A 72,089-nucleotide genomic window follows, 5' to 3' on the forward strand; every position below is an offset into this window, starting at 1 on the left:
ACACACACACACACACACACACACACACACACACACCCTCTTGCTTGTGACCTTTTAGCTCTGCCAGGTCGTCCAAAGAACACCCCCCCACACAAACACCCCCCACTGCCTGTCCCACTCCTCAAGCATTAATTTGTTTCATTGCTGGAGTCTCACAAGTGGTCCTGAGTCATCCCTGGTTGCTCCCAGTACCTGTGTGAAGTCAGAGAGACGCTGAGCCTCTCATCCAGGGCCCTTCATCTAAGCAGAATGCATACAGGGGTTGGTTACTAGTTCCTTGATTCAAGCAATCCCTCCACTCCCCTGCCTAAGCAGTCCCAGGGAAGGGGGAAAAAGAAGTCCCACTCCTTTCTTTTTTCTCAATGTATGTCCTCTTTTTAACCAATGGTCTGTATAATTATAAAACTCAAAACCCACCATTCTCTAAAAAAGAAAAACTGTCCCTTGGCTAAGCAGGGGCAATCACTATTGGGCAATGCAGTCTGGACAGAATGGATTTTCCCTTCTGTCCATCACTGATCAAAGAAACTTTATACAGTTTCACTATGTCCTTATTAGAAGGGTTAAAGTCAGTCAGCTGCTAAAAAAGATTTCCTTTGTCACTCAGTCAGCTCCAGATATTAGAAAAAAGTTATAAAACATTAAAGGTAGGAGTAGGTCCCAGTTGCTGGAGGTACTGCAAAGGGTGTTTAACAACAGAAGTGATTGGAACAAGACCTTTTGCATAAACTGGAAGTCACCATCACCTCCTCTGATGATAAGACACAGTCACTTTCAGATACCCGGCAAAATTTTGGCGACTTAGCTGCTTTTGGAAAGTTCTGGCGTCAATGAAAAGATACAGTTAAACCAAAGATTCCTGGGAGTATGGGCAGAAACCAATCCCCTCCCCCCCCCCCCCCGAGACTTCCATCTAGTGATCCTGGAAACAAAAAGGGAAATCGCAGTCCATACTGCCTGCCTTAGAGAGTCAGGCATCCTGGAATATACTTCTGCCTATGAAGAAACCTGGGACCTCTGATTCTCATGTGTCAGATTCCTCCAGAGAATCAAGTGTACACTGTCTTGGACCTGAAAGATGTGTTCTTCAGCCTCCCATTGGCAGAGGCGAGTCAACCCATCTTTGCTTTTAAATGGACAGACCCAGAGGGAGGTTGCAGTGGTCAGTGTACCTACCCGAACTTCATTGCCCCAAGGATTTAAAGACACTAAATGTTGATTTCCTTCCCTTCCATCAGAGGTTTCTAAGGACCATACTCTTATAATATATAAATGATCTCCTCCTACCCTCTAAAAGTAAAATAAACTATAAAAGGGCCACCAAGGGATGGCTGCAAGAGTTACAGACCTAGGACTACAGAATGTAGCCTAAGGGAGCCCAACTTTGCCCATCAGAGGCTACCTATCTTAGCTATAAGCTGAGTGGAGGCAAAAGGAGTCTATCTCAAGAGTAGGATTGCTGCCATCCTTCAGATTCCAGCTCCAAAGACAATTTTGAGAGTTCCTAGATACAGCTGGGTTTTTCTTTGTCTGAATACCAGTTTGTAGAAATAGCAAGGCCTCTATGTGCCAGCATAAGGAGGCCACTGTGTCCCTAATCTGGACTGAGACTAAACAAAATGCATTCCAGGATTGAAAAATAGCTCTGACTTTGGCTCCAGCCCTAGGACTTCCAGATGTCTCAAAATCTTTTCTTCTGTTTGTTCATAAGACAAAAGACATAACTAAAAGATTTTTTTTCTTGGTTGTTTCAAGATACAGTTTCTCTGTGTAGTCCTGGGTGTCCTGGAACTCACTCTGTAGACTAGGCTGGCCTTAAACTCAGAGGTCTGCCTGCCTCTGCCACCCAAGTGCTTGGATTAAAGGGGTGAGTCACCACTGCCCAGAACCAAAATGGTTTTTTTTTAAACTCAAACTTTGGGGCCATGGAAACACACTGTGACATACCTGCTCAAACAACTGAACCCTGAAGCCACAGAATGGCCTACCTATTTAAGAGTTACAGTGGCTACTGCTAGTTTAATGAAAACAAACACGTTAATTCTAGATCAGTATTTTATATCCACAGCACTCAAGACAAGGTTGAAGCCATCCTCTGAGGAACACCAATGTTGGATGTCTAATGCCTGTGTGACCCAGTTTCAGGCCCGACTCCTGGCTCACCCTCCAGCCCAATCTGAAAAACTCACTGTCATCAATCTTGCTACACTCTTGTCTTATGACAACCTGTAGGTGTTCATCCATGACCATCATGAGATGAAAGATGAAACCAGGGAGCTGCAGTAGTTACTTTAACTGAAACGATCTGGGCCCAAGCCACATTCCTCAGCTCAGAGAGCAGAACTGATTGATCTGACCCAAGCTCTCAGACCGGGAAAAGGAAAGTTGACTGTATACACGAATGTTCAGTATATTTTTACTACTGTGCCTGTCCACAGTGTGGTTGATAGATTCTCACCACTGGGAAAAAGGCATTAACAACAAAACAGGCAAAAATATCGGCCCTTCTAAAGTCTATTTGGCTCCCCCTACAAATTGCTAACCTCCACTGCCCCACTGTGAGGACATAGGAAATATGACTACCCTGAGGCAGGATGTAACTTGACCACTGTCCTGGCTTCCTGACAAATGGCCCTAAGATCAGTGTGGTCTATTAATATTCTGATGACATACCCTGACCTGATGTTGCCAGAGATTCCACGGTATAATCAGGACGAAATAAGAGGATGCAAAAAGAAAAATGGACAGCTCAAACCCACAGGTTCATGAAGGACACTAGAGGCACAACTGACTCCATGGTGGAAGTGCCATTCAAGCCATAAAACTCAGCTTGTAGACAGCATCACCTGACAAAACAAAGGCCTAATCCATTAAAGTTCATAGATATGGGAAAGTCTCTAAATGGACTAACCTTGCTTTTTTTTTCTTTACTTCTGTAATTCTGCTTCTGGCTAACTGTTCTTGTTAACTGATGTATGTCAACTCAGAACATGGTTTTTGTACTTAAAAGGTCACCTTGAGAAAGGCTCAAAGCTATACTGGGATCCTGAACACCCAGTGTAGTTACCAGCTGGCTAACAAAGGCTTTCTTTCTATAGGCTTAAGCCCATGTCCATGAGGTCAGCATTATCCAGACAGTAATACACAGACAAAATTACAGGCCAATATATGATTGATCAATATAGATGAAAAAATTCCTCAACAAAAGAACAGCAAAATAAACTTACAGCATATTTACTATGACCAAGTGGGATTCATTTCACAAATACAAGATGGTTCAATGCATTTAAATTAATAAACTGAGAAACTAAACCAACAAAATGAAGGACTGTAAACTTCATGATCACATCAGTGTGATAGAATTCAACACCTTTTCATGATAACAGAACTGAAAAATTGGGAATAGATATACAACATAATAGACCTTTATAATAAGCTGATAGGGAACAATAAAGTCAAAGAAAACAAGTTGAAAAACTTCTAAGACCAAGAACAAGAGAGGGATGTTCTCTCTCACCACTTTTAATCAATACAGTGCTAGAAATCCTAGTAAGAGCAATAAAAACAGAGAAAAAAGCAAACATTCATTCAGGTTGAAAAGAAGTCAAACTGTTGCTGTTCTGAGATAACATGACCTTATATATAGGAAACCACCAAAAACTGTCAAAAACCAAAACAAACAAAAAACTATTAGAATGAGCAAGTACATTCTGCAAAATTGAAGAATATAAGATTAGCATGCAAAAATTACCTGAAATAAAAAACAAGAAAACAATTCCATTTATAATACCTAGAAAAATAAAATATTAAAAATAAATTTAACCAAATATGTAAAAGATCTCTATAGTAAGATGCATAAAACACTGATGAAAGAAATTGGGAAGGATGTAAAAATATGAGAGGACACCTGTGCTGATGAATTGGAAAAAAAAAACCAACACTATTAAAATGTACTAGCCAAAGTGATTTACAAATCTGATTCAATCCCTATAAAAACACTACAGATGTTCTATACAGAATTAGGAAATGCAGTAATTGATCACACAGAAACACAAAAGTCCCCAAGAAACCAAATATATGTCGAATAGAAAGAACAAAGTAAGAGGAGCTATATTCGCTGACTTCAAAACAAACTGCAAAGCTAAACTGATTTTTAAAAAATCATCATGGTATGACATAAAAAAGTACACACGGTCTAATTGCATATAATAGAGTCCAGAAATAAGCCTACATATCTACATTCAACTCCTTTTCAATAAAGTTGCTAAGAACACATAATGGAGAAAGAACAGGCTTTGTAATAAATGATGCTGGGAAAATTTGATAGCCACATGCAGAAGAATCTCTTGAAAATTACAAAAATCCACTCTCTCTCACCAGTTACAAAAAAAGCAAACTATATTAAATATACTAAAGGACTAAATGTAAGCCCTAAAATGAGGACACTACTAAAAGGAGAAAAATGCTTTAAGACACTTTAAGAACTGACAGGAAATTTCAGAAAGAATCATAAAAGCACAAGAAATAAAAGCAAAATTAAAATGGGCTTACATCACACTAATGTTTCTGCACAATATACGAAACCAAAGAGTGCAGGGACAGCCTACCAAATGGTAGAAATATATTTGCATTTCATAATCTGGCAAGGGTCTGATAAGACTATTGTAGGAACTGCAAAAAAAAAAAAAACCCTCAGAAAACCCTCCAAAAAACCACATTTTAAAAATGATCAATATAGCAGAATAGGCTTTAACTAAAAGTAGACAAATATACAAGTGGGTAACAGGTACATGAAAAAAAATGCTCCATACCACTAACATTTTAGCAATAATTGCAAGCATAATGAGATGCTACCTTACACCAATAAGATCACTATTATCAAAAAGATTAAAAATAAGATGTTCTGGTCAGACTATGGAGAAAAAAAATTTACTCTGTTCATGGGAATGCAAATTAATATACACACTATGGAAAACAATATGGAGGATCCTTAAAATATATAAATACAACTATCGTACGATCTAGAAATCAAACTATTAGGTATATTTCCAAAGGAAATTAAATTAGCATGCTAATGAGCCCTCTGCAATCACATATTCAATGCAGTACTATAATTCACAATAATTAAGAAATAGAAACCACGGAGCATTGGTGGCTCACTCCTTTAATCCCAGCACTCAGGAGGCAGAGGCAGGTGAATCTTTTTGAGTTCGAGGCCAGCCTGGTCTACAGAGCGAGTGCAAGGATAGGCTCCAAAGCTACACAGAGAAACCCTGTCTCGAAAAACCAAAACAGAAATAGAAACAAACCCCAAGTATTCAAAAATTGATGGATGGATAAAGTTGTGGTTCATGTACAAGATAAACTACTATTCAGTCACAAAATCATTCTTCCATTCCTAACAACAGGGCTGGAACTGGAGACCAGTGTGTTAAGTGAAATAAACCAGGCACAGAAAGACAAATGCCTTATCATCTACACATACATGTAATTTGAAAAGGTTGTTCTCAAAAAACTTGAGAGTAGAATTATTGTTATAAAAAGCTAGGGTGAGTATGGAGGAAAGCTAATAAATAGTTATTAAGTCCACTTAGTAACTATAAGTTCTGGTATGTTCCTATATGGTAGGGTAACTAACTATAGATAACAATAAAGCACTATATTTCAAAAACCTGGAAGAAAAGACTTTTAGAGTTTTTAGCAGTAAGAAAAGATAAATGTTTGAGATCAATGTGTTTAAGCCCATTTGAAAAGTACAAAAGCTACACATATGCTAAAATACAGCATGTTAGTCCATTAAAATATAAATTCATGTTTTTATTATGATAGGAATGCAAAATCCAGTGTGGAAATCAGTTTGGCAATTCCTCAAAAGCTAAACAGAATTAGCATCACATTGCCAAGCAATTCCACTTTTAAGTGCTTATGCAAAAGAAATTGAGGACTCCAGCAGGTATATGTACTGGTCATAATAGCCCAACTATGGGAACAATTAAAGTGTACATCAATAGATGGACACGTCGGAAACCTAGAGATTTTTTGACTTTCAAAATTACCACTCAGGCAGGAAGACTGATTGCTTTCTTTGGCACCAATTATACACATATCCCAAACTCACCCTTCTCCTTAGCTGATACTGGGAAATTCCAAGCCATCAACTGATTAAGTGTGTACTCCACAGGGCATTTGAGATATGAAATGTTTCCAAAGGATTTGGTCCGATTGCACTGTGAAGAGTTCTCACAGCTGGTATTATACACTAGGGGAGATCTGTGGATTAAAAACAGTTACATAGAACTTCAAAAATCTTCTAAATTAAAGTGGCACATTGCAAGAAAAACCCCACTGCTTTTCTCCTGCTAATTTACAAATATGGACAATTATCCTTCACTTTTATTCCTAGAAATATGAAAAATGGGTCCACATCTAACCTTCATAAAAGTTAAACCACTATTAGCTGTTAAAACTTAGGAACTTAGGATATATTCCAGCATGCTGATATTTTTTATTTAGTCCTTTCCTTGATATATGAAAAGTTTGGAAAAGGTGGGTGAAAAGTCACATTGATGTGCTCGCACACACACACACACACACACACACAATCTCTCTCTCTCTCTCTCTCTCTCTCTCTCTCTCTCTCTCTCTCTCTCCTTTCCTCCAGAGAGCATAATCTCTATAATTTCCAATACTGTGCTGTAAATTAAGAATAACAGTAGCAAAGGATATGGGGAGTAGGAGAGGCAAAGGCCTGTACCTGTTGTTCTACCCCAACCCTCTGCTCTGAAACTAGCTTTTATTATAGAAACAGGAGGCTGGGGTAGAATAAACAATCTGGCTTCAAACAGTACACTGAAAATAATCAGGACAGTGAGAATAGGGAAATTAATTTCTTACTAACTACACACTACTAAAGGACTTTGATATTCCGTGGCTGTGGCACACATATAGTCATGCCCCGACCCTTAAGATTCAGCACAAACAAGGGACTGCCAAGTCCCTTGTTTACCAAGTCCCTATTTACCAAGAATAGGTAAAAAATGACCAAGTCAAAAGTACTGGCCAGAAAATAAAAGCAACAATGAGAACAAACAACCACCAAAGTAGAGGAGGTGATATTAATCATCAGTTTCTGTAGGTGATCCCAAGCCCTCCTGTGAGGCCCAGGACTGCAGGGACAGAAAACCTGATTGGAAGTAGTAAATCTGGTATTCCTGGATAGGGAGGGTGCTGTGTCCCTTTAGAAGTGCATTTCCCACAATTGTCCATAATTTAACTGAATAGGCTGAGGAGATACTCTCTTGGGGATTAAAAACTTTAAGGCACCCTGGTGAGACATTAAATGTGAAAGGCTATGTACAAATTCTTGGACTCAGAGGACATGAGGGCATCTGTATTCTCCTCCACCTAAGTCTGTCATCACCCACTTCCCCAGAGCTGTCAGGTTACAGTACCATTCGTCACTTGAAACCTTGCCACCTACAACCTCCAGACAGTCAGAAGCACAGTCCTATCTTCTTGGTCACAGATTGATTTATTGTATTCCCTGAACATGTTGAAACCAAAAAGATGTGCCAATTTGTGAACCTGTTTGTTTGTGCCACCCCCACCAGTAACTGGACAGAAAGTGATCATGGCTATCTTTACATTGTTCATCTCTGACTACATTTCAACTGAAGAACTGGGACAATGCTTTCATCAGGTTTAGCATGCAACTTTATTAAAAACACGCAAATGGAATACGAAAATACACTCATATCAATATAATGCACAGAAATATAGCGTATTTAGGATGAATAGGCTCAGTATGGGATTACATTACAGAAATACCAAAAATATCCCCATTTATATTATATATAGCGCAATAAAAACCAGCCAAGTGTTCAATCTTTCAAGATGACTAGCATTCCTAAGATTGTCTCCCTCAACACAGAAAGCAAACGTATCAAATTTATAATATACATTAAATTTATACTGGAAAGACAGGAATGTTCAAGGCTTTGTGAGAATATACAGCTATTCAGAGTTTGAGTATTAACCGGATAATTTTATCTCTCACTTCAGGGTCACTGTGATCTATTAAGTCTTGGAGTTTCAGGTCAAACTGTTTTGCCTCTTGGAATATGGAAATAAGTTCAGATTTAGTGAACATTTCTTTGGTAAACAGCTTTGCCCTTTTTTTGAATTGGAAGTTTATATTCTCAAATATGTTGATGATATGCAGAACATTAGCCTTTGACTCATTCTTGTGAAACAGAGCAACCAGTGACGACAATACTTCAGCACTGATCAGCTCTCTTGTATTGGCTTGGTTTTTTGACAAATATAAAATAACTCTTAAAATCTGAAACTTGAGTTTGACACTTCCTTTGCTTAACAATGTGATGAAATGTCGAACATAATTGATAATCACGTGGTGATTCTCAAATTTCATACTCAGGCTCGCTAACAGTTTCAGTTCCTCCACTTGTACAGAGCAATTCAAAGGACAAGAGAGTATGTCCCTACAAACTTTATCCACATGTGCTTCATTCTCTTTTGCTTCTTCAGAAGTGTCAGCACTGGCACTCACATTTACAGTTCTAGAGTGATTTTTAGCATTTGGATTATTGACAAAATTTTCAATCATAACAGTAATACCAACATCATGAACGATATCTTGAGTAAATGGATAAGCAGGACTGATGCCCATTATCATTGTAGCTATCTCATGAATAAAAGGATCCCTAGTTAACTTAAGTAGGGCAACAAGCTTATCAAACTCTATAGGCTCTAAACTAAAGGTACGCGATTTACAACGGCAGGTTTTTGGATTTGGTCCATACTTTTCTCTTTCCCGGATTTGGTTTTTTATTTCAGCTAAAGTCTGGAAGTAAGGTCCTTCAAAAGGTGGGATTTTGGTCAATGGTCGAATACCCAGAGGAGTTTCAATTAAGGTTGCAACCAGAGTCCAGTTCCCTTCTGGAGGTAAAGATTGCTCGAATTCCTCAACTGGGACTAGGACAATAAACCTGCCCCTTGCCCATGCTGCTGCTTTTCTTTTTAAAGTAAAGTCAAAATTGTCTGTGGGTTCAGGTTCTTCCTCAACCTTAGGTGGGGGCTGATAAACTTGAAGAGGGGTTTCTTCTTTAGGCCAGAACCAGGACCCTACACTAGGCTCTTCTCCAGTCCAAAACCAGGAGCACACATATTCTTCATCCTCATCAGTGGTGTTGATGACAATACTAGCCTTGTCCCCAGCCCCAGATCTGACAAGGGTTTCTTTCTTTATCTCAGATATGTGCTTCATACTGCCCTTATCACTAGCCTTGGAAGAGTACTTGATAGATGTTTCAATACCAGTGTCAACCCTGATTTCAGACTTGGTTACAGTAATGACCACAGACATAGGTAAGTCGTCTGCCTTGGTGTGAGGCACTAACCCAGGTTCTGCCCGGAGCTCTGTCTTAGTCTGATCCTTGACTCTAGTATTAGTCTTATCTTTCTTTTTTTTCACTTTCCATGTCATAGTCTCGGGCTCAGTGTGAGTCACTGTTTGTGTCCTGGCCATTGCTTCATCCCTAGCCTCAGCCTGGGTCCCCAATTCTTCTTTTGGTTTTGCCTCAACCACTTTCTTGGTCTGACTCTTAGCTTTTTCTTTAGCATTGGCAAGGCTTTTGCTTCCAGGTTTCAAGGAAGCCCCAGACTCTTCTCTACCTTTTGCTTTAGTTGTAGAGCCAATCATGGTTCAAGATAAAGGCAAAGCCAAATAATATGCCCCTATCCCAGCCTTGCCTGAAAGTTGGTGTTTTCATATAAAGTCCAGTAGTCATTCAGCCCCCTTTGCAACTACAGTTTCTGCCAATGATATAGACAGCATGCTGAGGAGGCTCACTCAAGAAAAAGAAGGATAGTTGTGCTTGGGCGCAGGCCTGTGGAGGGTGGTGGTCTTCAGCCACTCCAAGGCCACCAGATCTGTCACTGAAGTTGGACCTAGGGGTGGAGGAAGGAAATGGGGCTTTAAGTCTCTTCCAGTTTTTTTTTCTCCTCATGCCGATTAGCATAGAGAGATATTTAAGTATGGAAATTCAGTGCTTTATGGGGGAGAAGTAGACAACTAGTAAACTCCTTTCATTTCACCCACTGTCTACACCTCCACATGCTACCAATTGTCTTTCTATATACTAATAAGATCAGGGAGAATAGAAAAGCTGGATGGCTATGAAAGGCTGCAGAATCCCTAGGCTGTTTCCTGACCTGGGAAGGAGCTAACCAAATCTTTACTATTCTATCCTCAAGGAGTCCCCACATTCATACTAACCTGCACTGATGTGAAGTAATTTTCTCCTCCTTTCTTGGCTTCCACTGGCAATAAGTCCTGCAGCAGATCTGGTAGACCTATAGATAGACAAAGAAGACAGAGAAGCTAAGTTCTTGGCATATAGACTTTGGTTCCTAACCTCTATTCTTGCCTTTTCAGACAGTCTGTCTAGCTTTTCCCTTCCTGGTCTTCCTCTCATCCCATTTCTCATCTTCAAAGCTGTTCCTCCTCCTCCCTTATGGCCCAGCATTTTCCTCTTCAGTGATTGTTCTAGTAATTCCCTATTGAAAATTAGATAATAAGGAAGTGTTAGAGCAGGACAAGGAAGAGGGCACAAAAGGGAGATATTTGCATCCTGTATCTATCACCCAAGTATATTAAGACTCCTAAGGAAACCACAGACCAAATAGGAATCATTGATAACACGACTTGTTATAATTTTCTAGTCTCAGTGGCTCTTGGGTCTCTATCTTTACACCAACCTGAGAAACTGAACAAGTTTCTCTTCATTATTTCCTAGCTTCAAGTTGGGTTATTTATAAATTTTTCACAGAAGTCAACAGTCATACAAACCTATCAATATGTCTACCAATAGAAATCTACAATTAGAACATTGGCAAGGAGTCTATTTTAGAAAACAGTACCTAAAGAATAACAATTTCTGGATACAGACACTTGTTCAACAAAGAGTTCTCTGAATCCCTTTCTTTTGCCACCCCCCAGATGCCACCCATCTCCAGATCTCCACAGTCCTCTACTATGTTCTTAAAGCCTGAAAATTTCCATGAAGACAACTAACCCATCCCTGCTTGGTTGTAGTGGTATCAATTGGGATGAAATGCCTGACAATAACAGGAAGCTGGGAAAAGAATGAAAAATAAGATTTTCAATTTTCTTACAGGTTCTTATGATTGTTTCTCCTCCCCGCAAACCTATGAGTTCTGCAACACAGTTGGGGTAATGGAGGGCATATCTGAAGGTTGACAAAAAGATCTAGAAATTACTCTAGATCCCTACGTACTCTTGGAGTTCTCCCACTATGCAGAAACCAGGTCAGTTTGTTTATCTTCTCCCCTTCTGTTTTGATCTGATGCGCTGAAATGTGGAAAATTGCAAACTTGGCAGCACATCTATCTACACAAATAAATGTTTGATAGCCCCGAGGCAAATAAAAACAGTGAGCAAGCTGTGGTTAATTCATGCTCAGAACATGAAACAATCCTCGATTCCAAGACTTACATGCCCCCACATTTAGAATCTCTTTGTATACTTCCTCCCTGATTCTGAAGGTTCCTCAGACAATTGCCCTCACAAGCAGTGGCAGCCCTGCTTCCTCTGACAAGTACGACATCTCCCCAATGGATGCTGCCATTACATGCACCTCCCTGCCCAAACGTAGTCGGAAGTGAGGCGTGTCTATGGAAATGTAGATAGCTTTTTGTCAACCCCCACCCCCAGCCTCCCTCTCTGTTTTCAACACCCACCCCCTAAAACCAGGTCACATATCCCGCACCAATTTCAGAACCCGCATTCACAGCCCCAAGCAATGCTCTTCTTCTTACTAACCGGTTCTGCTTGAATCAGAGGCTGTTTTCTTATGTGCGTATCTCCAGGGGTGTCTTGCCTTACAGAAAAGGAGGCAGGCAAACGCAATCGGCAGTCAGGAGCAAGGAGCAGAGACAATGGGGCGACTGTATTTAGGGGCTGGCCGAGCACTTGGAACTCAGGACAAGATGCTTACTTTAGCGGACGAAGAGCCATGATTAGCCAACTAATATCACCTTTAGGCATTCTATCCTCCCTCCGGTTCCTAAGAATCCTCGGGAACCCTCTAGAAGCGGCTAAACATCGTCCGCCTACATCCGCCGGGACGCACTAGGCGCAGCTACGTCACTTTACGGAAGCCTGCAGCGGGAGGGGCTAGAATTGCTTAAGAAGATCCGGCTTAGAGAAGTGGAGTGATACTACCAGTCATAGATTGCACCATTTTTCCACTGCGACACTAAGGTTTTGGTGCCAAACTAGGGAAAACAGCGCAAAACATCGGGAAGCAGACTATTGCCCAGTGTCTGTATTAGCTTCCCTCTTAGGAGTGCCTCTCACCAAGCTCACCATGTCTTTCTGTTGGACTTTCTGTCGCATATAGTTCATGCGGTTTTCATGCTGTGGCGTCAGGGGAAAAGCTGTGGCTTGGCAGCGCGGAAGGATAGCAAAGAATTCTAGTGTTTACATGTTCGTCATTAAACTCCACAGCCCACTAAAGTGGACTGGTTAGGTAGGGGAGGGACCCAAGGGACAAATCAAAAATGCTTAATTAGTCCAACAGATTCTAAACGGGTGTGTGTGTGTGTGTGTGTGTGTGTGTGTGTGTGTGTGTGTGTGTGTGATTTTCAATGCTGAGTTTGGAATAAAAATGCTTAATTAGTCCAACAGATTCTAAACGTGTGTGTGTGTGTGTGTGTGTGTGTGTGTGTGTGTGTGTGTGTGTGTGTGTGTGTGTGTGTGTGTGTGATTTTCAATGCTGAGTTTGGAATAAAAATGCTTAATTAGTCCAACAGATTCTAAACGGTTCCCCTTAAAGCAAAATCCTCTAGTGACGCACTTGTAAACACTTGTTTACATAAAATGTATGGTATAGCCAGAGAGCCTAGGAGAAATTGCTCTGCTGCAAGATTGTTATCAGTTTCCATTTTTTTTTCCTGTTGCTATCTCTTCAATCCTTTGCTCTTATTGCCTGGCATATTTATTTATTGTTTTGAAGTAGTCTTAGATAACATGAGATAAGGATATAGGAAAAACAGTTGTGGAGAGAAACAAGTAACTTTCTGTGCACATGAGTCCCCTACCCCAGGATGACTTCACCACCTAAAGATGCAATGTCCTGGATTTAATCTGGGCACAGGGAAAACAACTACATTCTTAATGAAGAGAACTGATACCAAAATATATTTGTATCCATGAACCAACACCAGTCCCTGCTCTATGGATTCCTTGAAGACTTGATCCTTCATATTGCTGCCCACCCCCAAATCTGTGATTATATAAACTCTTGAAATTTAATGTTGGGTATCATGTTTGTATTATCTATTTGAAAATAAATTTAATTAAAATAATTGGAATCAGAAAGTATTTCAAATGTTTTTATCATATGTTTTTTGAAATGCTCCAGCACATCAGTCCGACACAACTCAACTCTAAGCCAAGTTGTTGATCATAGTCTGCTGTATAGTGAGAGGAATTTTTCCTGTTTTAGGGACGTCTATATTTTTGAAATTGCATTAAAAGTAGATGGTCTTCCCTCTATACTTGAAAGACAGGTTTCTGAGATTCCTTTAACTACTCACTCCACAACCTACATTACCAGAAAACCTGATAGTGTTATTAGGCAGGAGGTTAACTTCTGGGAAGGAATATTTGGCTGGTAAGGAACAATAATAGGCGATGATAGTCAGTCTAATGAGACCACTTTCAGAACCCAGATTCAATAAAACATGATTGTAAAAATAGGTGGTAATGGTCCTTCTAGATAGGCCAACTCAGGGCCCTAAAAATGGTCCAAAAAAGAAAAAAAAGAAAGAAAATAGGTGGTAGTGGTCAACACTGGATGTGTCCACTCAAAGCAACCTCAGGGATTTATTGACCATGGGAATATACACAAAGTGTCATTACCCTTTCACATAGTAACCCTTTAACTTTAAGGTGTCTTTAAACCCCTAAACATATGCTTGGATCTTCAACAGCATTTGTTGCTAGTTGTTTTCTATAGAAATCCCGGTGAGGATATGGGGAAAGGAACACTTTTCCACTATTGGAGGAAGTGTAAACTGGTTAAGCCACTATGGAAATCAGCGTGGAGGTTTCTCAAAAACCTAAAATCAGAAACACCATTTGACTCACCTATATCATTTCTGGGTACATATGGAAAGAATATCATGTCCCACTACAGACATACTTGCACATCCATGTTCGTTGTAGCTCTATTCATAATAGTTAAATGGAATCAGATTATATTAGAAGTTTATCGGTATATAGATGGATAATGAAAATGGGATATATATATGTATGTATATATATATATATATATATATATATATATATATATAGAGAGAGAGAGAGAGAGAGAGAGAGATTTTATCCTGCTGTAAAGAAATATTAAAATACGTATGTAATTTTCAGGACAGGAGATGTAACTGAAAAATATACTGAGTAAGATAACCCAGACCCAGAAAGACAAAAACTATATGTCATCTCTCATAGGTAGACCTTAGCTTTGAATTTGTTTATTTAAATTTGAGCATCTCTAGAGGCCAGGACGCTAGAGAAAGGCCATTATAGGGGGAGGGAGAAGAGGCCTTAAATAAAGTATGTGGGAGAATAATGAGGATCCAACAATTTAAATGGGGCTTGGAAGGGGTTAAGAGAGAGAAGGGGAAAGGGATGGCTAGTCAAAACTCAACTTGCATTTTTAAAAAAAGCCAAGTAGAGCTGGGCAGAGGTGGTGGTGCATGCCTTTAATCCCAGCACTAGAGAGGCAGAGGCAGGTGGATCTCTGAGTTCAGGGCCAGCCTGGTGTACAAAGCAAGTTCCAGGACAGCCAGGACTGTTACACAGAGCAACCCTGTCTCAAAAAACAAAAGGGGCCATGTAGATTGTTCATGTTCCCATCCCCACCAGCCCTGAGTCAGTTTGGGGGAGATAGCTGGGGCGAGAGTACTGAAAGAGACTACTGGAAAACCGGGGGCGGGGCATTTCGAGGTCCCATAATAACCTGGTGGAAGGTAATTTCCCCGGAATCTACAAGGAGGATCCCAGCTTAGACTCCTAGCAATAGTAGATATGTAGCCCGAACTGGCCATCTCCTGTGACCAGATTGGTGCCTGGGCTTGTCACCAGAGAGGCTTCATCTAGCAACTGACGGAAACAGATGCAGACCCACGGCCAAACATTGGGCAGAGCCCAGGGAATTCTGCTGAAGAGGAGGCAAAAGGATTGTAGGAGCCAGAGGGGTTAAGGATACCACAAGATGTAGCCGGACGTTGGTGGCCCACACCAGACGGATTTCTGTGAGTTCGAGGCCAGCCTGGTCTCCAGAGCAAGTGCCAGAATAGGCTCCAAAGCTACACAGAGAAACCCTGTCTCGAAAAACCAAAAAAAAAAAAAAAAGGATACCACAAGAAAACCCACACAATCAGCTAACCTGTGCTCACAGGGGCTCACAGAGACTGAACCACCAACCAGGGAACCTGCATGGGACTGACCTAGGCACTCTGCATATATGTTAGGGTTGTGCAGCTTGGTCCTCTTGTGGGACTCCTTACAGTGAGGGCAGGGACTGTCTCCGACCCTTCTACAGGTTTTGGAGCCCTACTCTTCATACTGGATGGCCTTGCCAGCCTTAATGTTTGGGGAGGTGCTTAGTCTTACTGCAACTTGATATGCTATGCTTTATTGATACTCATGGGAGGCCTGCCCCTTCCTAAACATAAAGGAAGGAGGAGGGGATTAGGGGTAGGGTGGGAACAGAGAGTGGAGTGGGGGTGGGAACCCGGAGGGGAGGAGGGGAGGGGAACTTCTGTCGGGATATAAAATAAATAAATAAATATTGTTTTTAAAGCCATATAGAAACCTATTTCATAAGCTAATTAAAACTAAAAAATTTGGGCGGCCAGAGGCCAGGACGGCAGGGGTGGGCGTGGCGATCGTCAGAACACAACTTTGTTTGCTATCTGCACTAGCACGGGGCGCCATGTGGCTCGCCTTCACCAGCTGCCATGAGCGAGCGTCTCCGCCCCGGGAAAAGGAGAAGAAATGATGATGATAACCACCTCCCACCCCAGACCAAAAGGAGCAGTAGGAATCCTATCTTCCTTCCAGGATTCCTGGGACAGAGTCTTCGAGCAGTGACAGCGGTGGGAGCAGCAGCAGCAGCAGCATCAACAGCCCGGACAGGGCCAGTGGACCAAGAGCATCTTGAGCCACATCATCCCGGGATCCTGTCCCAGCACCCCCCCCACCAGTCTGCACTGTGCCAAAGCCCTTAGTTCCATATCAATCAGACCCAGAAGGAGGCCCACTTTCACAGCCTACAGCACCGAGGTCGGTCTCTGGCCTGGTACTCCAGCAGTTTCTTGCCTTCTGTGAAGGGACAGCACTGTGTAGATTGGATATTTCAACTTAATGATTTGTTTTTAAAAGTTGCACACAGGAAAAAAAATGCCTGTTGGCTTTCAGTCTATATTTGAGTATCGGGTCAGCAGGCAGCTGTTTACCTGGGGTTTTGCAGCACTATTGTGATTTCAGAGGGGCTTGGGAGCAATGTTTTAAAGGATTCTTTTGAGAGAAGGCATCAAGTCCGTGTCATAGCAGTGTCTGAGGATGTCTCCTCTTTCTGATTCCCAATTAGACTTGTACTGTATAGAAGAGCCTCTTAAAATGTGGGGTCTTCAATTTTTAACTCAATAAAGTAGTAAAGAATATCTAGTTTCCATGAAAAAAAAACATGTTTTCTCCCCAAATACACGAAGCTTAAGTCAGTCTTGCACTGACGTTAACTGCCATACTACCTCTTATTATCTAGATGCCCGCGGAAAGCGCTCCCTGGAATGAAACAGTCTGAATGTAACAGCCCACTCTGAGGACCATGAGGCCAAGCACCTGCCCTTGTTGTGGTCTGTTACACATTTGTATTTCCAGGGAGAATGTCACTTCCGTAGTATCTGTTTTCTTCTAGTCTGCACCTCAGAAAACACTGCAGTTCTCGAAGTCAAGAAATACCTAGTAATTGTCTTATAAACTTGTGTATTAACAGTTTAACCTCTAACCCTTGCAGTGTGTTGGAACCCAGCCCCCATGAGGTCTCTAAGAGTTGTTTTCCAGCATAACCACAGGTACCTCCTGTTTTCCTGACCTCACCCCACTGGCATCAATATCCTGTTGTGAACCCTTTGACCTAGGGTTTTTGTAAGTTTGTATATAAGGCTGCTCCACAATAAAGGAGAGAGACATTCTCTCAGAAAAGGACCAGGAGTCTTGTGTTTCATCCAAATCTCCAGGCTTTCGCCCAATACTCGGACTTAGTGGCCAAGAGCAGCCACAGCAGTGCCCATAACCAAAGCAGTAGTCAGTGCTGATGGAGCACAGCTGCCCCATAGCTGCAGAGTGAGGACTTAACTCATGCTTGACAGCACCCTGCCCTGCTATGGGACCACATTCCCTCATCAGAACCAGAAAGACTGGTGGTGTAGGAACACAACAGAGGCACCTCTAGTGAAAACGGTGCACTAGTATTTAATAAAGAGCCGGGGCATTGCTTCCATGCTACTTTGTCATACTAGAGAGCCAGGCAAGCTTGAATAAGGAAGGCGCAGGTGAGTCCCTTCCTTGCTAGCCAGCAAGCTGTCTAAACAAGGAGCCAGGATGCATCTGGTCACCTACTCTGGAGAGTGCCAGGGAGCCAACCTGCCATTAGATGAAGAGGAAGTGCCTTAAGCGTCATCCTCAGCCTCCTGCCTGCTCCCCCTCCACTGCACCCCACTCAGAGGCCACACAGCACAGGCAGCAGCACTGAGGAGCAGGAATGACTAGTAAGAAGGGTCTGAGGGACTTGCTGGACCAGAGTGAGTTACACTTTGATACAGTCTGAAGGAGGCCCATGCCAGGAGGAATGAACATTCGGGCCTTCCATGGCCTGCCTCTCTGGGGGCCGCATGGAAAGGCCAGCTGTGTGACATGGAAACTACTGTCATGAAGCCCTCAGTTCTGAAAGAATGTTTTCTTTTAGGACTTTTTCCAGATTTTAAAATCAGATGTTTGCCGAGATCTTACTGGATTTGCTGACAGGGAATGTGGGAAAGGATACTTGACTGGAATTCTGTCTAATAGGCCAACAGTGCTATAAGAGAAGCTGTCAAGCACCCATGTACATAACACAATCCAGAAATACCTAGGAGGGCTCCAGCAGACTTATGGATGTCGTCATACCAAAACAAAACATTTATTAATAAAACAATGCTCAAGGAAGCCCAGTTCTTCCCATTTCCAACCCAACTAAAGGCACAGATGAGACTGAAGGGACCAACTCCCCTTTCGGCAGTCATACCGGCCGAACATGTGCTTCTGTGACCTTGTCCTAGACACTAGAAAGTCAGATGCCTGCCTCGTGACAAGGAACCAATCAGAAGTTAGCTGGTGGTGCTATGCTTTACGGCTCTGGGTGTGCTTTACGGACAAGCGCACAGCAATGACGCAGAGCAGAGCAACCACCCTGGGAGGGCCTATGGGCCATAACAACCAGTTGACCAATCAACACAGGGCAAGCCCTCCAAGGCTAGAGGCACACCAATCGTGAGCCTGTGCGTACCCCTAGACACTCCCCTTATGCTGCCCTACAAGATCTCTTGGGAGGCCCTAGGTCTTGTATTTTGCGAGCCATCCGCCATGCGGGTGGGTGAAAGACCCGAGCTAACATGGGGTTAGCTCGTTAAATTACAATAAAGCCTCATGCAGTTTGCAGCAAGCTCTCGAATCCGCCTGGTGATTGGGGTGACCTCGGTCATGGCCTAGGACCCCGGATACCTGAGTTTTCCGGGGGTCTAACAAGACCATCTGCAAGACAAAGGGTCTTCTCCCCATCCTGATCGCAGTGCTGAAATGCCAGCCAACAGTGTTTTTTTACCCTACAAAATTCAAGAAACCATCTCTATCTCGTGTTGTGTGTTCTTAACTGTCTGGGTCCCTTTCTGCTTTAAGACTATTTGCTCCAGCTGATGAGAATCTTTCTATGAGTTTAGGCTAATGAAACCTTGTATTATATTGTGCCGCCATTAAAAGCGGCCTTAGTGCATTGCCTAAATAAATAAGATAAAACATTTGAAAGTGTTTGAACAGAGATACTCTGCATATACAAAAATGCTATTATTAAACAAAAATTCCAGAGGTTGGAGAAATGGCGCAGTGTTTAAGAGTGAATATGGCTCTTGCAGAAAACCTCAGTTTAGCTCCCAGCAGCTATGTTGGGAAGCTCACAAATGCCGTAAATCCTGCTCTAGTGGAATCTGATGTCCCTGGCCTCTATAGGTATCTGCACTCCTCTGTACACACACACACACACACACACACACACACACACACTTAAAATATATCTTTAAAAATGAAATAAGTAACACCCCTTCCATACATCTTAGTGACAGACATCAGGTTTCTCAAATAATACACCCAATTGCTATTCCTCTTGGTTATGCACTAGAAATTAATCCCCTACTGTTAAAGACATCCAATACTTTGACATTTTGGTCTCAGAAGCTAAAGGAATCAAGCTGGCAGTGAGATGAAAGTTCCCTACCTGCTAGCTTCCTTTCATAGTGCCAAAGGGTACTATTCAGGCTACTGGAGGAAGAAAAGTCATTAATGGTCCTATGCAGCTATCAACCCTGTAATCTACATTATTAGCATGTCAGGCAATATTTACCTAATGTTGCAATAGCAGAATGACAGCTACTTGGGTAATGAACTACTTTGATTGTATTTGGAGGCTGTTTCACAGGAGGGAATCCATGCCTGGTACTGCAATACTGGTCAACAGTCCATGGTTAGGAAAGTCATGGATTCAGAGAGGAAACTTCTACTGTTGTCTTGCTAAATAAATATTATCAAGCTGATTTCTAAATATTTACAGATTTTGTTTGGTTTGGTTTTGAGACAGAGTCTCTCTCACTCTGTGGCTATGGCTGGACTGGAACTTGCTATGTAGTCCAGGCTGGCAGCAAACTCACAGACCTGTGCCTGCCTCTGCCCCTGGAGTGCTGGGATTAAAATTATAAACCGACCACAACTGCCCTAAATATTTACATTTGTACCCACAGATTAGTGCTCCTGTTGTCCTTCTGTTTAGCCAGGCAGTGGTGGCACACACCTTTAATCCCAATACTCGGGAGGCAGAGGCAGGCGGATGTCTGAGTTACACAGACAGCCTGGTCTACAAAGAGTTCCAGGACAGCTAGGGCTACACAGTGAAATCAGGTCTCTAACTAAGTAATTAACAAAAAATAAGAGGCCTCTGTTTGCAGTGGGTGACAACGAAGAGATGTGTAACTGGTTAAAGAATTGAAAATAACTGACTGTTGGCTACTCACCTCTAAATGGAACATCTTTATTTCCTTTCCAAGGTTCAGGGAGTATTGCAAAAATGGGATAGAAAGACAATAAAAGTTGGGGTGTGGGATAAACGCTGTGAAACACTGTCTTCTGGATGTGATGTGGCTGTTCAACCTACAAACTCACAGCAGCTGTAGTTTCAAACTGAAGAAGAATGGCACAAGATGAAAACAATAAACATTCCAGGATGAGCAGGTAGAGGTTTATAAAGTATCATAGCTCCCGAGAAACTTAGGGTGGGAACTATTTGCTGGGGGAGGAGGAGTCAATATATTTGATATTATAGCCATTGCTAACTTGCCCATAGTATGGTTAAAAACTTCCCAACTATACTCATGTAAGCAACACTAATTACATTTACTAGGTCACAAAACAAAACACAAACCCCCAAATAACAATAATAAAATATCTAACAGTAGGATGGAGAACTTGTTGGAAAGAAGAGGTGTAACACAAGTGAGGGGAGATGAGAGAAGGTAATAGGGGGTAAAATTGAAATATATATATATATATATATATATATTATATATATATATAATATGCATGTATTTGTCAGAGAATTAAAACAAAGAAACCTCATTGAACTTACACAAAAACAGACATTGATACCATTAAAATAGAGAATGCAGGCATAAACCCTCACAGACACACCAACACGTAATTTTTGACAAAGCTGTCAGAAACATACAACTAAAGAAAAGACAGCATCTTTAACAATAGCGGAAAAACTGCATTTTCATATGTAAAAGAATAAAACTATGCGCAAAAAATTGCTGGATCTTCCTTTGTTCTTAATTTTGAGGCAAGGTCCCAACATGTAGCAAAGGCTGGCATGCAAAAGTAAATTCCCATCTCAGCCCCTTGAGTGGTAGGTTATAGATATTTACCACCAGACCTGGCTAAATACATGGCATTTCCTGTTTTATTTTTAATTTGCCTCTCATCTCTTTAGGCTGGCCTCAAACTTGCTACATAGCCAAGTTTGGCCATGACCTCCTGATCCTCCTTGCCTCTAATCCTATTGATGAGATTGCAGGCATATACCACAGCGCACAATGTATGTGACAAATCACTGAAACCAAAATGAGTCCAATAACTTCCTACAATAATTCTTCCAAAAGACTGAGTCAGTAATTAATGTAACCATTCAGATTATAGTTGTTCCTTAGGGAATTCAAGTTCAAGTCTGTTAACACCAAGGTAATATTTATACATACTTAACTTTCCCCTCCTTTGTGTGGTGCTGGATAAAGACCAGGGCCTTATACAAACTAGAATCTCAATATGCTGTCAAGGTTAGCCTGGAACTTATGATATTTCTGTCTCCACATTGCAAGTATTGGGATTTGTCATTTTTGAGATCTTATATATGCTGCAGAGGTTAGCTTTGAACTCCTCATCCTGCCTTAGCCCGCTGCCAATAGCTATGACTACAGATGAGCCACAGCTGACAGTCTCACATCTCCACAAACCTCCCTTCTATGCTTCCTTTACTGCCTAAGTTATCAACATTTAAGCTGTGATACATTTAACTTGGTTTATTGTCTTCTTCCAGGATATAATTTTGTTCCATGCTTGTCTCTGTCTTAGAATAAAGTATATGGCACACTATCATGATCAGTTAGTATTCTACAAGTGAATAAACACAGAAACTATAAATACATAAATAAATGCCACAGGTACTGGGAGTAACATAGGGGAGGAAAAGAGCCCTAATACACTGCTAGTGCTAATGTAAACTAGTAAAGCCAATTTTGGAATGCAGTTACTTCAAAAACTAGAAGAAAGAACCACCATATGCCCCAGCTATATCAGACCTGGATATAAACTTCAAAGGACTCTTCACTACTACCCCCAGAGACACTTGCATGATCATGTCCATTACTGTACTATTCACAATAGCTAGAAAATTGAGCCATCTTAGATTGCCATTAACAAATTAATGTATAAAGAAGGTGTAGTACACAGCAGAATTTTATTCAGCTCTAAAGAAAAATAAAACCATCATATTTTTAGAAAAATTGGTGGAAAAACAATTTTTAGTGATTTTATTCTTTGACAGTTTTATATATTTATTTAGTGGATTATAGGCATTTTACCCCTTCTCATACCCCTTTCTCTCCCATTGAAACCCCTCTTTCCAACATATCATCCTACTTTCATGTCTTCTTTTTGTGTATGATCCAATAAATTTATTCACTGAATGAAATGTTAACCTCTCTTTCAACAACCTTTAACTGCAACAGTCTCTCAGGTAGTAGTGGAACCTCATGGTCTCCTCTCCATCCCCTTATCTGTTGATGGGGGCTACCCTTGAAGGAGTCTTGTGCGTATAAACATAGCTGCAGTAAATCCAGTAATGTAATGGCTATGCCATGTCAAGAAGACATTTTTCTGCTGTACATCTCCTCATCATCTGACTCTCCTCACCTTACTCATTTTTAGCACTTTGGTCGGTTATGGATTTCTGCATTAACTTCTGCCATGATCATAAAAAGTTTCTTTGATGAAGGTTGGGCACAGAACTAAATATGAGTATTTAGAAGGCAGTTTGACAATAAGGCCATTTAGCAAAAAACCATAGTAGTGGGGAACTTAAATTTATTATATTAAGCAAAGCAACTTAGATTCAGAGAGTCAAACACAGCATTTTCTCTTATAGGTGGATTCTACCTCTTAATTTATACACACACACACACACAAACAAGCGCACGTGCGCAAGCATATGTATGTAAATGAGAAAGGAGACCAACTGAGAATAAAAATGGGTCTTAGGAGACAGGGGAAAGAAGAGGGGCAGATAAGGTAATAGAATACACATGACATGAAAACAGAAGGGGGTACTTTGGAGAAAACGGGTATCAGTACAAGGGGTTCAGGGGATGGAGAGGGAAAAGGGTCAACAAAGTGTGTATGAGAATTTCATTCTGAAGCTTATTTCTTCATTTTAAAGTAACCACATATCTTTAAACTCCTAGAAGTGAAGAAAGAAAGAACTACAAATGGCAATGGTAGGAAATCGTGTCAAGCACAACAAATTGCAGGCATAACTTGTCAACTGGTGGTACACCACCTGTGTCTTCATTCACACATCTATAATTAAAAAAATATTGTGCCATTATTATTTGAATTTCTGAAAGTATGCCAGCTTGTTATCTAAAGTACTTGAATACTTGAATTACAGATATGCCAATCCATATCTTGGGAAAACAAATTTTACAGATTTCCCATTTAATACCTGCTTGGAATTCAGAACTACTAATTAACACACTGTGAAAGGCTCACAGAGTGAGTGTGTGTGCCTCTGCTGGGAAAATAAGTGTCTGAAGGCCCTCCATCAAGAATTTGGGCATGGAGCACCCTACATCTTCCCTGTGAGAAAAGCTTCCCAGACAGCCTGACTCTCCTGATCCTCAGGAGAGGCTGATTGGTGTGACACTCCTTGCATAGCAACTTCCAGAAGAGGAAAGGACAGGAGCATGGGGAGCTATGAAAAGGCTACCTCCCCACACACCCATGTGCAAGTCATAAAGCATGTCAAGGCATGAATTCAAATGATCAGAAAGAAGTAAACTGTGTGCTCTCACCACTTTTCCCCTTTCCATACTCACTAGCCTGGTGGTAGCCCTTTTGAGCCCTGGTTGTCACATGCATGCTTCTTGCAAGGCTCCAGATAGAGCATCTTGACAGATTTCCCGGTCTCCAAAGGCATTACTGCAAGCATCATGAGGATTTATTCACAAGATCCCATGGAAACAATAGTGCTAGATAAATGTGGTTAAAGTGGAGGTACACAGGGTCATTAAGTCTTGCCTCCCCTGTAACAGGAAAAGTGAAATACAGGAAACAACATGCAACAATGCTTTTTATTATGGCAAACTAAATGGACATTTCAGGAGGGTGAGATATAAAAAACTGACCCTGGGGGAGGCTATTACTTGGCCTATCTGTTAATTTGGCTTCTTGATCATCAAGCCTCTAATTCAGACCATGGGCAAAGGATTAGAAAGAAACAGAAACAATAATGTGGATGAAGAGGAAGATGACCTCCAAGGGCTCCTTTTAGGACTTTGTTAGGAAGAATTCCGTTGAGACTGTGTCCTCGGTCTGGAGGGGAAAAGTTGGGATATTAGAAGAGCCTGGTACCCTGAATTCTATCCCCAGGCACTGGGATTCCATCTTGTTGAAGGCCCAGGGACATTTATCTTTCACCCCCTTGATTCCCAGGCCCCACCTGTACTGTATAAAGGACTTTGTCATCTCCAAAGCAGTCTCACTCATCCTCAACATACCTAGGAGGGGGGAAGAAGGACAGGTAACTTCCGTTACTACCACAAGAAAGATGCAGTTACCACAAAATACCACCACTTAACTTATGCTACTCATTTACTGGGACATATGTGCCAGACTTAGGACTATTGTAGTGGTGAAGAAACACTTGGTAGAACCCATGATGCTTGTCAATACTTGTGCCCAGAAGGACTAAAAGCAGAAACTCAGGGACATTCCTAATAGTGGACCTTAAGTAGAAAATGAAGAACAAACATAACTCCTTATCTTTTAACAGTCGTTCCTATATTTCTATTTCTAGATACTATAGTAACCACTAATGTGCTTTGATGGGTCTGTCTTTTTGTTTGAGACAGTCTCATGTAACCCAGGCTGTCCTAGAACTCACTATGTAGCCTACAGCAATTGTATTCAGTTCCCGTTCCTCCTATCTCTACCTATCAAGTGCTGCAATTATTTACATACTTTACAAAGCTCAGCTTTATCTGACATATTTATTCATTTATTTTGTTACGTGTTTTGAGACATGGTCTCACTTTGTTAGTCTTGTCTGGCCTGGAACTCCATATGTAGATGAGGCTCACTTCAAACTCAGATCCACAGGTCTATGCCTCCCAAGTGCTAGGATTAAAAGCAAGTACCACTACACTTGGCCTGCATTTTCTTGACTAATGACTGATGTCCATGCTCACTGTGGATGGGGCCTCTCTGAGGTGGTGATCCTAGGTGCTATAAGAAAGCAAGTTGAGCAAGCCATGAGGTGTAACCCAGTTGGCAGCACCCCCTCCATGGCCTTTGCTGTAGAGCCTGCCTCCAGGTTCCTGCCTTGTGTTCCTGTCATGACATCCCTCACAGATGAGAGTGTGACCTTAGACTGCTAATGGAAGTAAACTCTTTCCCCTCCAAGCTGCTTTTGATCATGGTGTTTTATCACATCAATGGAAATTTTAACAAAGATAGCAGGTAAAAGGCAATGCCACCAAGTCTGACAACCTGAATTTGATTCCCTGGACCCTGGGAACTGACTTCTGAAAGGTGTCCTCCAACCTCCACACACTCCTTATAACATATATAAATGAATGTAGTTAATTATTTTTAAATGATACAGGCCTTGCCATTATCAAATTCTAAGAATTTGTTATGTATTTTGGATACAAGTACTTTATTGAAGATACACAAATATTTCTGATTTATTGAATTAACTTTTCAATTTTAAGAATTTCTTAATTTTTATTAAAAATTTATACAATGTAGTATGATATGGCTTCCTGTTTCCATATCTCCCCGTATCTTCTCTACCTCCCTACCTATCTGACTACATGCCTTCTTTCTTTCTCTACTTAGAAAGCAAACAGATAAATAAAAAAGACCTCACAAACCAGAGTTAAAAAATAGTGAAATAGCACAAGAAACACACATACACATATCATAAAAAAACCATAATATACTAGCAACAGACCAATGAGATAAAAATAATGCCCAAAAGAAGCAATATGAGACAAAAAAATCTTCAAAATCACCATTGAGTTCATTTCGTGTTGGCCATTTACTGCTGAGCATGGGACCTGCCCTTAAGTGTGGTTTATATAGCCAAAAAGACTCCACTGGAGAAAACCCATTTTTTCCTTTGCAAGATGTTATCATTTGGAAATAGCTTCTTGGTCATTTTTTCATTTCACTGGTAATATTTTTGAAGCAAAATGATTTGAAATTTGATAAAATCTACTTCATCTGATTTTACATTTTTTTGTATTTTTGCTGCTATCTATCAGAAACCACTGTCTAATTCAACAACATAGATCCTCTGTTTTCTTATAAGATTTTTCATAATTTGACCCCTGCCCCATATTTTAAGATTTATGCATGTTGTATGTATTTCTCAAACAGGGTCAACTTGTTATGAAGTTGAGATTGAACTTCTGTGAACTAGCAGTTCAGGTGTGCATAACTATGTCCAGTTTATTTGGTGCTGGGAATTGATACCAGGGCTTTGTGCTTCTTGGGTAAGCTCTCTACCAATTGAGCTATATAACCAGCTCATTTTCCCCTTCACTGAAAAATCCTGAGCTGTTTTTCCGTGTGTGTGTGTGTGTGTGTGTGTGTGTGTGTGTGTGTGTGTGTGTGTGTGTGTGTGCGCTTTTTGAAACAAGGTCTCATTGTGAACAAGGTCTCCTTAGCTGGCCTAGAACTCATTTTGAGACCAAGTTGGTCTTTAACTCAGGAATCTTCCGGCCTCTACCTCCTCATGCTGGAATTAAAGATATGCACCATCACACTTAGCACCAGACCTATTTTTATATGTGATAGAGTAAAATTTGATTATTTTGTGAGTGGGATAACCAGTTGTCCCTGTACCAGTTGCTCAAAAAGATATTTTTCGATTTTGGTGTCTTTGGCACTCTGTTTGAAAATCAATTATCTACCAATGTGAAAATTTATGATTTTATGCTTTCGGGCTTGTACTTTATCAATTATTCTATGTATCTATTCCTGGACCTATGGCACCTAGCATTATTTTTTCTTATACTTTAGTGTAAGTTTATAGTAACTTTGCAGTGAGTTTTCTAACTAACTTCTTCATTTTCAAGATTATTTTTTATTATGTGTTCACTTCACTTTCATTTGAATTTTAAGGTTGACCTGCATGTCTCTACAAAGACAGTGGCTGAAATTTTGATATGGATTGCATTGGTATATAATATGAACAAAAATTTAAGGAGTTTCTTCTCACAATATTATTAAGTGTTCTAGCTCAGGAAGACAAAATATGTTTAAGTCTGTTTGTTTAAGTCTTATTTATTTTTGTAGTATTTTTAACATCTTTGCTAATAAGCGTGTCCCTGGGTATGTTTCTTTTTCATGATATTGCAAATGGAATTGGTTTCTAAACTTACTTTTAATTGTTCATAGCTGGAATAAAGTAATACAACTGAATTTTGTATATAGATTTTTGAACCCTGAAATAAGGCTGATGCATCTATTTATAATCCCTCCTAATGTTTTTCCTATAATTTGACACAGAATATCACACTGTCTGATATGAACATTACATTGTTTTAAATTGCTTATAACATCACTATAAAATTAATGCATATTTTTAACATTTTGGTTCATTACTTGGCTTCACAACATCTGAAGAGCTGTAAATGTCTATTAAATCTCTACTTCTTTTAACTCAGGATATCGCCAGCAATTCCCAGAACTCACGTCAAATCAGTCCAGGTGGGGAAATCCTTCATCTGCTGATGACCCTTGGCATAGACGATTGTGGGCATGGTGGTAGAGAAGGCCTTCTTGGTCTCTTGAGCAGTGGCATTCCTGAGAATCATCTCATCATTCACAATGCAAAGCCTGGAAGAGCAAACCCCTCCTCTGTTTCCATACTTCATTAGCTGATATCCATTTCCTCTGTCATAGGAATACCCTTTGAAAGATTGCCTGCCAGCTTCATTAAACCGTAGACCTAACTCTCGATTGTTTACACTTTTCAAAAGAAGTGTCCACTGGCACATTTTCAGAGAACACTGAACTCACAGAGAAGACTTATAACTTGCCCAAGGTCACACAGCTAATTAGTGAGTGTGAAGAAAAAAAAATCAATCCATGCTCACAATCACTTACTGAGACAACTTCTTAGATCTAGCTGTTTGTACTCTATGCTATTGAGAATTTCCCAAGAGTATGCTAATGCCCCACTGGCTTAAGGTTGAATGGGTATTTCTAGAGCCATCCACAACATAACTCACCTGAAATGTCTGCCAGCAGTTAAGATGAATGTCCGGGTAAAGGCACGAATGCATCCCTTAGACGTTCCTTCCACTTCAATGGCAACAAAGAAACAAACCCATTGTGGGTGTACATGATTTAAAAACTCACACACTACTCCCCAATGAGGGCCTGATCAGATAATCTGGGGCACCCAGAAGGAAGCTTGACTGGGACACTTTTCACGAACAGTCAGGAGGAATTTTCAGGCACAAAGAGAAATAATAGGAATACTCAGTTTTCCATGCAAGGTCCCTCTTAATGTAGACTAGTTTCCGTGACAAATCAATCCAGTTTATTCCTAGTTAAGGAGTGGCTATTATTAACCACTTTGGGGAAATGGGGAAAATAATGGGTTAACAGGTCATAGTTCAGCAAGGAAAGACTTGAAATGAAAGCAATCTAACTCTATAGCCCTAATGCCTGGAGTGTGCAGGGCAGACAGATATGGTGGAAAACATGTTGGAAACAATGAATCAGTAAGGAAAAGAAGAGAATGAAAAGGGAATGGGGGGCAGCTGGGAAGGTTCTGGTAGAAACCTCTACCAAGAAAAAGGAGCCCCCAAAACTCTCTAATAAGAAGATTCTACACTTACTTTCTTTGAACACCCCGTTGACGGAAAAGCAGATCATTTTTTCCTGAAAAAAAAAAAAAAAGAAAGAAAATGGTAAACTACGGCTTTGACCATTCTTCCAAAACTTACTTACTTGTACCTTTCTGGTCCTGCCTAAGAGAAGAAACAGGTACTTACTGTCTGGGCACAAATGTCTACTACACAGGAAGTTAAATCGTGCTGAGTCTTTGGCAGTTCATGAAGGCAGGTCACAATGTTACATTTTTTGTGCTTCAGCAGCTGCATCCGCAAAACTGTATAAAGTAGAGAGGCAAAGATGGTAGTCATTATACCTCACTGGGTCTTGGACCATTTCATTGCCTTCTTTACCACTTCATTACATCCTTACAGGAGTCCTTGATCTTCTTCATATTCCTACTATCCTTGAAGTATTCTTCTAAAGTTCTCCTAGCAGAAAAAAGAACAAGAGCGTATTACAGTCATTATTGGTGTTTTCATCCCTCCCCATACTAAAAGTGTTTTTTTTTAAATCCTGTTGCAGGATAAAGCTTTGTCTGTGATACTCACATGTTTGGCTTGTCAGAGTTGGAAGTAATGGTCAGGGAGAAGCAGGCTTCTGCATGGTAAGCAGTGAGGAGATTGCGTCGGTCACCATAGTCATAGATCAAGTAATACCTGTGGGAAGTACAGCAAAGGGGACAGGCTACCTCTAGTACAAGTCCCAAATGATACCTGAAAACTCTTATACACAAGCTTGTGCTAAGACAGCCCAGCCCAGCCTGGCCTCCTACTTTCTCAGACTGCTGGGGTAACTCACTGAAGCATAAATTGCACGATCAGATCCTTCAGACTTTCAGATCCTCTGTAGGTTTCCTGAAATGAAAGGTACTTTTAAACTATGTGGCTGACAAAATCCTCCCTTGCAACTCTTTGTTTCTTGATGGTCCCTCCTCACCTGTCGTGGTTTTATTATTGCCAAAGTGTAGGTGTCAACTGTTGGGAATAATTTGAAGCCATCCTGCAGGAAAGAAGAAGTTAGGAGAAGAGATGGGGGACTTGGCATATGATGCTTCCCAAGGAGCTAAACAGACCAAAGACAGGATAAGAGCCAGGTGTGAAATGGCCCAAGAAATAGCATAGGCTGTGAGATTACAGTGGATGTCTGAAAGATATCTTCCCCTTTCTCCTGCTTCCATCATTCTCCGCTTATAGAATTTTCCCATCCCTTAAGGAAAAGATCTATGTTTTCTTTTCTTTCAATAATCCATAGCACTTAAATATTAGTCTGAAACACACATGTTACCCAGAAAGACACGAAGGGCTTGGGAACAAGAATTGAGGTCTTGTATTTAAAGAAGAGGAAGACAAATGATGAAGCTAGGACCTTACCAGGCATAACAACTCCGGGAAACAGTTCAGAACAGCACTGTTGGAAAACCAAAAGCCACAAGAAGTGACTGAGAGTTCAAGTCTTAGTAACATTTCTTCCATCTGTCCCTGGCTCTCCCTCTTGTTCTCCTCACCTTTCCTGCCTCCCATGCCTGGGTAACTCCCACCCACACTGCACTGGTCACAAGGAGCCACATTGGGAACCCAGGGTCCAGGGCTTCCTCCTCTCCCTGCCTCCCTCCTTTTCCTCAGAATCTTCAGAGATGACCTTTAAGGGAGCAGGGCATAAGACTGGAGCTTAGGGCCCTGTCACCTTGCCAGGTGGCCAGGATTCTTTGAAATGTTGGGAAATGGAGTTCAGGGAGGCATGGCTCAAGAGGCAAGGAGATGGCAGGGGATGGTAGATGGTAACAGAAATGGATGGTAAGGGAGGAACGGTGAAGGAGACATGAGGGAAACATAGGAGAATAAAGTCAAAGGAGACAGAAGAAACAATACAAAGGGAATGGCAGATGTTCTGTCTAGCCTGGGGCAGCAGATTTGGAGTAATATAGGACAAAAGGCTACTTTCCTTCAAAACTGCTTGACTGGTCCACAAACCCAAAGCAGGAATGAAAACAGGCACCCTACTGAGCCTGGAGGGACACACAAGCCTATAATTTTCCTGAGTGAGCTGAGGACAAAGAGCATCCCTGGAGGCAAGAGTCATTCCCCAGAAGCAGAAGAAATATTAGTGAGTCCCCAGCTCAGCAAGGGATGGAAGCCCTAAGGCCTCCAATTATAATTACTTGGTTCTCTCCTGAAGACTCCTGTGCACCTGTGCCTGCCTAAATGTGGGTCCTATCCAAGGAATCAAGGTACTTGCCTTAGGCTACCCAAGGCTCCTCTTATATGCTAGGAATGATGGGTAGGTTGGTGCATGGGTATAGGCAGGGAAGAAAGGAGGGGTGGAGGCATCAGGGAGGCCAGTCCTTCTGTCTCCTCAACCTCTTCTGCATTCTGCCTCCCATCCCTGCTCCAGGAAGCCTTCAGTCACGGCCCACTCCTGGATCCCTGATTAAGAGAGCCAAGGTTTCCCCCCAAGGAAGACAGAGATCCCAGCAGTAGTCCAGAGGAAGTGATGTCCACATCAGCATCACCCAGCACCTCAGCCTGGGGCAGGACAACCTCTAGGGCAGCCTGGGACAGAAGAGGGAACCATTCAGGAACAAGATCTGGAGGCTCCTCTCAGGACCGGAGAGGAGACCTGGTGCTACTGAGATGAGGCAAGGCAGGGCCTTCTGGAGGAGGCCAAAGACCCACATAAGGGAAATGCCGCCCACACCAGGTGAGACGGGGCATGAAGAACAGAATCAAAGGAGGCCTGTGAGCACCGCTGGGTACAGAGACAGGGGAGAGAGGAATCAAATTGCTTGGAGATTTGATTCCTCTCTCCCCACAGAGTGTGTCTCGGGCCACCAGGAGACAAGGAGTCTGCGAAGGGGAAGGTGCCAGCTGCCATGATGTACCTTACATAGGCCGAATTGTCTGCGAAGGTGCTGCACATGGGGTTCCCTTCTAGCCACAGCTCTTTTAGCTTCAGCCCCTTCATCTTCTCCAACTCCCATGCTGTTCTTAGCTGAGAAATAATGTGGAGAACTGGTAAAGATGTTCCATGAAAAGACATATATCTAGGACGCAGCACCTTCACACAGAGGAACCTTTCCTGTCTCTTGTAGTCACACATCACAGTGCACACTACCTTCCACCCACAGCCCAAATCTCATTCTCTTACCACATTTTTTGAAAGGTTCAGAATCTTGACTTGGGGGGCCTTCTCTATTAATTCAGACAGGCCATCCAGCCAGCATATTTTGTTGTTGCTCAAGTTCAAGGACAATAGCTTTGGGGAGCAATATTTAGGATAATCATTACTATACAGTTCCTCAAAGACAAAGCTCCCTACACCCTGACCCATCCAGCCCTACACCAAATATCACACATGGCTCTATGGCCTCACCTCAGGGAAATCCACTTGGATGATCTGAAGCATGGCTGCCATGCAGCTTCTTCTGTTCAGAAATATGTCAAGCCCATGATCCATTAAGTCTTCAGGAAGTGGAGCAGAAGTAATTAGTAGGTAAAGAGAGGTCTTTCTGGACCAGCACCAGTGCAGACCCCTTCTCTCGTTACCATGGTCTTCCTTTTAGAAGACCCTTGACCTACAATTACTGCTGCCAGTCTTACCTGGGTCAAAGCGAAGCTTCTTGAGAGACAGAGATTTACGGGACACATCATATCGTTTCATCATGCTCCGCTGCCGAGACAGATATGAAGAGAGTGGCTCTGAGGCTCTGGGGTCTTGGTGACAAGTACTTCATTGAGTGGGGGAAAGGGAGGGGAACTAGGAAGTGAAAGCAATGTGTGTCGAGTCTGACTTACTTTTAGGATCTCCATCTGTCCTGGTGTTAACTTATACTGCACAGATGCAGGCCCGGTAGATGAACAAACACAGATAGAGATCTGTGTGAAGGGAGCGTAGGATAAGCATCAGGACTTCCAGTCCTAGAGACAGACTTATTCATCCCTGGCCTGGCTTCATCTATGCAACAAGTAGTTAAAAGGAACTCCATCAACACCAACCTTTCTGTTTTCCTCATCACGTATCTGGAAGTTTATATTCATCAATTCAAAGGCACTTTGAGCATTTTGAACAAAGAACTGTATCCGGTTTCTGATGTACTGGAACTATAAGGAATGAAGACAGCATCAATGATTCTGGAGGCAAGCATCCTGTAGTGACCCTGACCTCTCTTTATCTCCTATGTGCACACACTGGGATCCAAAGTTGTCTCTTACATCAACTGGTGTGAAGGCCACACTGCAATGGCTCTGGAGTAAATTTATTATCCACATCTTGTTGTACTTTCTCCCATTTGGAATCTGTAGGCAAAAACAAGGAATACTAGAGAAAAGAAATGTGGTTCTAAGAACACAGATCAAATGCAATGTTTTATCCTGATCTACTTCTTTGAAAAGACTTGTAATGTGTAGACAATTTGTACAAGTTGTCCTTCCTTCCTTCCTTCCTTTCTTCCTTCCTTCCCTTTCTCTCCCTCCTTCCCAAGTTTCTTTCTTTCTCTGTGTGGCTATCCTAAATTGCCCTTTCTCTATATTTCAATGTTTATATTCTAAACAATAAAATCCAGTTATTCAAAACCTACCTCACCTTTATAAGCTTTTATAAGCTTGTAGGTGATTCCCAACTATGTAAGACTTAGCTGGTTGCCAGAGATTTCAGAGCTCTCAAAAATCTCAGTTTGAATCATGTTGAGATAACTGGTGGGGAGCTTCTCCATGCTCTTTGAAGTCATCTCCACTTTTGCCTTCCTCCTATGATCTTACTTTCTTGTTCACAGTCTGTTGTCTTTTTATTCCTTTTTCTAAATCTACTCATAAATGTGATCAAAGTAACACAACCTGACCTGCCTCCCTGGCACACTAGTCACCTATGAGTACACTCACTGTGATCTTGAACCAGCCCTCAAAGGCTTCGTCCTCTATGCTATCATTCCATTCGTCCTCTGAAAAATTTATATATTGGCATGCAGCATAACATGTACCATCATCTTCTTGGACTGGGAAGGTAGATGAGCTGTTTTGTAGAAATGGATAGAAAGAACTATCTATAAGTACTTAGAATTGTCACAATTCTATTCAAAAAGACCAATCTTAATTCACTGATAAACCACTCTCTAAGCTCTCTAAGTAGGACTTCCATCACTAGTCATTTTTTTTGAAATCAGAGAAAAATTACAGACTGGGAAAGTTGTACAATCCAAGGGATAATATATGCAAGACAGGTTGTCTATATTACTTACTCTAGTACTTGAGGATAATCATAACCATACTTTATCTGAATGTTTCCATCATTGTCCTGGAGTTGTGAAAGTAGAAGATTGTCCCCATAATATCCATCATAAAGGCTCTCTTTACTAGAACTTTCCTGGGAAGTACCCATATCTTTCTCGTGTTCTTGGAAAGGGATTTTCTCATAATTTTGTTCTGGAATTGAGAAGAAAGATGCAAATTTAAGCACACATTGATTAGTTACACTCAACAGTTTCAAAAAGCAATAAGTAAAAACAAAGCAACTATAAACCAAAATCAAAGTCAGTGAAAGGAAACTTTAAAGATTAGAACACAAATAAAAATAAAAATTTAGAAAGTAATGTAGAAAATCAATTTAAATCTACCTTTGGGACTTGTAGCTGTGGAAGAAGGGCCTGAACCTAACACTTGGGCTGGCTTTTGGGAACCTATTCCCTATACTGTGTTGCCTTGCCCCGTTTTAATACAATGGGAGGAGCTTAGCTGTACCTCAACTTGATATGCCAAGCTTTGTTGATACCCATGGAAGGCCTGCCCTTTCTGAATAGAAACAGAGGAGGAATGGATTGGGGGGCACAAGGGAGTCGGGGTGAGGGACTAGAAGGAAATGAGGGAGGGGAAACTGCCACTGGCATGTAAAATAAATGAAAAATTATAGTTAATAATAAAATAAAAAGATTTGACATGTGATAAAAACAAGAAATCAGTTTAAAAAGAGCTGAGCTTTTTTAAAAAAAAAGATTTATTTATTTATTATGTATTCAGTGTTCTGGCTGCATACCAGAAGAGAGCACCAGATATCATTATAGATAGTTGTAAGTCACCAGGTGGTTTCTGGGCATCAAACTCAGAACCTCTGGAAGAGCAGCCAATGCTCTTAATCTCCCAATCCATCTCTCCATCCGCCCCCCAGTTGGGTTTTTGAAAGTATATAGCTGATAAATATTTAGCTAGACTAACAAAGAAAAAAGACCTAAGAACTGACAAATAACTAACTAAATAAAAAGAGAAATGAAAAATAAGACATTAGAACTGAAATTCAAATGAGCTTAAGAAAATACTATAATTATATACCCCAAACTGGAAAACCTAGAAGAAAAGGGTAAATTTCTGAACACATACAAACTACAAAATTTTCAAATCAAGAAGAAATAGGAAGTATAATTAGTGTAATCAAAAACATTTATGTAAAAATGTTCTGAATCTGATGGGTCATAGCTGAATTTTTAGTCCTGATTCTATCTGTGACATTTGAGTGCCTACTGGCTATACTGGTGGTAATGGAGCTGTGTGCATATGGTTTTAAGGTCTGGCCTTTTAGAAACCTTGCAACTCAGGGTTCGTATAGTCCTCACGCCAGCAGTTAGGCCTAGTTCTGCTCCCCATGACAGCAACAGTGAGTGGCAGCAGCAGACAGTTTTTGCTTGCTTGCTTGTTAGCAAATGACAAAATTCTCCCCTGTAAGGAGATGACTTCATCCTTCACCAGAACAGAGACAACCCACTGGTTAAACCTTGCTCTGGCAAAGCAAAGTTGCTACACTCCACTCTCTGGGGGAAACCTTCTCCTGTCTTCTCCTTCTCCTGTCTGAGCTGAGCTGATACACCAGGGAAGCCTGTTCCTTAAGCAGGACTACCAAGCTGCTATGCTTACTGCGACTGTGGTATTCCTTGGTTGCTGATTGCCAGAACACCTTTCCATCTGAGCTGTAACACTCAGTATTCTGTGGCTCCCGAGTGCCAGAATCCCTCCTCGTCCAATCCCATCTGAGCCTTTGAAATGCTTACAATTAATGCCATGAGGTGGTGGCACATGCCTTTAATCTCAGCACTCAGGAGACAGAGGAAGGCAGATCTCTGAGTTCAAGGCCAGACTGGTCTACAGAACCAGTTCCAGGACAGGCTCCAAAGCTGCACAGAGAACCCCTGTGTCAAAAAAACAAAAACCAAAAAAGAACACACACACACACACACACACACACACACACACACACACACACACACACACACACAGAGGTCTGGAGACATGGTTCAGAGGTTAAAGGGCACTGGTTGCTGTTCCAGAGGTCCTGAGTTCAATTCCCAGCACCACATGGTGGCCCACAATCATCTGTAATGAGATGTGGTGCCCTCTTCTGTCATGCAGGCAAACAGGCAGACAGAACACTGTATGTACAGTAAATAAATAAATATTAAAAACGACAACAACCTCCCCCCCAAATAAATGAACAATTAAAAGCTAAGCAGGAAAACCAGCTAATGACATTAAAATTGACAATAATGGTCGAAATCTTTAGCCAACAACTGAAAAATACATAAAAAGGGCAGAATTCTGAGAACTCAAAAATGTGATATCAGAAATTAAGAACAGACACAGTAAAAGAGAAAATGAAGGGGGATTTGGAAAGAAGTTCAAGAAAAAGTTCAGAATAAGGTACATGAATAGATAAATTAAATAAATGATTCACAATAAGATGAGGTAAAATTAAAAGGGTAAGCAAATAAAACATGTTAAAGTCCTTAAAATAGGTAGGAGAACGGTGTCAAAACAGTATTTCAAGATCAAATATTTGAGAAATTAAAAAAAAAGACACAGTGGGGCAGGAGCAAAATGAAACCCAAGCCTGCTGCAGTTAAGCTTTGAAATTCAAACAGGAATAATATTCGAAACAGATATCCTCAAGTGAACAAGGCGACGTTTTAGAATAGATGGTCAGCTGGGCCAAAAGTTTACCTTTTGTAACTGGTAAATTTGTAATTGTGGCAGCGAAGATTCAAAGGTGACTGTGTGTTCCACGTCCCTCTATTACCCGCACTATGAACATTAATTTTAGTTTACTACCAGCCACGTCCCCACACCTCACCGCAGGTCCCCCAACCCCCCACGCCGCAGCTGGCAAACAATTTTCAGCTTCAAAAGCAGGCTTGAGAAAAGAAAATGTCTCAAACCTTTCCTTTAAGCCCGAAGAAAATAGCTCAGCTCAGCCATGACTCTGGCCGTGACCGTGACCGTGACCCTAGATACAGGAGGAAAGTTTTCCCACGATAATCTACCCAGCTTCACTAGGTCTCTATGAGTCATAAACAACAAGCCTGCACCCTCACCACATGCGTTCCCATTTTCTAAGGTATCTTGATAGTGGGAAAGGGGAAGCAGAATTGTCTCTGCCTCAAGCTTGAGTAACTCACCCATGGGTGGTTTCTGAGGGCGGGGACTCTACACGACAGAACGTCCTCACGGAGTTTCCATAGGAGAAACTGTAATCAGGATCTGGCGCCTTAGAGACCCATGAAGTTGACAAGGAACAACGGTTGGCTCCAACCACTTCCTAGGAGACGCACAAAGAAAATAGAACCCTTACAGGAAATGCCGTCTCCAAGATCGATGCACGAGGTGGGGGGAGTAGAAAAATGTAACTTTCTGTTCTTAAACCCCCTATGTTTGCTGGCAATGGAACATCCTGCGAGACTTCTACAACTCTTGCAGACGTAGTTCGTTACATTCAGGGGTGCTGCATGGGTAGATCTTTAGTTTCAGCGGCTCAACAAAGGTAGTATTTTTTTTTTTTTTACAGCATGAAGGTCCACAAAGGTCGTTCTTATAGTATGCAAAGGCTTTTCTTTATATTCAGGAGGCCTGCAAAGGTGATTCCATACAGTCCGGAGGTCTGGAATTTCTGCCTGGCTGTGTCAGATGACTACACACTTTCGTGGAACTGAAGCCTAACTACAGCATTACCTGCTGCTTTTGCTCCCCCAAATTGTGATGGTTTAATGAGGTGCAGGAGTTTAACCCGGGTGATTCAGAAGTACCTGGCGCCGTCAGAAGTCAGAAGAGGGTTGAAGGGCCCCATGGAACTAGAATTACAGATTGTTATGAACCACCACGTAAGTACAGAGGACGGACCCCAGATTCTCTTACAAGAGCGATAAGTGCTCTTAACTGAGGAGACATCTCTCCAGCCTCAGCTTGTTTTTTTGATTTTGGTTGTTTGGCATAGGGTTTCTCTGTGTATCCCTGGCTATCCTAGAACGTGCTCTGTAGAGTAGGCTGGCATTGACCTCCCAGAGATCTTCCTGCCCCTGCTTCTGGAGCGCTGGGATTAAAGGCGTGCGCCATAACTGCCACCAGGCTTTCTCCTGTTGTCTTTAACTATCCCTCTCTAAGTTGTTTTTTGAGACAGTTTCTCACAACCTGGAATTTGTAGAGCAATACCCACTTCTAACCTTTCTTTCCCTGTGTGTTTTGCAACACGCCCACATGCACACTTGCACAATAATAAAGATGGGAGGAGAGAAGCAGAACAAAATTGTAGATGTTAACGTAATAACCATTAACAGTTTTTCCTTCATATTTTTATTCGCTTCATAAAAAATAAAAAGTTTACCTTGTATTAATTTTACAGGATAAATTATATTTGAGACATAGTCCATTATTGCAATTTTACATGATTTGAGGCCTCTGAACTTGCAGAAACACTTCTGGGAATTTATCATAACAAATTTGTAACTGAGAGCTGTAGAGATTACTCGTTGTTGAAGTGTCCTTGCTGTTCATCCACAAAAGTTTGAGTTTAGATCCTGGTGTCTATGTAAACAGTTGAGTGTGGCCATGAGGGTTCCTGTAACCCCTGTGCTGTGCAATTTGAAGTTAGTGGACACTCAAACATCATTGCAGCTTCAGATAGGCAGCCTAGCTCCAGGTTCAGTGAGAGCTCCTGTCTCAAAGAGGGCAGATGAGAGTGATAGAGCAAGGTACCTAGCCTCCTCTTCAGGCCTGTGTGCGTGTAGTGCACAACATATCCACACATGTATACACATAGAACACACACACTCATGTACACATATGGGGAAGGAGAAGGAGTCCGAGATTTTGCCTGCATGCTAATATTTGGTTTTGCTTATTCTTTAAAAAAAAGAATGCTTTGCTTATTCTTTAAAAAAAGTGGCAGTATTTCACTACGTCACTTTGGCTGTCCTGGAACTTACCATGTAGATGAAGGTGGCCTCTAATTTTCCCAAATCCACTTGTCTATATTTCCTAAGTCGTGGAATTAATTTGAGTCACTATGCCTGGCTGGCTTTGGTTTATTTGTGTTTGTTTTTAAGACAGTACTATGAAGTCCATGAAAGGTTCAGGCATTATGCTGGCCCGCCCGTTACCTGGCAGAATAGGCAGTACCCTGGTCAGCCCAGGGTTCCATGGGAACTAAGTCTGCATGCAGGAGTAAAGGACCCCTTTAAAAGACAGACCCCTACCCATTTATGTTCTCTCTCCATATATCTCTATCTCTATCTCTTTCTCTCTTTCTCTCTCTCCTCTCTGCTCTGCTCTTCTTTTCTCCCACCTACGTGCTCTCTGCCTCTCTATGGTGACTGGCCATGCGGTCAGCCATTAACCCTGTCCCTCTTCTCTCTAGTCTCCCTAATCTGACGGGCCTATAATAAACTGGTTAATATGTCTAATGTGTCTCATAGTCTTATGTCTCATCTTGTGCCCCCTTTTCTTTATATTTAATTTAAACAAAAATCTAACAGTCCAGGCTAGTCTCAAAATTTCAATGCTCCTGCCTTACTCTGTGTGCCTTCATTTCAACAACTCAAGAATGTTACCATCTATGCTGGAGAGGATGTGGAGAAAAAGAACACTCCTCCATTGCTGGTGGGAGTGCGAACTTGTAAGACCACTCTGGATATCAGTATGGCAGTTTCTTAGAAAAATGGGAATCAGTCTACCTCAAGATCCAGCCATTCCTCTCTTGGGTATATACCCAAATAGTGCATGTTCATACAACAAGGATATATGTTCAACCATGTTCATAGCAGCATTGTTTGCAATAGCTAGAACCTGGAAGCAACCTAGATGCCCCTCAACTGAAGAATGGATTGAGAAAATGTGGTATATTTATACAATGGAGTACTACACAGCAGAAAAAAAGCAATGGAATCTTGAAATTCGCAGGCAAATGGATGGAACTAGAAGAAACCATCCTGAGTGAGGTAACCCAGTCACAAAAAGACAAACATGGTATGTACTCACTCATATATGAATTTTAGACATAGAGCAAAGGATTACCAGCCTATAATCCTCTTCACCAAAGAAACTAGGAAACATGAAGGACTCTAAGGGATAAATGGTCCCCAGGAATGGGAAGTGGCATGAACTCCTGAGCTAATTGGGAGCATGAGGGTAGGGGAGAGGGAGCTTCCACAATAAGAGCAAGATAAGAGGAGTAGAGGAGAGGAAATGGAGGAGCAGAATTATTGAGTTGGGGGAAGAATAGAGGAGAGAGAGCAGGATGAGAGATACCATATCAGCGGGAGCCACTATAGGTTCCAGAAGAGATCTGGAACTAGGGAGATCTCCAGAGACAGGATGACACGATCTGACAATCCAGGCAATGGTGGAGAGGATAACCTAAAAGCCCTTCCCCTAAAATGAGATTGATGACTTCTCTTTATGCCATCCTAGAGTCCTCATCCAGTGGCTGATGGAAGCAGAGACAGACATCCACAGATATATACTGAGCTGAAATCGGGAATTTAGTTGAAGAGAGAGAGGAATGAAGAGCGAAGGGGTCTGTACCAGGTTGGAGAAACCCACAGGAACAGTTGGCCTGAACAAGGGAGTGCACATCGACCCCAGATGCTGTTTATGCTAGCCAGCAAACCCCTAGAATTAATGTCTCCACCACTTTCAATGCCAGAGTTATAAATACAAGCCAACATATCTGGATTTTCCCTGGGTGCTGGGCATCCAAACTTAGGTCTTCATACTTGTGTGTGCACCTTACTCACTGAGCCATCTCCCCAGGGATTGTAAAGTGGATTGCTATCCCCAGGTTACAGTTTAAGAAAGTTGAGATATTTTTCTGAATTTAATATCTTTATTAAACAATACAGACAGGTTTCAAAACCAGGAGACCAATACTACTTAATATACTCCCTGGGACACACTTTCTATAGGTGGGCTTTTCTGTCCCATCAGCCAGCTCCCCAATAACCACAAAGAGACTTAATATTAATTGTAAGTGTTTTGCCAACAGCTCAGGCTTGTTACTAGCTAACTCCTACATTTTAAATTAACCCATTTATATTAATCTACATCCTGCCATGTGGTGGTACCTCTCTTTCATTTTGCACCTCGTGTTTCCTGTCTGTGTCCACCTAGTGACTCCTCTGACTCTGCCCTTCTTCCCAGGGTCCTTAGTCTGGTGTCCCCACCTAATCTTTTTGTTTGTTTGTTTTGAGACAGGGTTTCTCTCTGTAGCTTTGGAGCCGATCATGGCACTCGATCTGGAGACCAGACTGGCCTCGAACTCACAGAGATCTGCCTGAGTGCTGGGATTAAAGGTGTGTGCCACCAACGCCCGGCTTCCACCTAATGTTATCCTGTCCAACTATTGGGCAGTCAGCTTCTTTATTAAATCAATCACAGCATAATTTACACAGTGTAAAGGAATATTCCACAACTTTCCTCAGAGATATCCTGTGAGATTTGGAATCAGTTATTGTGGGACAGGGATGGGATGAGGTAGAGTGGAGACAATGGTCTGCTGAAACTAATTTCTATGGTTAAGGAGAGATGTTTATTAAATTCTCTGGCCAGTGATTCTTTGCAATTCACCTGCTGCTGTCCCTTGCAACACTGTGGTTACTGACTTATTTCACATCTGGCTCTTATCTGGGTGCTGGGTATTCAAATTCAGGTCCTCATTCTAGGGCAGCAAGCCCTTTACCCAAGGAACCATCTCCTCATCCCTGCTTCACACTCACAACTCAATTTTAAAACACATTATTTCTTTTTTCAAGATTTAGTTCTATTTGCAATTCTCACAGTTCCAGTTTCAGGGAATCTGATGCACAGAGAGGCTTCTGCATGCACATTGTGTACATATTCACATGTGACCAAAATATTTCTACACATATTAAGTAAATAAAAATATAAACAGGAAACAACCAGGAGTAAAATATATTTAATCTGGATATCTAACCACCTTGTTATCTAGTTTAATGTTCTACCTTTTACCTAAATCTTTGCTCCTATTCCATTGCAGAAACCACCTTGAAATACTAGAGCTTAATGGCTCAAAGTACAGGACTGTGCAAGACTACATATGGTATTTTGCTTTTATGAAATTGAATAGTCTGTAGTCAAGTGGCTCTAGTTGGTATACGATGCCCTAAAATACAATCTCCAACATAATTTTCTGGAACATAGGTTACTTAAGAAATAAGAAATAAGAAATCAGCTCAATTCCTCTGAGCTGATTTTTGTAAGACGAAAATTAGTACAGCCAAGTATGATGCATGTGTAATAAATTGCTATTACAAAGTTTTGATCACCCCTGGGGCAGTCCTCCCTAATTAAGCTAGTAAAAAGAATATAAAAAATGTTAATAGTTAATTTTGATTGAGTAAATGTTGTGAGAAAATATGAATAGCCCAAAGACTTCTGTCTCATCTCAATTCCCATACAGTAGAAAAGATTTGGATTTTTTTTCTGTTTTTGGTTTTTTTTTTTTTTTGGTTTTTTTGGTTTTTTTTTTTTTTTTGAGACAGATTATCTCTGGCTGTCCTGAAAATCACTCTGTAGACCAGGCTAGGCTCTCTCAGATATCTGCCTGCTTCTGCCTCCTGTGTGCTGAAATTAAAGGACTGTGTCACTACGCTTGACTAATTTCTGGTGTACAAGGAGGCAGAGACTATCATAAAGACTTTGTTCTTATCATCAAACATAGTCTAAATACTTTTATAAGCACAGACATCCTAAAGAACGAACTCCAGAACCCACCAAGGTAAAAGCCGGGATACAGCTGTTCAATCAGAGAGGCTTGTGGGTGGCTCATGGTCATGGCATCATGGTCATCTATCCAATCACAGAAGGATGGGCGGGGCCTGGGCGAAGCTTGTGACCTTGGGGGCTGTCCTGGTTTGTTCCAGTCTTGCCCCTTAAGCTGGTAGTAAACGCAGCTGTTCATCTAGCCAGTGGGTGCTCCTTGAAGCAAGCCAGGTGAGAATTTGTGGCCTGGGGGATGGGGGGGTTGGGGGTTAGGAGAGTAGCAGGCAAGATGGTGCACAAGGGTTAGTGCTTTGGGGCTAATGGAATCCCATCTGGAATCCCACTTCACTGCAGCTTTGTTTCTGGTGTTTGGTGTTGAGGTCTTCTTAGCACACAGAACGAGATCCTGGGCGTTCCCACCTTATTAGAAGGTGCCCGGGGACAGGCAACTCTGAGGAAAGGGCAAAAGCCAGGAGGAGAGTTGCGACGTGTCTGATGGGGGTGGGGGGCTAGCAGCCTTCTAGGGCTGGCTCTTGTCCTTCTACCCCTTAGGCTAGGCACTGGACAGTGACAAGCTATTTGTAAATGGCAAATGCCCCCGCCCCCGCCCTGCAGTTACAAATGTGTGAATCCCAGTTTTCCCAGCTTTGAGCTTGGCGCCATTCACCCAGTAAAGGAGGGCCTTAAGATACAGTTGATTGGATGGGGTCCTCCTTGTTGATTTTTGTGAGTTACCTTAGCACCAGGTTTCTACCTAAGCCCATAGTGGCTCTTTCTATTAAGATATTGCTTTTGTACTGCATCCGTCCCCGCCTAGGCAGTCTCGTTCATTGTTCATTGTATTATACTATTTTGACTTCTCAATGGAGCCCTTACCTGTGAAGTGGAGTGGACTGGGAGTGGGCCAGGCAGGGAGGTGAGGAAGGGTGGGAGGAGACAAGAGGGGTGGGAGGGAGAACTGTGGTTGGAATGTAAAATGAAATCAAATAATAAAAATGAAAAAAAAAAGATACCATTGATTGGGGCTGGAGAGTTAGCTCAGCAGTTAAGAGCACTGAAATCCTGAGTTCAATTTACAGCAACCACAAGGCGGCTCACATCCATCTGTAATGAGGTTTAGTGCCCTCTTCTGGCCTACAGTTGTACATGCAGGGGGAACACTGTATGTATAATAAATAAATAAACCTCAAAAAAAGATGCTGTCGATTTAAGGGGGTGGTTTGAGACACGTTGAAGCTTGGAGCTAGGGGTGGGATGGGGTGAGGAGGAGGGCTTCGCTAGTCTACCCTGGTCACTAGATTGTGTCCTACCCCTGCTAAGGCTAGGCACTCGCTGAAGAGCTCCACCTTCTTACATTTGGAAATAGGACTCAGCTGTATTTGGCTTACCCAACTCTGCTAAAGTTCTGAGGCTGTGCCTAATTAGCTTTTCCCCCGTGTGCGTTTACTAAGGCAACAAGAAGGTGTCATGAGACTTGCAATTGCCAGTGACTAAGGTTAAACCCTCCTCACTATTGTAGTGCTTTAACATGCCGATTTGGACATTCAATAGCAATTAGTACAGTGTTGTGTGCCACTCTTCCAGTGTGTGATGCTCACCACCTTTCCCAAATACGCTAAAAGTAACTGACTAGAAGGTGAAGATGCTCGTAGTCCCCAAAGTCAGGCTTTTCTACCCCACCCCGGGCTTCTAGAGTATCTTGGTTTCTATGGCATCTTCATCTGCTGTCATATACTGCCACCAGAAACGGACTAATGCTTTGCAATCAGAGTACTCTAAGAAAACATGACTTTCTAAGATATGTTGTTTTCTTGTTGAAAATCACCATGAAAAATATTCATGGATAGTAAAAATATTCAATTTTTAACTCCTATTCTTAATCTGATCACAGTTATAGTAGGTAACTTTTTGTTCTTTCAGTCAAGATGAGTGATAGACCAGACTTGTCAGAAGTGCAAAGGTTTGACAGATCAAAACTGAAGAAAACTAATACCGAAGAAAAAAATACTCTTCCATCAAAGGAAAGTAAGTCATGAAGGTTCCTAGTTAAGGGAAACAGTGGTGAAAGTTGATGTATTCAGTTAACAAATCTATGTTCTATTGCCAAAATTTAAGCAGTAGTTATAGAATTATTATCATGAATGCAGGAATTAAAATATCAAATAGTTTTTTATTTCGATAATACATGTGGCTTTCATGCTAGGTTACAGTAGTAATGGTATCATAAATTCATTTCTTCTTACAAAATCACTAAAGCTACATTAAAGATAATCTTGGAATATTTGATGTGGTACTATATCAGTCTCAATTTTGCCCAGTTTTTAAATTTTATTATAAATGTTAATTAGATATTTTTCAGGTTGCAACAGTTTGAATCTATGATCTCATCAATAAAAAATTATGCAAACTGTGGTTTTGGTCTTCTATAAATAGATGTAAAGTGAAAGGCTTGTGTGTGTTCAAGCTTCCTAAATGCAAAGGATCAGTTTGCTCTTCAGAATACCAGCCTGCTGCAGAAACTGAAAGTGCACTTTTCAAGCTGAGTGGCACTTTTTGTCTTGTCAGCTTTAATTGGGAACTCAAAAATTCAAAAAAACCATCTGAAAAAATCTAACTTCCTAGTTGTATAAGCATAAAACTGAAGCATAAGTATAAGCATAAAACTCAGTGACTTAGTGAAGCATTTTAGAAGAAACTGAAATTAATTTTAAGAAAGCCAGAAAAAGAAAGAAGAAAATCCCTTCTAATGATTTTTTTCTATTTTTCTTTCCTAGCAATCCAGCAAGAGAAGGAGCTTACCAAAAAATCATAAAATGATCTCTTTTGAAAAAGTAAACTTCAACATGGACTAACAGTCTTGGTTTTAGGCTTTTTTTTTTTTGTAAACCTATGTGTTTCTAGAGAATGGTTTCTCACCTATACCTTACAGTTAAATGTTAATCAGTACCCAGTTAAGCTGTAATCAGTACCAGGCATTCCCTTAGTTTTTAAACTTCCTCATTGATGCATACAATTACAGATAGTAGACACGGACAGTAATCTCATCACTAATAACCACGGTTCTTATGTAGTCCTTGTGCCTTTTATAATGGAAGCCAGTTTTAACCTATAATATGTGACTCCATTGCTTTGTCATCATTCTCAACTTGTTGACTTTTGCAGGTTCTCACACTTTATTTTTGTTTCTAATGTAGCAATGAAAATAAATATGGTCATTATGTTAGTATTCCTATGGTATATTTTCTTGTTTTTTTCATGCATTTATTTATTTTATGTGGGTGTGGGAGTCACAGTGATGATGTGGAGATCAGAGGACAAACTGAAGGAGTTGGTTTTCCCTCCACCACAGGGATCAGGATCCAGGGACCAAACTCAGGGGATCAAATTGAGATCTTTAACATTGACAAACATCTTTACCTGTTGAGCCGTTTTGTTGGCTCCATTTTATTTGTTTTAATTTTTAAAGGTTCTAGTATTTATGAGTGGGGGGCAGTTGGGACAAATGGTATCCACCCCTCTTAGTTTGACTTTGGACCACTGGATGGATGTTAGGGACCGAGCTCATGAGCAGTCTATAGAAGTGAAGAAATGAAAATGACAGACATTCTGCACCTTGGAATGGCTGTCCTTTAACAAGGGATGCTGCCAGAAGGGTTCTTTAACCTTTCTCTTAATAAGGTTGTGAAGGCCGTTATTTTTCAGACTCCTCGTTATGGACACCTGGACCAACAAGCCTACATCGTTGTATGGCAGGGCTTGGTCCAAAACCCTCTTCCATGGCTACAGCCTTGGGTAATTCAGATGTTGGACCCATGCACTTCCCAGGTTCTCACTCTAAAGGATGACAAGCCACCAGCCAAGGAGACCACTACCCCCAAGAAGGTTTATCCTGACACCCACTCTGACTTACCCCTTCTGGACCCTCCTCCCCCTTACCCACCTGCCCTGCCCCCCACTCATTCCCCAGCCTCTCCAGGACCCTCTGCTCCCCTTCCCCTGAATTCGGTCCCAGACCAGCACTGGGAACCCTCAGCCATAGGGGAGTTTCATCAGAGACTTCTGTCACTCTTCCCTTGAGAGCTTATGGCCCCCCACTTCTGGCAGGATATGATGGACACGTCCCCTTACAACCTCTTCAATATTGGCCCTTCTCCTCTGCAGATCTATATAATTGGAAGACTAATCACCCCCCCTTTCTCGGAGGACCCCACCAACTTGATTAAACTGGTGGAATCCCTGATGATCTCCCACCAGCCAACCTGGGATGATTGCCAGCAGCTCCTCCAAACCATCTTCACTACTGAAGAGCGGGAGAGGATCCTGCTAGAGACTCGGAAAAATGTACCAGGGGCAGATGGTACCCCTTCTAGGCTGGATAATGTCATCAACGCTGGTTCCCACTCGATCGCCCCAACTGGGATTTCAATATGGCTGAAGGTAGGGAACGACTGACAGTCTACCGCCAGGCCCTAGTGGCAGGTCTCTGAGGGGCCACAAGATGCCCCACCAATTTGGCAAAGGGAAGGGAAGTGATTCAGGGAGCCACAGAAGCCCCCTCCATTTTCTTGGAGAGGCTCATGGAGGCCTACCGCCGGTACACCCCCTTCGATCCTGCGTCCGAGGATCAGAGGGTGTTTCTTGCCATGGCCTTCATAGGGCAAGCGGCCCCTGATATTAAGAAAAAACTACAAAGATTAGAAGGGCTACAGGACCTGACACTAAGAGACCTAGTTAAGGAAGCAGAAAAGGTTTATTACAAGAGAGAGACAGAAGAAGAAAAGGAAGAGAGAAAGCAGGGAGAGCAGGAATAGCGCAAAAATAAGAGAGAAAAGAGACAAGAGAAAAACCTCACTAGGATCTTGGTCACAGTGGTAGGAGACCACAGTGGTCAAAGGTAAAAGTGAGAAAATGTCAGGCAGCCAGGAGCCCTGGGCAACCGACGCCCACTGGGAAAAGATGAATGTGCCTATTGTAAAGAAGAAGGACATTGGGCCCGTGAGTGTCCCAAAAACCCTAAAAGAAGGGGACCCCCAAAAGGATTATGACCCTTGGGGAAGATAACTAGGGAAGGTGGGGCTCGGATTCCCTCCCTGAGCCTAGGGTAACCCTCAATGTGGAGGGGAGCCCTGTTGAATTCCTGGTGGATACCGTCACCTAGCCCTCAGTATTACTAAATGAGAATGGGCCTCTAGCCTCTAAAAAATCTTGGGTCATCGGGGTCACTGGGCAAAAGCAATATTCATGGACTACCGGAAGAACAGTAGATCTGGGAATGGGCTGGGTAACACACTCATTTCTGGTCATCCCTGACTGCCCTGCCCCACTGCTGGGGAGGAACCTGTTGACCAAATTAGGAGCACAAATTGCCTTTAAGCTGAAAGGACCTGAGGTCACCTACACCAAGGGCATAACCACCCTACCACTCAGATTAGAAGATGAACACAGGATGTTGGAAACCTGCCCAAACCAGCCACCAGATACCCAACAATGGTTTTGAGAAATCCCAAAGGCCTGGGCAGAGAACACTGGGATGGGACTGGCTTGGGCCCAACCACCAGTCGTCGTAGAGCTTAAGATGACTGCCACCCCCATTAAGGTCTGCCAGTACCCCATGAGCCAAGAGACCCAACAAGGAATCAGGCCACATATCCAGCACCTCCTCAAACAGGGCATTCTCGTGCCATGCCAATCACCATGGAACACACACCTCCTACAGGTTAAAAAGCCTGTCCAGGACCTCAGAGAAGTCAATAAGAGGGTACCGGACATTCATCTAACAGTTCCCAACCTGTATAGCCTCCTGAGCTCCCTTCCTCTGGATAGGACTTGGTATACTGTTATAGACCTTAAAGATGCCTTTTTCTGCTTAAGGTTACACTCCGCCAGCCAGCTGATTTTCGCCTTTAAATGGAGAGACCCAGATGAGAGTATATCTGGCCAACAAACGTGGACTCCTCTGCCACAAGGTTTTAAGAATTCTCCAACCTTGTTTGACGAGGCTCTCCATCGGGACTTGGTCTATTTCAGATCAAGCCACCCCTAAATAACCCTCCTACAATATGTAGATGACCTCTTATAGGCAGGAGAAACCCGAAATGACTGTCTACAGGGCACACGGCAACAGCTCCAGGAGTTGTCCCAATTGGGATATCGTGCATCAGCCAAGAAGGCCCAAATCTGCCAGCAACAAGTAACCTATCTGGGGTGTCTATTAAAGGAAGGCCAGAGATGGTTCACAGAGGCCCGCATGCAAACTGTAACCCAGATTCCCCCTCCCAAGACACCAAGGGAGGTAAGAGAGTTGCTGGGTTCCCCGCCTATGGATAGCCGCCTATGGATAGCCGGGTTTGCCTCCTTGGCTACCCCCTTATACTGCCTGACAAAGGAAGGGTCCCCCTTCCATTGGGGGGCTGAACAACAACAGGCATTTGATAAACTAAGAGGGCCCTCCTTACTGCACCTGCTTTGGCCCTGCCCGGTGTAAGTAAACCTTTTCTTCTATATGTAAATGAGAGAGGAGGAATAGCTAAAGGAGTGTTGGCCCAAGCCTTGGGTCCCTGGAAGAAACCGGTGGCCTACCTATCCAAGAAACTGGATCTAGTAGCCACGGGATGGCCAAGCTGCCTAAGAGGCATCGCTGCAGTAGCCCTACTGGATAAAGATGCTGATAAATTAACTATGGGACAAATGTTGACCGTGGTTGCCTCCCATGCCCTTGAAAGTATAATCAGGCAGCCTCCAGACCTCTGGCTGTCTAATGCAAGAATAACTCATTACCAAAGCCTTTTGCTAAACCCAGACTGGATCCAATTTAGCCCTCCTGTTACCCTCAATCCGGCCAACTTGCTGCCTGAAACCACAGACGAAGAAGTGATCTACAGTTGCCAGGACATCTTGGTGCAAGAAACAGGGACCAGACAGGACCTCCAGAACCTCCCACTCGCAGGGGCCCAATTAACATGGTACACATACGGCAGCAGCTATGTTGTTGAAGGAAAACAGGTAGCAGGAGCAGCGGTGGTAGACAGAAACCATACTATCTGGGCCAGCATCTTACCCGAGGGAACCTCCGCCCAGAGAGCCGAACTGGTGGCACTGACTCAGGCCCTACGACTGGCAGAAGGTAAGACCGTCAACATCTACACGGACAGCTGATACACCTTTGCCACAGCTCACATACATGGGGCCATTTATCAACAGCGAGGGCTAATGACCTCAGCCGGGAGAGAAATCAAAAACAAACAGGAGATCATACAACTATTAAATTCCCTTATCTGCCATGGAAGGTGGTCATTATTCATTGCCTAGGACACCAGAAAGCCGTCACCAGGGAAGTGAAAGGTAACCAAAGGGCCAACCAAGAAGCGAAGAGAGCAGCCCAAGGTCTAAACATCCTGACCAGATCGACAAATTCTTCGATTATATGGCCGAGGACCTCGCACAGATAAAGAGCAAGGCTTTACCCAAACCACCACAGATCCTGCATGGAGGACTCCTGAAGGTAAATGCATTCTACCCAGGAAGCTGGCAGTCCCCTTTCTTAGGCAAATTCATCGGCTTACTCATCAAGCACATCAGGACACTTGTATGCACCTCCTCCTACTACATTATGTGACTAGGGAGGCTCACCAAGGAGATTACAGGAGAGTGCACCCCTTACCAGATGGTAAATGCCCACCCTACCAAGCAACCCCCGGGCTACCACCCGAGGGGGCAACAGGCCTGGTAGCTACTGGGCAGTAGACTTCACTGAGATTAAGCCAGCCAAGTATGGGTACAAATATTTACTTGTTTTTATTGACACTTTCTCTGGATGGGTAGAAGCCTACCCCACTAGGACCGAAATGGCCATGATCGTGGCTAAAATGATTCTTGAAGAAATCTTCCCTAGGTTCAGGATCCCCCAAGTAATCGGACCAGACAACGGTCCTGCATTTTTTGCCCAGGTAAGTCAGGGACTGGCCAAGATCCTGGGCTAAATTGGAAATTACATTGTGCTTATAGGCCCCAAAGTTCAGGACAGGTAGAAAGAATGAACAGGACCCTAAAAGAGACCATGACTAAATTGGCCTTAGAGACTGGCGTCACAGACTGGACAGTCCTCCTTCCCCTATGCCCTTTTTCGAGTTCGAAATACCCCCACCCCCTCAAAGTTACCACTTACGAGGTTCTATACGGTACCCATCCTCCACTAACCCAAATGTCTGGTTTACCCCCTAAAGAATCCTACCCCCCCAATACCCTATATGCCAGGTTAAAAGTGCTCGAGACAGTACAGAGAGAGTTGTGGAAGCCATTAGCGATCACCTATGCACCAGGAGACCTCCAAGCCCCCCACCAGCTTCAAGTGCCAGACCTCGTCTATGTTAGATGCAACCGTGCAGAGAACCTCGAGCCCCTCTGGAAAGGACCCTACCTGGTGTTGCTAACCACCCCAACTGCCATCAAAGTCGATGGCATCCCAACCTGGATACATGCTTCACACGCTAAACCCGTACCTGCTCCAGCCTGCCCCCCATGGAAGCTGGAGAAAACTAAAACCCCCTCAAGATATGCCTCCGTCGTCGTCCTGATTCTAGTGACCCTGGGACCTCAGAAGATAAGTAGTTCCTCAAACCCCCATGCCCCCCAAAACTCACCTGGCAGATAATCTCCCAGATAGGGGGACATGGTTTGGTCGACTAGCAGAATCACTACTCCTTGGACCTGGTGGTCTGATCTTATCCCGGACTCATGCCAACTTGCTATAGGCCTAGACACCTGAGATATTCCCAGGGCTAACCCCAGGGAAGCAATTCCCAGTTGTGACTCCAAACCCTGCTGCTGCCCAATATCCTGAGGAATGGGGGGATGAGGATGTAGTCACCCCCAGCTTAGACACTAGCTCAGAAAAACAGGCCTCTATATTTGTCCAAGAGATGGGAGAAATCGGGAGACTGCCCAACAATGTGGGGAGGCTAATCAATTTTTTTGTAAAGCCTGGGGATGTGAGACCACTGGAAATACTTTGTGGAAAACCTACTTCCACCTGGGACTTGATCTCTGTAAATGGAGCCCACCCCTGGGAAGGAGAAACACCAGGACTCACTCAGGTTGCCAGAATACAATCCCATACATACAGTACAGCGTTGCTGTGTCTCAAGAGACAGGACCCTGGATAGGACAAGGGTTATGCCTAAACGACACTTGTAACCCACTAAATATCACCTTTACAGCCCCAGGAAAACAGTTAAAACAGGAGTGGTTGCAAGGACGCCAATGGGGAATCGTCTCTATCAAGAAGGTACGGACCCCGGGTTGCTGATGACCATCCAATTAAAAATAGAAGCCCCGTCTCCAGTATCCATAGGACCCAACTCAGTAATATTTGACCAGAGAGTAATGCAGGAAATAGGCCCACAACAGGCCACTGTAGTTCACCCAACCTCCCAGACACCCTCTACCATCCAGGTACCTCCCCCCGTTGGGCACAGAGCAATGGCTCCTCAATATTATCCAAGGGGCGTTTGAGGCTCTCAATACCACAGACCCAAACCTAACTAAATTTTGCTGGGTATGTCTGACTCCTGTCCCCCCTTACTACGAGGGAATAGCCTTTAAAGGAAATTTCACCAACCGCACATCTTCCAGTACCTGTGCATGGGACTCTCAAAGAAAACTCACCCTCACCGAGGTGTCCAGGAGAGGAACATGTATAGGACAGGTGCCACAGGACAAGCAACAGCTTTGCATTCAGGTCCTGACCCTGCCAGTTTCCCAAGACAACTTATACCTCTTGCCTCCCAACAACGGTTTGTAATACCAGCCTCACCCTCTGTGTCTCCATATCCATGTTTAATACAACCAGGGACTATTGCATAATGATACACCTCCTGCCTCGAGTGTTATACCATGACACTAGGTAGGTCGAGGATGAATTTGACCTCCAACCCCATTGGGTAAAAAGAGAACCAGCCACCCTAACACTAGCTGTCCTCATGGGGTTGGGACTAGGAGCGGGTGTAGGAACAGGAATGGCATCCTTGATCACTACCTCACAAATGATAGAAGGGCTCAAACAGGCTATTACTAAGGACCTCAAAGCTATTGAAAGCTCCATCACCAAACTTGAAGAATTCTTAACATCCCTTGTAGGGAGCCGTCCCTGCATTCTCCATTACAAGATGGCGCCTGCATCCGGCAGGCACTGAATGTAAACAAGTTAGTGCGCAGGCGCTGGGTAACTTTCCATCCCTTGGTCTCTGCCTCTTCCGTGGCGTCATATGGTCCGATGAGCTACAGCAAGTCAGGGGGTAACACATCCGAGGCGGCGGTTGCCAGCCTTTATAAGGGATGGGTTCTTGGGAGTTCGGGGTCTCCGCTCTGTAAGCTTATGCTCTCTCTCTCAAGACGCATTAAAGCTTTACTGCAGAAGGATCCAAGTGAGCTGTGTTGGTCTTCCTGGCGAGACGATCGCGAGGGACAATCCCTGTCTGAGGTAGTACTACAGAATCGAAGAGGGTTAGATCTATTCTTCCTTAGAAATGGGGGCCTCTGCGTAGCCCTAAGAGAGGAATGCTGCTTTTATGTGGACCACTCAGGAATTATTAAAGATTCCATGACAAAATTAAGAAAATGGCTAGAGGAAATAGAGAGGAAGGGAAGCCAACCAGGGCTGGTTTGAAAGCTGGTATAGCAGGTCTCCTTGGTTCACTACTCTGGTCTCCTCATTGCTCGGGCCTATCATTATTGTCTTGTTACTTCTCACTTTTGGTCTTTGTATTCTCAACCGCCTAATAACTTTCATTCGTGAGAGAGTAAGTGCAGTCCAGGCACTGATGCTGCGCCAGCAATACCACTCACTTCCTGATGGGGATGCCGGAGAGACAGCAATTCCACGATTGGAATCTCCAAAAAGAAAAGGGAGAAATAAAGGACCAAAAATTTAAATTAATAGAAGTTTAAAAACTTAGGGAACCTCTAATGATAAAGGAAAATTTAACTCCTTAAATCAGGAGTGCCATGACTGGTGCCTGATCCCTTGCTCTCAGAGAAGGAGATGTAAGTGTCCACTACTCCTGTATCTTAATCACTAAAACTATGGGCCTAAGAGTTCCAATAAATTATATAATTTTTAACTTCTGTTCCCAGTTTAAACATATCTCAACAGATTTCCACTTCTGGCAGACAAATATCAGTTGCTGACTACAGCCTGCTCCTAAAGGCTGCCAGCCCTGGACTTGCTGTGAATGTGAACTAGCCCAGCTGATGTGAACACTCCCCAAATCTTCAACAGAATCTGCGAACTAGATGCCTCCATTAAATGTCCCATTTCCTTAATACCCTTTTTGACTTTTGACTAGCATTTCAGCATTCTCAGGGTCCCAGACAACAACACCCCAAAAGTCAGGAGGAAGTAACACAGGAAAGAATACATTGACCCTTTTCCCTGGTTGAGATGCTAAGTCAAAAGGAAACTCCTATACATAGGGGACAAGAAGACAACAGATAATTTACTAACCTGTACCCCAAACTTACCCAGAGTTTTTTTTTTTTTTTGAAAAATATAGCCTCTTGCTATTTGCAACAAGTTCTTGCTGCTCCCGAGTGTTTATCCCGGGGTCCCACCCCATGGGGTCTTTCAGGAAATAGGAGCAGAAAGTGAGGAGAGCAGAGAGACAAGAGCCAGAAAGAGAGCAGAAAGAGCAGAAAAAGAGAGAGCAAGAGAGTGTAAGTGGGCAGGGCTCTGTCTTTTAAAGAGGTACTTTGCACCTGCGTGCAGATTAGTAGTCATGGAACCCTGGGCTGACCAGAGTACTGCCTGAGTGACAGGGGCAGGCCAGCATAATGCCTGAATCATTACATTCCCACCTTTACTTATTATTAAAAAAGGTGAGGAGTTAGGCATGGCAGGTTACCTTAGGGAATAAGGATGTTGAGTTCTCAAGACTATTTCCTGTTAACTGGGGGGTGTTCACCATCTTTGGGGGACCTAAGAAAGCTGGGGTGCTGCCATGTTCTGGGGTAGCTGGTTGTTTCATCGCAGTCCAGGCTGTATGCAACTCTCTGGCACCTCTTAGACCTGGCAAGTTGTACAAAGTTAAGTTTAGGAAAATTTTTTTTCTTAGGTCCTGGTACTTGAGGGGAGGGGATCATAAGATGAGGGAAGGGTTCCCCAGGGGGTCCCAAGATGAGGGAAGGGAGTCCTGGGACCAGGGGAAGGTTGAATCTGACCTGTTTGGGTGGGTCCAATTTGGCTCCCTGGAACTTGCAAGAATCCTTTTGAGTTTGTGAAAACATAAATTTTAGACACATAAGCAGTATACTCATATCAGAAACAATTTGGTTGAAAGCATTAACATTTTAAAAGCTGACAGATATCTTTAGGGCAATGAAAAGCACCTTCATTTTGAGCTTGCAGTTATGATCACAGAGTGGTATAGTGTGGTGTTTACAACCCTGTATTGAGTAATATTAGAACTTTGAACAGTAGCGTAAGGAGAGAGAGAAATCTGGAACATGCTTCATTCTTTTGACTGTCTCAACTCACTTTGTCATTACTTAAGCCTTTTGGAGCAAACAGACGGGAGATTTAAAGAGACAGAGTAGACTTAAACTGCCAGTGATAAGAAAGCAGAGCCACTGCAGATGGAACAGGCCAGTGGGAAGGCACACCATGAAGCAAACAAGCCATGCGCGATAGAGCCAGTGAAAGAAGACATTAGAGACAAAAATACAAGGCAAAAAATTGGCAGAAGCAGGCTAGACGGTCCCTCTGCATATGCTTCGGGAAGAGAGTAACGCATAGAGTGGGCAGGCCTATACCTAGGCCACGTGGTCAAGATGGCAGCTGCCATAAACCCATTCTCATCTGACAGAAGTTAAACTCTCAGAGCATCCTGAGCAGATGCTGCCTCAGGCCAGGCCATTCTATATGGAGAAGAAACACAGTAGAAGGGCAGCAGAGATAGGACAAACAGGACAGTGAGAGACATTTTGAACAGGAGCATATAAGGTCTACGAAACAGGACATTCCCAGGTGGAAGGAGTTTCCCGCCCTGAGACAGGCTTAGCCATGATGGGAAGCTCCAGGACACTGCTGGAAAGAAGAGGGAAACAGACAAGTGAAAAAGAGCAGAGGCCACACTTTCCAACTATGGATCACTGGTAGAATGTAGGGTGCCAATGATAGAGGAGGGAAACAGACAATTGAAAAAGAGCAGAGGCCACACTTCCAACTATGGATCACTGGTAGAATGTAGGGTGCCAATAAGCGGGCACATGGTTTGATAAGGGGGGCCCAGCTTCCAAGAGAGAGGGAGAGAAGATCTTCATGGTCCGAGAGACTAAGGGAGGATCAGATGTGAAAGGCACCTACTGATTTTGTGGTCCATCGAGCACAAATCCGGGGCCAGGGCTCCCGGAGCCCGGGAGACACGTGGTCACCCAGTACTGGAATTCTCGACTGGGCCAAAAAGGCGAGAGACCACCCACAGTCTCGATATCGGTCCTAACTCATGGAAGCAAGGGCAGAGGTAGGGAGGAGGGGGAGGCTTTACCGGACATGGCAGTGGTGGATGGAAGAATCCAGAGATCCTTAGTTGGAAGAGAGACTGAATTGAAGGTTACAGGGTCCCAGCATATCTCAGAATGCCACAGGCAGGAGCAAATGCCAGGAAAACCTGCCAAGTCACGTGCACCAAAATGCGTTGTCTTGTTGCATCATATTCTCCACTGCTTTTATGGGCATGAGTCTAATTGTTGACTCGTTCTGTTCTAAGGAGGCATAGTTGATCCTAAGAACAAGTAGCTTATCACCAATACTCAGAGTAATCAGACACCAGCGATCTGTGCACCGAACCAAATTCAGCAGTGGGATCTGACACACCAACGCCCTGTGGCAGCTCTGCCTTCATCAGCTGGCCCAGGTAGGCTAGGGATGTTTCCGGTTTCCAGTTCCCATGCGTCACTGCTCAGAGTCATCTGACACCAGCGATCCTCGCACCAGAAGGAATTGGCAGCAGGATTCAACACACTGAGCACCCGGTGGCAGTTCTGTGTCCATCCACCGGCCCAGAGGGACCCAACACACCAGAACACTGCTGACTCCCGGGTAACAGTGACACCTCCATCCACGAGAAGAGGACAGACATCAGATTATTGGATCTGTCTGTATCAACCATAAGAGAACCTTGGTCACATACCCACCAGGAGAGCAAGAAACTCCTGCCACACCTACCAGAAGCAAGGATGAGAAGAGGACAAGGTAAAAACACATTCAACAACAGAAAACTCAATATGACACCACCGGAGACTAGGATCCATACACCTGCAAGACTTGAATATCACAATGCAGATGAAGCAGAAGAGAATGACCTTAAAAACATCTTCAGAAAAATGATAGAGGACCTCAAAGACGATGTGAGAAAATCCCTTAAAGAAATGGAAGAAAAAACTAACCAAAAAAACCCACAAGATATCAACAAATCTCTCAAGGAAACAGTTCGAGACCTAAAAACGGAAATAGAGAGAATAAAGAAAGCACAATCTGAGGAAATGCCAGAAATAGAAAAGCTGGGTAAATGATCAGGAACTACAGATGTAAGCATAACCAACAAAATACAAGAGACGGAAGAGAGAATCTCAGGAGTTGAAGACACACTATTGGAAATAGATTCATCAACCAAAGAAAATCTTAAGTCCAACAAATCCCTAACACAAAATATCCAGGAAATGTGAGATACAGTGAAAAGACCAAACCTATGAATAATAGGCATAGAAGAAGGTGAAGAAATCCAAATCAAAGGCGCAGAAAACATATTTAACAAAATCATAGAAGAAAACTTTCCCACCCTAAAGAAAGACATGCCAATGAAAACACAAGAAACCTACAGAACACCAAATAGACTGGACCAAAAAAAGGTCTCCTCGACACATAATAATCAAAACACCAAACATACACAACAAAGAGAAAATATTAAGAACAGCAAAGAAAAAGGTCAAGTAACCTATAAAGGCAAAGCTATCAGAATCACACCTGAATTTTCCATGGAAACTCTGAAAACCAGAAGGTCCTGGATAGATATTTTACCTACACTAAGAGACCATGGATGCCAGCCCAGACTACTATACCCAGCAAAGCTTTCAATCATTATAGATGGAGAAAACAAAATATTCCATGAAAAAAACAGATTCAAACAATAGGTATCCACCAATCCAGCCATACAGAAAGTCCTGGAAGGAAAAATACAACCCAAGGAGGTTAACTACAACCAGAAAAATATAGGCAGTAGATAAGCCCACTTTACCAACAGCCAAAAGGAAAAAGGGATAGAATCCCACACATAATCTCACCACCATCACCAAATCAAAAACAAATAAGAATGAACAATCAATGGTCATTAATTATCCATCAACATTAATGGTTTTAACTCCCCTATAAAAAGACACAGATTAGCAGAATGGATAAGAAGGCAGAATCCTTCCTTCTGCCGCATACAAGAAACACACCTTAACTTCAAAGAGAGACAGTACCTAAGAATTAAAGGTTGGGGAAAGATTTTCCAATTAAAATGGACCCAAGAAACAAGCGGGGATAGCAATCCTAATATCCAACAAATTGGACTTTAAACTAAAATCAGTCAAAAGAGATAAAGAAGGTCACTTCCTACTCATCACAGGAGAAATCCATCAGGATGAAGTCTCAATTCTGAACATTTATGCCCCAAATACAAAGGCATCCACGTTTGAAAAAGAAACATTACTAAAACTCAAATCACACATAAAACCACACACACTTATAGTGAGAGACTTCAACACCCCACTCTCACCACTGGACAGGAACACCAGACAGAAACTTAACAAAGAAGCAAAAGAACTAATAGAAGTTATGGTGCAATTGGACTTAACAGATATCTATAGAACATTCCATCCAAATACAAAACAATTTACCTTCTTCTCAGCACCACATGAAACCTTCTCTAAAATTGACCACATACTTAGCAATATGGCAAATCTCAACAGGTACAAAAAATTGAAATAACCCCCTGTGTCTTAAAAGACCACCACACTTTAAAATTAGAATTCAACAACAACACGAACTACAGAAAACCTACAAACTCATGGAAATTAAATAAAACCCAATTACACAATTCATGGGTCCAGGAAGAAATAAAAAAAGAGATTAACGATTTCCTAGAATTCAATGAGAATGGGGACACAACATATCCAACCTATGGGATACTTTGAAAGCAGTGCTAAGAGTAAAGTTCATAGCGCTAAATGCCCACATAAAGAAAGAGGAGAATAATCACACTAGAGAATTAACAGCACAACTGAAAGCTTTAGAAAACAAAGAAGCCATTCTTCAGTTGAGGGACATCTAGGTTGCTTCCAGGTTCTGGCTATTACAAACAATGCTGCTATGAACATGGTTGAACATATGTCCTTGTTGTATGAACATGCAGTATTTGGGTATATACCCAAGAGAGGAATGGCTGGATCTTGAGGTAGATTGATTCCCATTTTTCTGAGATGCCCCTCAACTGAAGAACGGAAAGAGAAAATGTGGTACATTTATACAATGGAGTACTACTCAGCAGAAAAATGCAATGGAATCTTGAAATTCGCAGGCAAATGGATGGAACTAGAAGAAGCCATCCTGAGTGAGGTAACCCAATCACAAAAAGACAAACATGGTATGTACTCACTCATATATGATTTTTAGACATAGAGCAAAGGTTTACCAGCCTATAATCCTCTTCCCCAAAGAAACTAGAAATCATGAATGACTCTGAGGGATAAATCGTCCCCAGGAATGGGAAGTGGCATGAACTCCCGAGCTAATTGAGAGCATGAGGGTAGGGGAGTGGGTGCTGCCACAATAAGAGCACAAGAAGAAGAGTAGAGGAGAAGAAATGGAGGAGCAGAGATATTGAGTTGGGGGAAGAATAGAGGAGAGAGAGCAGGATGAGAGATACCATATCAGAGGGAGCCACTATAGGTCCAAGAAGAGATCTGGAACTAGGGAGATCTCCAGAGACCTATAAGGATGACACGATCTGACAGTCTGGGCAGTGGAGGAGAGGATGGCCTAGAAGCCCTTCCCCTAGAATGAGATTGATGACTACTCTCTATGCTATCCTAGAGTCCTCATCCAGTGGCTGATGGAAGCAGAGACAGACATCCACAGAAATACACTGAGCTGAAATCTGGAACCTAGTTGAAGAGAGGGAGGAATGAAGAACGAAGGGGTCTGTACCAGGTTGGAGAAACCCACAGAAACAGTTGGCCTGAAAAAGGGAAAGCATATCGACCCCAGACGCTCTTTGGGAGGCCAGTACAAGACTGATCCAGCCCCCTGATCATGGATGCCAATGGGGAGATCCCTGCACTCCTGGGAGCCTCCTGAGGTGGACTGGCGTTTTGCCCTGGTGTGCGTGGGGGACTTTGAGAGCCCATGCCACTTGAAGGGATGCGCTCTGTCTCTGGACACATGGGGAGAGGCCTAGGCCCAGCACAGGAAGATTTGGTGGACTTGGTGGAGCCCCTGTTGGGGGCCCTACCCTGCCTGGGGAGTGGTGGGTGGATGGGGTGGGGGGTAGGTTGGAGGTGGGGGAGAAGGAATGGGGGTGAGGGGAGGGAGAGGGAATTACATGTGAAACAAGCCTGTTCCCTAACTTGAATTAATAATAATAATAATAATAATAATAATAATAATAATAATAGAAAAAAAGAAAACAAAGAAGCCAATAAAACCCTGAGGAGCAGACGCCAGGAAATAATCAAATTGAGGACAGAAATCAATAAAATGGAAACTAGGAGAACAATACAGAGAATCAATATAACAAAGAGTTGGTTCTTCGAGAAAATCAACAAGATAGACAAACCTGTATCCAAACTTACCAAACAACAAAGAGTGAACATGCAAATCAATAAAATCAGGAATGAAATTGGGGACAGAACAACAGACACAGAGGAAATCCAGATAATCATCAGGTCATACTTCGAAAACTTATATTAATCAAAATTCGAAAATCTTAAGGAAATGGACAATTTTCTGGAAAGATTTCACTTACCAAAATTAAATCAAGAATAGATAAGCAACTTAAATAGACCTATAAGCCCTACTGAAATTGAAGCAGTCATCCGAAGTCTCCCAATCACAAAAAGCCCAGGGCCAGATGGCTTCAGTGCAGAATTCTACAAGAAATTCAAAGTACAACTAATACCAATTGTCCTCAAAGTATTCTACACAATAGAAGCAGAAGAGTCATTGCCAAACTCTTTTTATGAGACTTCAATAACCTTGATACCCAAGCCAAACAAAGACACAACTAAGAAAGAGAACTACAAACCAGTATCCCTCATGAACATTGATGCAAAAATTCTCAATAAAATACTAGCAAATCGAATCCAAAATACATCAGAGAAATCATCCGTCACGATCAAGTAGGCTTCATCCCAGGGGTGCAAGAATGGTTCATATGAAAATCCATCAATGTAATCCACCATATAAACAGACTGAGGAAAAAAAAAAACCACATGACCATCTCACTAGATGCCGAAAGAGCCTTTGACAAAATCCAACACCCCTTCATAATAAAGGTCTTGGAGAAATCAGGGATAACAGGATCATACCTCAACATAATAAAAGCACTATACAGCAAGCAGACAGCCACCATCAAATTAAATGGAGAAAAACTCAATGCAATTCCTCTAAAATCAGGAACAAGACAAGGCTGCCCACTCTTTCCATACCTCTTCAGTATTGTCCTTGAAGTTCTAGCTAGAGCAATAAGACAACAAAAGGAGATCAAGGGAATACAAATAAGAAAGGAAGAAGTCAAACTCTCACTATTTGCAGATGATATGATAGTCTACATAAGTGACCCAAAAAACTTTACCAGGGAAATCCTACAGCTGATGAACACCTTCAGCAAAGTGGCAGAATACAAGATTAACTAAAAAAAATCTGTTGCCCTACTATATACAGATGGCACATTGATGGAGAAAGAAATCAGAGAAACATCACCCTTTACAATTGCCACAAACAACATAAAATACCTTGGGGTAACAATAACCAAAAAAGTGAAACACCTGTACCATAAGTATTTTGAGTCTCTAAAAGAAAGAAATTAAAGAAGATAACAGAAAATGGAAAGATCTCCCATGCTCTTGGATAGGCAGGATCAACATAGTAAAAATGGCAGTCTTGCCAAAAGCAATCTACAGATTCAATGCAATCCCCATCAAAATCCCAACACAATTCTTCACAGACCTTGAAAGAACAATTCTCAACTTTATATGGAGAAACAAAAGACCCAGGATAGCCAAAACAACCCTGTACAATAGAGGAACTTCTGGAGGCATCACCATCCCTGACTTCAAGCTCTATTACAGAGCTATAGTCCTGAAAACAGCTTGGTATTGGCACAAAAATAGACCAATGGAACAGAGTTGAAAACCCTGATATTAACCCCCACACATACGACTACCTGATTTTTGGCAAACAATATAAATATACACGCTGGAACAAAGAGAACATCTTCAATAAATGATGCTGCCATAACTGGATGCAAACATGTAGAAGACTACAGATAGACCCAAGCCTTTCGCCCTGCACAAAACTTAAGTCAAAATGGATAAAAGACCTCGACATAAACCCAGCCACACTGAACCTATTAGGAGATAAAGTGGGAAATACCCTTGAATTAATTGGTACAGGGGACTGCTTCCTGAACATAACACCAGTAGCACAGACACTGAGATCAGCAATTAATAAATGGGACCTCCTGAAACTGAGAAGCTTCTGTAAGGCAAAGGACACAGTCAGCAAGACAAAACGGCAGCCCACAGACTGGGAAAAGATATTCACCAACCCCACATCAGACAGAGGGCTGATCTCCAAAATATACAAAGAACTCAAGAAGCTAGTCACCAAAACACCAAATAATCTAATTAAAAAGTGGGGTACAGAACTAAATAGACACTTCTCAATAGAGGAATCTAAAATGGCTGAAAGACACATAAGAAATTGTTCAACATTCTTAGCCATCAGGGAAATGCAAATCAGAATAACTCTGAGATACCCTTTTACTCCTGTCAGAATGGCTAAAATCAAAAATACCAATGACAGTTTATGGTGGAGAGGATGTGGAGTAAGGGCAACCCTTCTCCACTGCTGGTGGGAGTGCCAACTTGTACAGCCACTTTGGAAATCAGTATGGCGACTCCTCAAGAAATTGGGAATCTATCTACCACAAGATCCAGCAATTTTACTCCTAGGCATATACTCAAAAGAAGCAATTCATACAACAGGGATATCTGTTCAACGATGTTCATAGCAGCACTATTTGTAATAGCCAGAAACTGGAAGCAGCCTAGATGCCCCTCACCTGAAGAATGGATAGAGAAATTGTGGTACATTTACACAATGGAGTATTACTTAGCAGAACAAAAAACAATGGAACCTTGAAATTTGCAGGAAATGGATGGAACTCGAAGAAACCATTCTGAGCGAGGTCACCCAGTCACAAAAAGACAAACATGATATGTACTTACTCATATGTGGATTTTAGACATAGAGTAAGGGATTACTAGCCTACAATCCACACTGCCATCGAAACTAGTAAACAAGGCGGACCCTAAAAGAGACAAACATTGTCCCCTGGAGAAGGGGAAAGGGTCACCATCTCCTGAGCAAATTGAGAACGTGGGAAGAGGGAGGAGGGAGCTACGAGAATGAGAAGGGGAGAAAAGGAAGGATGCAGAGGTCATGAGGGAGCAGAAAGTTTGAATCAGGTGTAGATTCAAAGAAAGGATATGTGATAGGTAGGGTTTTAGTTGGGGGTTGGTGGGGGAGCAAGGGAGGGAGAAGGGAACTGGGATTGTCATGTAATTCAATCTTGTTTGTAATTCAAATAAGAAAAAGTCCAAAAAAAAAGAACAAGTAGCTTAACTGGGTTTATTCTCTGATGCAATTGGCCATGCAGTTGAGGATGCAGGGTCCCACCATTAGCTCAATCAGGATAAGAATCAATGGTCCAGCTAATGCAGACAGTAAGGTAGTCAGTCATAGGGACCAGATAAACAGAGACTAATACCAATTATCTGATCTATGCCTCCCTTCCTCCCCTTCTTTGAGGTTTTCCCTGACCATGGTAAAAATTTCCCTAATTACACCTGATTAGTAAGATTGAAACCGCAGTTTTCTCCTAAAGCTATACATAATCCTTGTTTCATAAAGAGAAGATCTAAGCCCCTTTGATTTTTCAGAACCACTTCATCTGAAGAGTATACTTGCTTTTCTAGTCTGGATATAGCGTTCTCTGATATCCCTAAGTCCTCGTCCACTTGTTTACTTAATTCTTAATTCACAGACTATGAGGGCAGATGTTCCTATGGCTCTTGCTCCAGCAATACCAGCTCCAACCAGGAGTTTGATGTGGCTTATTTTCCCCTTTGCAGCCTGAGGTCCATCTGCTCTCCATTCTTCTCATTATATGAGTATACCAGGGCAATATGTGCACTAGGTCACATAAGAGCAGTATTTCTTAACCTTCCTAACACTGTGATCCTTTAATACAGTTTCTTGAATTATGGTGACACCCCCACCATAACATTATTTTTTGCTACTTCATAACTGTAATTTTGCTGCTGTTACGAATTGTAACATAAATATGGGATATTCAGGATATCTGATATGTGAGCCTCCCATGATGTCATGACTCACATGTTGAGGGACACTGCATAAGAGGGACTTATTTTTTTGGAATGCCTCAGAGGAGGCACATTTAATTAAATCATTTGTGCTTATCCACCAAATGGTCTTGGGGGTGGGGGCATACAGTACTGTTGCTAATAACAGGAAATGACATGGAGAGTGGAATATCAAGCATCAGAGTAAAGTCCTGGACAACAGTCAGGATCCAGCTCCCTGTAGTTACCCCAGTGTTAGCTCAGGCTGTTCCCAGTTACTGTTGTTTTTATTTGCTTGTAGACCAATGGTCTAGTTGGTCCCTTCCCCAATGTAGTAAGGAGGGTCAAGGATTCAGGCACAGCTAGCAATCCTAACCAATACCTGGCTGGGAGTGGTTAAGCAAATGGTGAACCTTGTCAATGGTAGAGAATATAGAAGGATTCCTGGCCCTAGTGTTGATGGGGCCTAGGCTGGTAATGGTTTGGGCACTTTTGGGGACCAATATAATGGGAGGCAGCATTAGTTGGGGTTGAGTCTTTCCCTTCAGCATGGGTAGTAGTTCTTTGTTGGGAGGCATAGGTCTGGGGGCCCAGGGATTTGGCCATTTCTAAGGACTTGAGAAGGGAGTGATTAGACATTTCTGCCTGGGGAATGAATATCCTGGAGTTTGGGGAAGATGGGAGGTGTTCTCCCAAATATAACTTCAAAAGGAGTTAGCTCCTCCGGGTAAGGAACACTCTGGGCCTTGAGAAATGAAAAGGGGTTGGCTCAATTTTTGTCAATTTCCAGGATCAGTTTGATCAGAGTCTCCTTATGAAGGAACCAGCTTCCCTTTTGGCAGCCATAATGGCCAAACACGTGCTTCTATGACCTTGTCCTAGAAACTAGAAAGTCAGATGCCTGCCTCGTGACAAGGAACCAATCAGAAGTTAGCTGGTAGCGCTGTTTTATGATCCTGGGTGTGCTTTATGGACAAGCGCACAACAATGACGTAGAGAGCATAGCAACCACCCTGGGAGGGCCTATGGGCCATAACAACCAGTTGACCAATCAACACAGGGCAAGCCCTCTAAGGCTGGAGGCACACCAATTGTAAGCCTGTGCGTAAGTGCATACCCCTAGACACTCCCCTTACGCTGCCCTATAAGATCTTTCAGGAGACCCTAGGAGCCGTCTTTTCTAGCTATCCGCCATGGCAGGTGAATGAAAGACCCGAGCTAACATGGGGTTAGCTCGTTAAATTACAATAAAGCCTCGTGCAGTTTGCAGCAAGCTCTCGAATCCGCCTGGTGATTGGGGTGACCGAGAACATGGCCTGGGACCCCGGATACTTGAGTTTTCGGGGGTCTAACACTTAAAAAAGTTCTATTCATCCTTTCTATCTGACCTGAGCTTTGTGGCCTATCCGCACAATGTACTTTCCAATTAATATTTAACACCTTTGTCCTATTGTGAGACACTTTGGCTGTGAAGGCAATATCAGAAGCTAATATGTTACCTAAGAAGGTGCCCATTGTTCATTGCAAAGGATACCAGAAAGGGGATTCCCCAGAAGCCAGAGGTAACAGAGTGGCTGACTTGACTGGCCAGGAAGTAGCCATAGAGCCAATGGAGCCTCTTTAAGTCTTGGTAGCTCCGCTGGTTCCCAGCTTACTAAGATGTCTAGAATATAACCTGGGTGAAATGAGAACTGGACACACAGGATAAACAAGGTAGGGGATGCTGTCAGATGGCAGACTCATCCTTTCTGTAAGTCTGAGGTAGCAACTTATTTAGTAACTCCATCAAGCCACCCACCTAGGGGCCACAAAAACTGGTGAACTTCTCAGACCCAGGTACAATGTTCCAAATTTAGAGGGCCTGATTAATGAGACAACTTTTAGATGTCCTATCTGTGCTCAGGTAAACCCCAAAGGGGAAAGGAAGATCCCACAAAATACATCAGGGAAATGCAAGGCAAAACTATATTGAGATTCCTTCTCCCCACAGTTAGAATGACTATCATTAAGAAAGCATGTAATGCTGGTGGTGGTGGCACACTCCTTTAATCCAGCACTATGGAGGCAGAGGTAGGCAGATCTCTGTGAGTTTGAGACCAGCCTGGTCTACAGAGGGAGTTCCAGGACAGGCTCCAAAGTTACACATTAGAAAAACCCTGTCTCAAAAAACCAAAACCAGCCAGGCACTGGTGGCGCTCGCCTTTAATCCCAGCACTCAGGAGGCAGAGGCAGATGTGTTATGTTTTTATTTTTTAAAAAAGGAAAAGAGAAAGCTTTAAGATGAGACATGTTGACTAGTTTATTATATGGCCCGACAGAGTATGGAGACTAAGAGAAAAGAGGAACAGGGGTAATGGCTGACTGCCATGGCCGGTAGCCATAGAGGCAGAGAGAGTGCATAGGTGAGAGAGAGCCAAGAAGAAACAGAGAAAGTAGAGAGGAAGTAGAGAGTGAAAGAATCAGGAAAGTTGGGACTTTTAAAGGGAAGACTGCGCATGTGCACTGAGGTTCCACCCATGTCCAGAGTCATCATGGCTGATGGGTGACGTGGCGATGACGTAGCACGTTTTTTTGTTCATGCCCTGAGTATTGTCAGTGGGCGGGGTCTGTCTCTTAAAGAGGTAGAGCTGATCAGTGTCAAATCCTGAACCTTTCATTCCCACCTCTACTTACTATTAAAAAAAAAAAAGTTGGGGTGTTAGACATGGCAGGTTAAGGAATAAGGGTGTCGAATTCTCAAGACTGCTTCCTGCTGACATGAGGGGTGTTGACCATCTTTGAGGGACCTGAGAAGGTTGGGGTGCTGCCACGTCCTGGGGTAGCTGGTTGTTTCATTGCAGTCCAGGCTGTACAGAGCTCCCTGATGCCTCCTAGACCTGTTTGTTTGGATCCAATTCAGCTCCCTGGAACTTACAAGAATCCTTAGAGTTTGTGGAAACATAAGCAACTTGGCTGAAAGCATTAACATTTTAAAATTGACAGATTTTTTTTTAGAACAATGAAAAGCATCTTAGTCCTGACTTTGAAGTTATGATACTATAGTGGTATTGTAGAACTTTACTATGAAGAGTAGCATGAGAAATAGAGAAATCAGGAACATATTTCATTCTTGTTAATTAATGTCTCAACTCACTTTATCATCAGTTAAGCCTTTTTATCCTCAGACCTTCATAACTTGCATTTATCCACCCTGTTAACTTGCATTTATCCATCCTCAGACCTTTGTATCTACATTCTCAGACCTTCATACATCTTACAGTTTCCTATCTTCACATAGATAAACCCTAAAATACCTGTTCCTGGAATCTGTTTTGCTTTAAGCTGGCAAGACTACCTGTCGTCAAAAGCATCAGAGTTCTTGAGAAGGATAAGATTTTAGCTGAATCAATGATTAAAGAATAACAGAGACTTGCCAGTAGGCTGCATGGACAGCCACCCCCAAGGTCCTCCATCCATAGTAGCGGGCTGCAGGACATCTGCCTTCTTGCTGATAGCATGTGACTTGTGGATTACAGACTATAGGAAGACTTGCCTACCATTGGCCCAAGCAACGCAGGGAAAGTGGATTCCACTGTCCTCTTGTCCACCGTCTGGAATACTTTGTAGCAGTTGAGGTGAAGGGCAGGGTTGCTCAGTGACCAGTGTTGTCACTGACTCGAGATGAAATTTCTTCAATGCCCATCAGTCTTCTTGGAGGAATTGGGGTGGGGCCAGCAGCTGGCCTATCTCTCTGTTATAAAAAGCTTTTTAACAAAACATTTTAAATGCCATATTCTCTAGATCTCTGAGCATTTGAAGACTGTCTGTTTAGTATCTCAGCAGTTAAGAGTTTGCCTTTAGTTAGAGAAAAATCTCTTTTTGTAATAAAAGCTGTACCTTTGTAAACGGCTTACAGGATGAACTGAGTGGCATAAATATTTTGTTAATTTGAAATAGACCTTTCTGATTTTAAACTTTGATCATCATTTAAAGATACATGAGTTAAACTTAAGTTGTATAGACTTAGCTTACATTTTAAGTATAGTTAAATTAGACTTTTATGACTTTAAATGTTTACCATCATTTTAAAGATACATAGCAATTTAGAAATATGAGACTTAGCACAGTTTAAGTTGCATATAGAGCTAGATAAGTATAAAGTTAAATTACAGGTCAGAGACAAGCAGGACTGGATAACAATAAAGGGGGGACCAGAATGTAATCTCTAATCCGTACATTGTAGCAAACAGACAGGAGATTTAAAGGGACAGAGTAGACTTAAACAGAGGGCCCTGGAAAAACACAGTATTCCATAAACAAGCCATGTACAACAGAGCCAGTGAAGAAGAAATCATAGACAAAAAATAAAATAAAATAAAAAGCAAAAAGATCTGGCAGAAATCAAAAATCCGGCAGACAGGTTTGCTGGCAGAGGCCACTGGAGTGGGTGTGCCTACAGGTAGGTCCCATGACCAAGATGGCGGCCCCCAGGTCAGTCCATATGGCCAAGATGGCGGCGACCATAAGTTGCTTTTTTGTCTGTATACCTGCTTGTTGGTTGCAACCAGAAAGGTTCCTCTATGCGTTTCCCATGGGTGAGGCCAGTGGAAAACTGGCAAAAAACTCCTCTCCAGATGAATGTCTGCCCGTGGGAGTTGCCAGGGGCCTGGCCCCGAAGGGGACACAGCTGTCCTGAAAACGAAAAAGGACCAAGTGGTCCAAACTGAAAAAGCAAAAAAGCACTGCTCCTGGAGCAGGATCCCATGCCTGACCTTCAGGAAATGCACCCAACAAGTGAAAGAAGAAATCAAAAGTAAGATTCTGGTGGCAGTGCTTGCCTATGTAAGTCACTGAACTGAGTGGGCAGGCCTAAGCTAGGTCACGTGGTTAGGATGGCACTTGACCAAGATGGCGGCCCCCAGGTTAGCCCACATGGCTGAGATGGCGGGGGTGGGGGGTGGGGGGTGGGGGATGGGGGGGGCTCGGGGGGGGGTAAAAGCATGTCCTCAATTGCCAGAAGAAGTTTTTCTCCATGAGTCAAACCTCATTCGTGTGGAAAAAATGAAAACCAGCAAACAAACAAAAAACTCTTAGAGCGTCTCAAGCAGACATTGCCAACCAAGAAGAAACACGGTCAGAGATAGAACAAACAGAAGAATGAGGGACATTCCCAGGTGAAAGAAAGTTCCCACTGGGAGGCAGAACATTACCTACTTGCTGGCAGTAACCGAAAGATCCCGTAAAGTGTATTTCCCGTGGGCAAGGCCAAAAATGGCACAGATTGCTCTGTCTGAGAGCATCCGGCAGAAAGCCCGAAAGAGGCTCAGCAGTCTGAAACCAAAAAAATGTACTCAGAGTGAACTCCAAAATGCAGCGTTGGGTCTCCCCATGGGAAAAGTTATGGGTATCTTACCGGATTGCAGCAAACAGGCAGATGAGTGAGTTCCAGAGATCCTTAGTTGCAAAAGCAGTGAGTTGAAGTGTACAGAGTTCTGGCATCTCAGGCTGCTGCATGCAGGAGGAACTGTCAGAAAAAGCCGAGATGGAAGTGGGTTATGAGTTCAGACTTTAGGATCCCCGAAATTTCCCATGCCCCTGGCAGGAGAAGTTAGAGAGAAAGCCTATCCCAACAGCAAGCATCGAAAGAGTTTACAGAGAAAGCCTAAACCAAGTCAGGTGCCAATGTTATGTTTTTATTTAAAAAAAGGAAAAGAGAAAGCTTTAAGATGAGACATGTTGACTAGTTTATTATATGGCCCGACAGAGTATGGAGACTAAGAGAAAAGAGGAACAGGGGTAATGGCTGACTGCCATGGCCGGTAGCCATAGAGGCAGAGAGAGTGCATAGGTGAGAGAGAGCCAAGAAGAAACAGAGAAAGTAGAGAGGAAGTAGAGAGCAAGAGAAGCAGGAAAGTTGGGACTTTTAAAGGGAAGTCTGCGCATGTGCACTGAGGTTCCACCCATGTCCAGAGTCATCATGGCTGATGGGTGACGTGGCGATGACGTAGAACGTTTTTTTGTGCAAGCCCTGAGTATTGTCAGTGGGCGGGGTCTGTCTCTTAAAGAGGTAGAGCTGATCAACGTCAAAGCCTGAACCTTTGAAGATGGATCTCTGTGAGTTCAAGACCACCCTGGTCTACAAGAGCTAGTTCCAGGACAGCCTCCAAAGCCACAGAGAAACCCTGGCTCGAAAAAAAAAAAAAAAAAAACTCCAAAAAACAAAAAACCCCAAACCAAACAACAACAAAAAACAGCATAAAAGCATGTAGCAATTGCTGCTGAAAATACAAGGAAAAATGAACCATTCTACATACTTGGTAGAAATGAAACTCATCCAGGCTCTATGATAACCAGCATGAATGTTCCTCAAACAACAAAAACAAAGCAACAGTAGGACTATAATGTGGTCCACCTATATAATTCTGAAGTGCATACCTGAATAACTCTAAATCATTATATCCCAGAAATCACTGTGCATCTGTGTTTAGTGCAGCACTATTCATAATAAACAAATTTTATAGAACCAGCCTAGATGACAGTCAAAAGCTGCATAAAATAAATGTGACACATTTCGATGGTAGAGGCTCATGTGATGAGGGATGTCCTTCTGTAGAAATATACAGACACTACTAGTTATGGGTTAATAATTAAGACAGAGCTAGCCAATAAGCAGCCCTAGACATCGACCCATAGTTTTATAATGAATATATCATCCGTGTGTGTGTGTGTGTGTGTGTGTGTGTGTGTGTGTGTGTGTGTATTTGGGGTGGAGAAGGGTGGAAGGACATGGCGGGACAAGAACCTCCCACAACACTCATGCATCCATAAAGAAGAATAAACTAAACTGTGATTAGGATGTAATGTTTGAGAGAATTTTTTAAAAGGGAAAACAAGAATACATTATTTATTTTGCACAAAAATTGATACAACTGTAAATCATATTTATTACATGTTTTCTATCATGTGTCAAAATTATATTTATATAGATTCATAAAATCACTTATTTATATACGACATGAAAGTGGAAGTCAGACAGGAGTTCAGTTCCCAGCACCTGAAGGACTAAGGACAGAGTATTGACAGGCAGATAAGAACAGGGACCACAAATAGATAATAATAAAGAAGGCAAATTTTGGCTTCTTTCTCACTGTCTGGAGCCCACACAAAGGGCTGGAGGACTTTTTGTCCTGCCAGTAGGGTTGCCTCCCTGTTGGTTGACAAATCTGACAAGTTCAAGGCTAGACAGGACATTTTACAAAAATGTAGGGCTATCAGCTTCTTATTCTTTGATTAAACTAACCAACTATAAATTA

General features: G+C 42.6%; 3 protein-coding genes across 3 annotated transcripts; 1 reads left to right on the top strand and 2 right to left on the bottom strand.

Annotated features, from left to right (window-relative positions):
• Positions 1 to 7,695: 7,695 nt before the first annotated feature.
• On the bottom strand, positions 7,696 to 11,928 carry Armcx5 (armadillo repeat containing X-linked 5). Its single transcript, XM_027432962.2, has 3 exons — positions 11,864 to 11,928; positions 10,298 to 10,374; positions 7,696 to 9,969 (listed from the first exon to the last, which is right to left on the bottom strand). The coding sequence occupies exon 3, from the start codon at positions 9,719 to 9,721 to the stop codon at positions 8,018 to 8,020; it is 1,704 nt and encodes a 567-aa protein (XP_027288763.1). The 5' UTR covers positions 9,722 to 9,969; positions 10,298 to 10,374; positions 11,864 to 11,928; the 3' UTR covers positions 7,696 to 8,017.
• A 16,014-nt stretch (positions 11,929 to 27,942) lies between these two features.
• Positions 27,943 to 43,318, bottom strand: LOC100770077 (nuclear RNA export factor 5). Its single transcript, XM_035449714.1, has 19 exons — positions 43,132 to 43,318; positions 34,329 to 34,512; positions 33,973 to 34,102; positions 33,307 to 33,390; positions 33,091 to 33,195; positions 32,890 to 32,970; positions 32,695 to 32,764; positions 32,468 to 32,556; positions 32,243 to 32,350; positions 31,977 to 32,086; positions 30,469 to 30,505; positions 30,035 to 30,097; positions 29,897 to 29,952; positions 29,647 to 29,754; positions 29,468 to 29,526; positions 29,257 to 29,372; positions 29,101 to 29,143; positions 28,486 to 28,558; positions 27,943 to 28,222 (listed from the first exon to the last, which is right to left on the bottom strand). The coding sequence occupies exons 1-19, from the start codon at positions 43,316 to 43,318 to the stop codon at positions 27,943 to 27,945; spliced, it is 1,983 nt and encodes a 660-aa protein (XP_035305605.1).
• Positions 43,319 to 45,044: 1,726 nt separating this feature from the next.
• Tmsb15a (thymosin beta 15a) lies at positions 45,045 to 46,205 on the top strand. Its single transcript, XM_035449787.1, has 2 exons — positions 45,045 to 45,144; positions 45,894 to 46,205. Exons 1-2 carry the CDS (start codon positions 45,045 to 45,047, stop codon positions 45,929 to 45,931), a joined length of 138 nt encoding a protein of 45 aa, XP_035305678.1. The 3' UTR covers positions 45,932 to 46,205.
• Positions 46,206 to 72,089: the final 25,884 nt, after the last annotated feature.

Source organism: Cricetulus griseus, chromosome X (genome assembly GCF_003668045.3).
Source record: "Cricetulus griseus strain 17A/GY chromosome X, alternate assembly CriGri-PICRH-1.0, whole genome shotgun sequence".
In the NCBI taxonomy this organism is placed as follows: domain Eukaryota; kingdom Metazoa; phylum Chordata; class Mammalia; order Rodentia; family Cricetidae; genus Cricetulus; species Cricetulus griseus.

Coding starts and splice junctions, on each gene's coding strand:
- Armcx5 (XM_027432962.2), bottom strand. CDS start 9,721: ATGATTGGCTCTACAACTAAAGCAAAAGGTAGAGAAGAGTCTGGGGCT.
- LOC100770077 (XM_035449714.1), bottom strand. CDS start 43,318: ATGAACAGCTGCGTTTACTACCAGCTTAAGGGGCAAGACTGGAACAAA. Junction 32,765..32,889: donor GACAGATGGAGATCCTAAAA/GTAAGTCAGACT, acceptor CTGTCTCGGCAG/CGGAGCATGATGAAACGATA. Junction 32,557..32,694: donor GAAGCTTCGCTTTGACCCAG/GTAAGACTGGCA, acceptor CACTTCCTGAAG/ACTTAATGGATCATGGGCTT.
- Tmsb15a (XM_035449787.1), top strand. CDS start 45,045: ATGAGTGATAGACCAGACTTGTCAGAAGTGCAAAGGTTTGACAGATCA. Junction 45,145..45,893: donor TACTCTTCCATCAAAGGAAA/GTAAGTCATGAA, acceptor TTTCTTTCCTAG/CAATCCAGCAAGAGAAGGAG.